Source organism: Mauremys reevesii, linkage group 17 (assembly GCF_016161935.1).
Source record: "Mauremys reevesii isolate NIE-2019 linkage group 17, ASM1616193v1, whole genome shotgun sequence".
Lineage (NCBI taxonomy): Eukaryota > Metazoa > Chordata > Testudines > Geoemydidae > Mauremys > Mauremys reevesii.
In genome coordinates this window covers 6,410,637-6,474,912 of record NC_052639.1, presented here as the reverse complement: position 1 = coordinate 6,474,912, position 64,276 = coordinate 6,410,637, and the positions used below count along the sequence as shown (strand labels likewise).

Sequence of the window (64,276 nt, the reverse complement as noted above, 5' to 3'; positions counted from 1 at the left end):
ATCGAATCTTCTGCACTCAATATCTGGATCACATTCAGGAATATGAGGAAGTTCATCTTGCAAAGGAAGAGAAAGTTTGTCTCAGCCTCAGATAGGGCCACTGACCACTCCAATGACATTCCTGGAACCTACAGGCCGGACTCCTCCATCTCCCTGCAGGCATCCCAGCCTCACAGGCATGTCTCCCAGCCATGCTGCCCATCCTTCCCATGCCCACTGCCTGGCAACCCACATGTTTACAAAGTGAAGACATGGCACACTCCTCACAAAGATGGTAAAGAGAATGTGGGAGCCTTGATCACCCACCAGTACAGACTGGCATAGTCATCCCAACACCTAGGAAGAGAGCAGGGAAAGTGCAGAAGCATTACCAACTCATTGTGCTTTTGTGTGATCTTAGAGCTAACACTGACACTCATGTGGGTCTGGATGCCTTGAGGTCCTGCTAACAAGCTACAGAGCCTTTCAGCTGTCAGTCACCAGCCGAACTCAGTCAGCTCAGCAACAGTTGCTTGGCTGTTCCCAACTAATAATGGCTGTTTCTGTGGCCCTGTATGAGTTTGACAACTCACAGCCTTATCCATCATGCTGCAAAGTCGCCACCACATTTTGCCCATCTGTAAGTTCTTCCAGGGCAGGGGCTGTCTGTGTCTGTAATGTGCGCGCATGTGAGATCTGTGTTGGGTCCTACAGCGAGCCCTCCCGCAGTGGGAGCCACAATTGCCTTAACACACTCATCCATTTGCCGAGTTGGTGGTGGTGTAACTGTCACACACACGGGAGGGGGATGGGAATTCAAAACTCAGACAATCTCATGATTTTGCGTGGGGTGGGAGGGAGAAGAGAGGGCTCTACTCATTATGACACTGTCGACACTTGGGAAGGTCCTCCTAGCCTGGCCCAGGACAACTAGGAGACATTAGAGAGGCAAGAAAAATTAAACACGGTGAGCGGTCACAAAGTGGTAGTAGAGAGGAAGAGCAAAAAAAAAGGCAAAAAAGGGCCTGAAATGAGTGGGGAAGGAGTCAGGAGATGGGCATGGCCACCACTGGCACTGGGCTGGGAGGCGGGTGGCCATCTAGCTAAACTTCTGGGAGAGTCATGTCATTTTCACATTGCCCATTTTTTCACCACAAAAGAAGAGGTTTGGGTGTGAAAAGGCAGCCCAGCCCACTGGGAAAGCGACATGGGGCCAGTCCATTATCACTACTGCTTAAGGTTTGTCTCGCAGGGAAACTGTCTGGCATTGCTATAGCAGAATAGCTATTAGTCCTTCTCAGGCTCCTTCTTCTCAAAAGTCACTGGTGGATCCCCACAACCACCCCGCGATGAGCCAGGGCCAGGGTCTTCTTTCAGGAAGCCCCTTGACACTGCGCTGGCACTTAAATTCATTCTCATGTGGCCAGCATGGCATAAAGGGGCCTGAGACTACGCATGAGAACCCAGCCCTGCAAGTTTAAATGGAGTGCCTATGTTCCTAACCACAAAGCTCTGCAACTCTTCGAGGCTGGGACGCCGTCCCTAGTGTGTATGCTTGTACAGTGCCCATCGTGAGGGCCCTGATCCTGACTGGGGCCTGTGGCCACCACCAGAACAGAAAATAGAATAATAAAGCGTTGTCCTCTCTCTCCTCCCTCTCTCCTTCGTTCTGCCAGTCAGTTTGGGCAGCCCCAGGATCCACCGTCACTCTGGGGTGGCAGGAGCCCACGGTGAAATGCTGGCCCCATTGAAGTCTGTTAAAGCTGTCATTGACTTCAGTGGTGTGTCTACACTGCACCTGGAAGCAAGCCTCCCAGCCTGGGCCCACTGCTTCACATTAGTGCTCTAAAAACAGCTGTCTAGATGCTGCGGCTCAGGCTCCAAAGCCTTGGGGTGTGGGGAGGGGGTGTCAGAGCCCAAGCTCCAGCCCGAGCCATGTCCAAGCAAGACCTACACAGCTATTTTTAGAGCTCTTGGACTAGCCCCAGATCTCAGACCTGGGCTGGGAGGTTGCCCAGCGAGACTAGGATCTCACGTGCAGGATTTAGAAGCCTTGGCATGGTCTCTGAAATGCTGGATCAGGCTGGGGGTCTTGGGGGGACATTCTCTTTGACAGGAAATCAGTTTTTAGCTGTCAGAGCAGGAAACCCCCAGATTGGCTGTTTAGAGCAGCACCCCCACCCCTGGGGTGTGTAATGGCTGCTCTCTAGACCTGGAGGCTCCATGTCGCTCATCTGGCTCCAGTCATGCACGCCACCGGGGCGTGAATCTTATTGGGGATGCACAGGTTTAGTGACACCTAGATAAAGGGGCTGGGGGATGGGCAGTTCTTACCCATGGTTGTGGAAGGAATTGTAGCCGGGGCTAAGATCCACAAGCTCACAATGAGCATAAGGACACCTGCAAGGAAAGAGGCCAATTGTTCTCCCACAGGATGGCAGAGTCCTACCGTGACTGAGGAAGGAGCTTCCATGCCCCCAGCATGGATAACAGATCCTGGCAAATCCACAGCACTTCCATCTTCCTGCCCCTCCTGCCCACCGCAGACCTGGTGTCAGGAAGTTCATGCTCAAGGATGCCTCCCACTCTGCTCAAAGCTTGAGCCTCTTGGTGTGGAGTGTGAGACATGGTGTGGCATTCGTGGGTGGGACAATGTGGAATCATAGAATATCAGGGTTGGAAGGACCTCAGGAGGTCATCTAGTCAACCCTCTGCTCAAAGCAGGACCAAACCCAACTAAATCATCCCAGCCAGGGCTTTGTAAAGCCTGACCTTAAAATCTCTAAGGCAGGCATTCCAGTGCTTCACCACCCCACACTCCTAGTGAATTTTTTTCCTACTATCCAACCTAAACCTCCCCACTGCAACTTGAGACCATTATTCCTTGTTCTGTCATCTGCTACCACTGAGAACAGTCTAGATCCATCCTCTTTGGAACCCCCTTTCAGGTAGTTGGAAAACAGTTATCAAATCCCACCCTTTCTCTTCTGCAGACTAAACAATCCCAGTTCCTCAGCCTCTCCTCATAAGTCATGTGCTGCAGGAGGTACACTCTTCCTGCTGATGGCTGTGCCGACCGCTGGAGAGCTGGCAGAAGAGGTTCACTATGCCAGGCAGCCGCCACCCAATCAAAAAAAAGGCAGCAATACATGAAAGGACTCAGACATGACAGTATGGTCAAGTGGTTAGAGCAGGCTGGGACTAGGGGTTGTCCCACTGACTTGTCATGGGACTCATTGCTGAACCACTTTGTGCCTGTCCTTCCACCTGATCCAGTATGAGGCACACAGCTCCTGGCTCTGATCCCAGCAGCTGCATCTTCTCCTGCTAGCAGCTGCATGTTCCTCTGTCCATGATGGTGAACATGGATCCATCTCTCTATCCCCATACACTTGCCTGCCCTTATACTCCCATCCATCTACTCTGATCTTCCTTTGTGAAGCATGTTGAGATCTTCAGATGGTTGGTGGCTGAAAAATCTGCAATATTTTCAACTGTCCTGTCCCCCACTATGACCCTGCCCTATACACAGGCCCTTGATGTACTACATCCCCTCCAGCAGAACCTGGATCCTTTGTTATGCTGGGTCAGAAGTAGGACTTGAAGTTTTTAGAACAAAAGGTTTTTTTCATTGAAAAACCAGTGTTTTACTGAATTCTCTGTGATAGTCTGTCACCATTAGCTACACTGTCTAGTCTGTATGACAATTTTAGTGATTTCTTTGTCTACGCTTTTTTCAAAATCATCATGGACATTTTTCATTTACCATTCTTTAACAAACGAAATATTTCAATAACAATTTCTATCAAAATGTCAATACAAAAATCTCATGGAACAACAAAGGTGGGCCCATTTTAGACTCCTGCAGCAAAACCAACTCGGCATTTCAAATATTTTTGTGAAACTGGTCCCCCCACCCCATTTTTCCCACCAGCTCCAGCCAGTAGGTTGGCCCACACCCAGCCCACCCTGTGAAAATAACAGTCAGCCTAAAGAAAGGTGGGCTCTCTCCAGAAGGACTGACTCTGCAGAGAACTCATACACTATGGCAGCATCCAGGGGCCCCAGTTGCTAGATGGTTTACAAACATCTTTGCCCCAAAGATCCAGGGTGAAATCCTGGCTCAGTTGAAACCAGTGACAGAACACCAGTTGTTCTATGTTAGATAATTACATGTCACACACCCCCCCATTAACAAAGTCTTTATACGTACACCTCACAAGTCCCCTCTGAGGCAGGGCTATTATCCTTATATGCAGGTGAGGAACTAAGACCCAGAGAGACCACACAATGCAGAGACAGAGCCCTCTGGAGTCTTAGACTAGCCCCTGGCCCATCCCTTGCTCTGCTTCCTTCAGTGGAGCCAGTCTAACAAGGCATGTGACAAAAATTCAGTGGTGGGGGCCACCTTTGGTAGAGAAACAGGCAAACAGGTTTTTTTGGCTTATGGAGAATTAAAAAAAAGTCATGGAAAAAATTTCAAGTTGAACCAAAAATTACTCAAATTCATAAGATGTTTCGGCATTGCCAAATCTGCATTTTTTTTCTCCCCACTGAAGAAAAGTTTTGTACAAAAAGGTTTCAGCTCTGCTTTGGTCTACAATTGTCAGCTAATGGGCTGCTCTGGGAAGATTCCGAGAACCTTTGGCCCTTCTTTGACGGTCCTCGCTATGGACATCCCAGGTTTAGTGCATTTCACCAGCATTCGCTTTACTCACCCCAGCCGATGAGGGTGTACCACCAGAAATACCTCTTGTCAGAGATGAAGGTGAACAGCAGCAGTGTTTGCAGGTACATCCCCTCTACGAGGAGCCAGTAGAAGTTGGCCAGCACGGAGTACTGGAAGAAGGCAATGGCCACTTTGCAGTTCACCTAGCGAGGGAGAAAGGAAAAGGTTCATATGGGCTCTTCTCTGAGCCTGTTCACCAGCAGGTTGATGCAAGAGCACCAGGCCAGCCCCGGAAGGAGCCAACCCCATCTGCTGAGCACCCTCTTACCGTTGACATGGTACAGTGATTGATGGATTCATCCGCGAAGAGCACGGAGTCTTTGATGAACACGGCAGCTCCCCGCATTATGAAGGAGGAGAAGAAGTTGATGTGGATGGAATTCCTGGTGCAGTGAAGCTTCCTACAGAAAGAAGAGGATCCCAGTGGTTTGGAGCGGGCTCTGCATTCTTTGTGGCAAACAGATACATGGTCGGTGGTGGGCTTGCCATGGCCTTCAACCTAAAGGTGCAATTCAGCACAGCCCACGGGAGCTTGTGGAGCTGCCCCAGGGATGAATTTGACATGAAATGTGATTGAGATGGATACAAAACCGAGGGCCATTACTTCATAGAATTTAAGGCCAGAAGGGACCATTAGATCATTCAGTGCGACCTCCTGCATAGCAGAGGCCATTACATGTCACCTCGCTCCCCATGTACTGAGCCCAATGACATTAGCTAAAGCATTCCAGTCCTCACAACATTGAGCAGTTGTGCGGCGCCAGCAGAGACCTGGGAATGGACTAGGTGAGATATATCTGATGATCCCCACAGTCAATCCATGCCCCAGGCTGCAGAGGAAGGTGCCCTTCCCCCTCTCTCCCCCAATATCCCTCCATTCTGCTCTGGGGAAAATTCCTCCTGACCCCAGATCTAGCAGCTCAATTTGCCCCGATCATGCGAGCATGACCCAGCCAGGCAAAGGATTTTCTGAACCATCTCAGAGCACTGGCCCACGCCGTCTGGTGTCCTGTTGCCAGCCGTGGCCAACCCTTGATTCTTCAGAGGAAGGCCAAAAAAAACCCAGACACCTGTGGCCCATTGTGCATGGGATGGGGAGTGTAAGCCTGTGGGACTCGCCCCTGCAGCACCTCCTGCTGGTCATATCAGGGAATTAGCTCCAGCGTCCTGGAGTGCCCCCTGCAGGCTGGTGATCCACCTTACTGCTGGCCCCTGCATCCCTCTCGGACCCGGTGCCCTGTTATCTGGGGTGCTGCCCCCTGGCAGTAACCTCTAAGTCTTAGGCCCTCCCCTCCCCAGGGAACCCCCACCCATTATCCCCACCTCGCCTCAGTATACGGCTACTGCCAGTCATCATCTAGCCCTGCACCCTGGGGCAGGCTGCAGTATCAGCCACTCATCACTGGCAAGGAGGGTTTGGACCTGCTGCCTTTGCCTACCCCTGGGCTGCCCTCTGCAACCACCAGTACTTATTAGCCCAATGCTAGGCAGCAGCCTGGGGCTTTCCAGGCTGGAGCTCCCCAGCTCCTCTGCCTTTCTCCAGCCCTGCTCCACTCAGGCACCCTGTCTCTAGCTCCTGCAGCCAGGCCCTTCTCCCTCCACAGGCAGAGAGAGACTGTTTGCTTGAGCTCCTGGCTCAGGCCTTTATAGGGCCACCTGGGCCCTAACTGGTGCGTGGCCCCAGCTGAGCCTGCTTCCCACTCAGCCTGGGCTGTTCTCCCAGCCCTCCAGCCCTCTCCCAGGGCTGGTTTTAACCCTGTCAGAGCTGGAGCAGGTATCCACCCTGCTACAGGAGGAGGAATCCTTCCTGATCCCTGCAAGTTCCCAGTCGTCACCTGCAGACCTTGTCTAAGCAAGTGCATCTCTACTGACTGCAAAAGGTGCCACCCCACTTACTGCAGGGTGGAATTGGATCCAGCAAGAGCAAAGGAGATGGTTGTTATTGCTGATCCCAGGGCCTCCTTCTAGTACTCCCCTTTGCGCAATAGGACGTCCACTTTGCCATTCTTGGTTTCCAGTTGATACACAGTGGCGAAATCAAAATGGGAAAAGAATAGTGCCCAACGGGACTGTCTTTGATTCAGGGCTTTGGTCTTGTATAAATAGTCAAGGTTCTTGTGGTATGCGTATAACTATATTGGATACTGCCCCCCTCCTCCATCCCCCTTGAGGTAGCGGCATCATTCCTCAAAGCTGAACTTGATTGTGAGTAGTTCTTTGTTGAGAATCTTGTATTTTTTTCCAGGAGGACAGCTTCAGAGAGTAATAGGCAAATAGATGCAGTAGGTGTTGGGGCCTATGGCTCCAGGAAAGTGCTGCCTCAAAAGCCACATTCGATGCATCAGCTTCTACTACAAATGAGCAGGGTGGCTCTACATGTACCACTGTGGGACCCTCAATGAAAGCAGCTTTGAATCACTAGAAAGAGAGCTGAGCCTCAGATATCCAGGTGAACTTGGCAGGCATTCAGAAGAGGGCCATCAGGGGTGGTATGTGCCTCAAGAAGTCTGAGATAAAGCACTGATAAAAGGTTGTGAAGCCTGTAAATCATCGTACCTCTGACACTCCATGGGGGCACGCAGGCATGGATAACCTCTCTCTTTTTGGGATCTATTGGATGCCCTTCTAGGATGTACCTAGAAACACCAGGGATGTCTAGTCAAATGAGTAGGTCTCAGGTTTGGTGCACAGGCCATGTTGCTGGAGCTTCTCTGGTATGGCCCAGATATGCTGGTCAGTCTGTTTTAGTCCTCTGAGAAGATGAGACTATCATCCCCGTAGGCTACCACTAGGCTCTTGGTCTAGAATATCCTTGAATATGTTGTTAATGAAGTGCTGAAAAGTAGCTGGGGCATTAGTGAGGCCAAATGGCATGACTGAATATTCAAAGTGTCCATGGCGTGTTTGGAAGGTGGTCTTCCACTTGTCTCTTGCTCGGATGTGTACTAAATTGTAGGCCCCTCAAAGATTCTGCTTGGTGAACACCTGAGCAGATCATACGTGGTCCAGCAGTTCCAAGATTAGTGGCAGAGGTTACCAGTCTCAAATCATCACTTGGTTTAGCGCTTGGTAGTCTACTCGTAGACCTTAAGGTCAGAAGGGACAATCATGATCATGTAGTCTGAGCTTCTGCACTTTGCAGGCCAGAGAACCTCATCCACCCACTCCTGTAATAGACCTCTAACCTCTGGATGAGATACCAAAGTCCTCAAATCATGGTTTAAAGACTTCAAGTTACAGTGAATTCACCATTTATACTAGTTTAAACCTGCAAGTGACCCATGCTCCATTTAGTGGAGGAAGGCGATAAACCCTCAGGCTCTCTGCCAATCCAACCCAGGGGAAAATTCCTTCCTGACCCCAAATATGGCGATCAGTTAGACCTCGAGCATCTGGGCAAGCCCCAGCAGCCAGATACCTGGGAAAGAACAGTATCTCTGACAGGAGATGTTCAGTGACAGCTGAATCCCTTAGCTAGGTTCTCCTGGATATACCAACAGAGGACTATGAATTCCAGCTCTGACATCACATAGATCCAGCCATATGGAACTTTGGCTGTGGGCTGCAAGTCTATTGGACAGTTGCAGTCTCAATATGGGAACTGTGCATCTGCATTTCTTTTTTCAAAGATGTTGGCATAATCTTGATATTTTTTAGGAACATGGAGGGTCATTCCTGAGGAGCATATACTCTGGCTGATGACTGTGGTATGGGGTCCAGACAATGCTTGGGTTGCTGTTGTCTGGCAATGAGACCCAGGGTCCCGGGATTTGTGGTCCACAGTGCAGAGGCAGACCTGCCTGCAGCATGCAGAAGAGAAGATAACCTTTTGCTCTCAGACGGATGCATGGATTGGTTATGCCAGCCAGGTTATGCCAAAGTTCAAAGGGGAATGAGGGCAATGGATTATACTAAACTGCAATATTTCTTGGTTCCCCTGTATCACAGCCTCTGTTCACAGTGACATGGTCTCCTGAGTCACTGGTCCTGAGGACAGGAGGGTCCCATCTATTGTCACCACAAAACCAGGTGTGGTTTCTGTTGGGACAAGAATTCACAGAGCCCAGGCCATCTCTGCATTCATGAAGCTGTCAATGATGGCCCACTGTGGGAGAATTCTCTGGGCCTTGCCTGGGATATACAGCTGAACCAGCTGCTAGTGGTGTGGTGAGTCTTAGTGACCCAGGACAGGTCCCAGACAGAGTTTGGGAGGCATTCCAAGGGGTAGCTCTGAGGTTTCGTGCAGGTCTAGCCCACCTACAGGGCCTGGGCTCATTTGTTCCTGACCCCTGCTGAGTAAGGGTTCTTAAGGGACATAAAGCAAGTGTGAGGCACCCTTACCATAGTAACAGAATAGATTGTTGAGGCAGAAGAACCATGATGATGTGACAGTCAGCCACCTTCAGGTCAGGTCCACTTGCATAGCCTCAGGATTCTCGTCTGGAGGTGTTGGAGTGGGACCGCGCTTCTCCTCTCTTCGCTCATGCAGCCAGTTATCAATGTGAACAGTCAAGTCCATGAATGCAGTTAAGTCTGTGGCAGCCTTCACCTGAGCTAACACATTTGATCTCTTCATTGAGCCCTGCCCTGAACTGGCACATCTGGGCTGCCCCATACCACTCGGTACATTCAGTAAGCTGAGGAAACCAAATGGCATATGTGGTGGCCGGCCTTGAAATGGCAGCTGTGGCTGAGTGGGTGAGATGGAGGTTGTAAAAGATGGTAGAGAAGGCTCTTAGGAAGGCATTTGCTTTGCTGCCCTGCTCCAGTAAGGGAGAGGCCCAGTTTAAGGCAGGCCCAGTGAAGGGTTAAAATCCATGTGCATTTTATATATCAACCACTCCATTGGTATATGGATTGTGCCAGCTCTTTTTCAGACCCAAAGTCCAGAGTTTGGTCATGAGACCAGAGGCCTAGCAAATAGTGATTAGCTAAGAGAAAGCTGGGTAAACAGATAATTTTGTTTTGCTAAAATAGATCTGGTCAGCAAATTACCAAGTGTTGCAGCTAAGAACTAAATAATTGTGTCTTATTCAGAGTTGCAAATTGAACAAAGGATCCCTGTTCCTATTGTGTCAGTCTCTTCTGTAGGGAACGTTCTTCCCACAGATCCAACCTGAGTTTATGAAAAGTTGGCACATGTCAGTATAAGAAATGGCAGCCTTCCACCTCCTTCCCAGGGACCAATGCCTGCCTTAAGACATAAGGGGACAATCTTTATTGCCATATACTTTCACTGTTTCTTTGCTTTAACCCCTAGGAATGTACCCGTTGGACAATCAAAGGAGTTGCTCCATTCCTATGGACCCCAAATCAGAATTCAACATAGATATTTTATACTAATAACATTTTATCAAAGTATTAATTAAAAGTTAACTTGCTAACTTGAGACCATGGGCGGAGACATTATGTAACCTTTTAACCATTGGCTAATGTGCTATCTTGTCTTGCTGCAAAACCTATCCCGGGGTGTGGAACTGCCTACCCCGTCACTTTCCCCCAACCATGGAAAATCTATATATTCTATTGTAATCAATTGATTGACAGTGTCTCTGAGCCTAATAAGCCAAGTGACACTCCGCCAGTGCTGTGTGTAATAAACTCCTATGCTTGGCCTCTACACGGTGTGAATTTATGTCCTTCAGTTTGGGGGCTCGTCCGGGATTCAAGTTTGTGAGCTGATTGAGGATCTGAGACTGAAATCCAAAGAGAGGTGAGTATGTTTACTTTACCACCTCATTAGGCCAGGGATAGAAGTCTTTCATCCCCTTTCAGACACATCTTGTTTCCTTTTTCAATTTGTGTGAAGGACCTTAGACACGTGTAGTCCAAGCAGAGGGGTTGAATAAGGGTACCACTTGGGAGGGAAGACTTGTGCAAGAGGGTCATGTACTGTTTAAACAACTAAGGGGTGTGTTACGGAGGACTTGAATAACCCACCAGCAAACGATTGGCTGTGAGTTAAGCCCAGGACTGGCTGGGTACGCAAGCGGTAGGCAGTGCAAACTGGTGGTCCATTTCCTCATTGCACGTAACATTGCAAGTCCTAGGGGAGTGCCCCCCGCCCCCAAGGTGTGTAACGTACATGCTTTCAAATAGCATAAAGTCTCCAGTCAATAAGTCCGGCATGTGTGTGTAACTGAAGACACATGAGGTATTAAAAAGGTGGGGAGACGTCCTCATAAAATTCAAGGCTGTGGAGAGTTGAGACCATAGCATAAAAAGGGGGGAAAGTAACTCCTCATATAGGCTGACAAGCATTTAGGGGGGGAAGACGCAATTTCCCTTCAAGGTCAGCAGCCGGGGTGTCGAAATACCCATGGCGTTAAAAGGGGGAGGCAATAATCAGTCCTCGAGAGTACTTGGAATATAAACATGTCAAAACTCGGCAGGCAGCAGCTACAAAAGCAAACTACTCTGCAGCCGGACCAGAGACAGATCTGGTTACTTGGTGGAGTCATCAGAAATGTGACAAAACAAACAAAGCAGTAATAGTTATATTGGATATTCTTAACATAAAGAAGAAAGAAACTGCAACTTTAAGATCTCAAAACCAGGCTCTGAAAGATAAGAGCCTGTGCTCTAAAATATGTAACTGTCTGGAAATTGGAAAAGATCCCAGAAAAAAAGAATCACCTTGCCTGGGACACACCTCCAGACTGGGAGGAGGAGAGCACACTCCTGGCATTTGCCAGCCAACTGCTCCACCAATTAACTATCTGTGGGAAAACTCAGCAGCACAAAGCAAAGGGGAGGAATCAGAAACACACACACCCCCCATACATTTCTTCGCATGACAGGCCAAATTTGAGCACCCACAGAGATAATAAAGGAGCACCACAAGGATTAATTGCCCCAGGGGAGCAAGTACAGCGTATGGCTCCAATCAAAACACAGCTAAGGAGGTTCAGAAATGTTAATGCGGAGGGTGAACCAGTAAGGGGACGTAGAATAGAAACAACTGAAACCTATCGTCCCTTCACCCCAGGAAAACAGGCACTACTGTCTAATTTACCCGAACTCAAGCGTGATAACAAGAATACTGAGTTCTGGGGCAAGCTGGATGGCCTGACTAAAATACATGGCCTCCATAGGAAGGACGTTCACATCCTGATCAACTGCAGGTGCCCCAGGGATGTGTGGGAGAACCTAGATAATACATGGAAGACAAGGCGCTGGGCTGAAGATCATAACCCCAACCCAGCGGGAGGGGATCAGGCTGAAGAACCAGCAGGAATCCCAAACCCAGACGCAGACACTGTACCAGAATCTGTTGTTCTAGGAGCCAAGACCACTAACTGGGGGGCTCTGCAGTCTGTGGTTCAGCAGAAGGGGGAGTCTGCCATGTCCTATGCTGAAAAGAAATGGAATGCATTCCGAGCTTATTAAGGTCTGGAGAATATAACATCCAGAGACCATGATGTATTCCTTCAAATCCTAAAGGAAGGGCTGTCTGCAGATCACCAAGCAGTCCTGGCATTAGGCATCTCAGTGGGAAAGACATACTCAGCAGTAATGAAATGGGCCACAGAAGTAGAAAACAGAAAAAAGTGGAAGGTAGCAGCAACCACAGCCTCCAAGGAAATTGTAGCAGTTCATGCAGTCAGAACCACTACCTGCTTCACTTGCAATAAGCCTGAACATCTGGCATGTAACTGTAAAAATAAAAATAAAATCAAAACATGCAGTAATTGTAAAAGGAGCTCAGGGGAGTAATCAACCCCAGAGCTAGCTGCATTAAATGAGCCAAAGAGTCCAAACAGGAAAGATCATCTCAGAATATAGCCATGATTGCCAGTAACAGGGTAATAATACCAGAGTTGGGGGGAGTCCAGTAGAAACCCTGTGTTCCCTTCACCGGAAGTGTGGGCAACAGATAAACAAGGGTGTGGTCTAGTAAACATGAAGCCTATATCTGTAAAAGGACCCACTCACAAAGCCCACAGGCAGGACCCAGTTAAACTGGAAGCCTTGGAGGCAGTTAAAAATATAGTAACTAATTTGGAATCTAGAGGGGTGATTAGAAAAACCACCTCCACAACTAACTCCCCAATTTGGCCCGTCAAGAAGCCAGACGGGACCTGGAGATTAACTATAGACTACGCCAGTGGTCCTCAACCTTTTTGCGGCCAGTAGCACATTCATGTTTTCAGAAGAGTGTGGCGGGCGCCAACAATATTTCAAAGCTTATTTTGTATTTGTACATTAAATAATATGAAAAACATCATATTTAATATTACATAATATATGAATCCATAAGATAAAAAGGGTAATTTTACATGTAAAAGGTATTAATTAAATTATTCGGCAATTACTCTTTCACCTTACCATGTGAATTTGCTCTTTTTTATCTACCTGTAAGAAAAATTAAGGGGTTTTTACAAAATAAATATCATAAACAGTTTTCATCTTATTTATTTAAAAAAAGTAAAACATTGTTGAACTGCTGGTCCAAATATATTTATTATTCTTACTTTAACATAGAATGAAGCCTGCAGCCCTGGAGTTCTCTGTTCCCGGCAGGGGCAGGGCTGTGGTTTCTCTCCAGCTTAAGCCGCGGCCCCGTGCCTGCCGGGGACCAAGAACACCGGTGCCTGCAGCCCCAGAGAAGCCGGAGAGAAGCCGCAGCCCCACGTCTGCCAGGGACAGAGACCACCGGTGCCCGCAGCCTGCAACCCCAGAGTTCTCGGTCCCCAGCAGGCGCGGGGCCGCGGCTTCTCTCCCCTGCTGGGCACTAGACGGGCACACATAAATGCTCTGGTGGGCGCCATGGCGCCCACGGGCACCACGTTGGGGACCACTGGACTACACCCACCTTAACCGGGTGACTCCAAAGGCACATCCTATTGTGGCAAGCCCTGCCACTATTCTAACACCAGGACACTCAGTATTTTCAGTCCTGGATGTAGCTAATGGATTTTGGAGTATTCCCCTTGCAAAAGAGAGCCAGGAAAAAATTGCGTTTACAGCAGAAGACCAGCAGTACACTTGGACTCGAGTACCTCATGGGTTCCATAATTCTCCCTCCATCTTCCACAGGGCAATGGCAGAAGTAATAGCACGAGTGCCTTTGGAAGGGGATACTGTAATACTGCAGTATGCAGATGACTTGCTAACTGCCAGTTCTAATAAAAAGGACCATTTAAAAACCCTGAACAGACTGTTCATGTATCTTCGCAAGGCAGGATTTAAATTAAGCCCTAAAAAAGCTCAGTTGCAACAGCAGCAGGTTTTATACCGAGGGCATAACATCTCCAAGGGAGAAAAGGCACTCACAGTAGACAGAAAGCAGGCAATTTTAGGGTTAAAAAAACCACGGACAGTTAAGGAAGTCCGGAAGATCCTGGGACTCCTTAATTTCTGTAGACGCTACATACCGGAGTACTCAGAGATGGTGGAACCAATTCAAAACCTCACTAGAGGGGGAAAGCCTGCAAATGAGTTAGTAATATGGGGCACAGAACAAGAAGAGGCATTTATAAAAATAAAACAGGCTTTAGCCTCTGCCCCCAGCCTGCCCCCACCGGATATGGGAAAGCCGCTCCCCCTTTACTGCAGCCGCAGGGGGACCCAGCTGTGCTAACCCAGCTTCATGGAGACAGACAGTGTCCGGTAGCATATACCTATCTACCATAAGACCCCCTGTATCCCAGGAATTACCGGAGTGCCTAGCAGCTCTAAATTGTGCTACCGGGGCTGTGAAAGCTTGTGAATCATACACGCTCACAGGGAAACTAGTGCTCCATACACCCATTAATCTCCTCAACACCGGGCGACTAAGATCTGTAACAAATGCCCGCAGGAGTCAGTGGGAATCAACATTGTGCTTGCAAAACCCTAACTTCTCCATAGTAAAAAACAAGGAAATAAATGTAGCCGAATGTCTAAACATAGATGGAGAGGCACACAAATGCCTTATAGATAGAAAAGAGGAAGTGTTGGGAAAAAAATTTAAAAAGCCATTAGAGAATCCAGATATAGTTTTGTATGTAAATGGATCAAGCAAGTATAAAATGGAGTGCCACACACCGGATGGGCAGTGGTACTCAGTGATGGGACAGTGATAGCATCAGGTCAGATGGAAGGATCAAAGTCAGCCCAAGAAGCAGAGCTAACAGCCCTCACAGAAGCTTTGAGAGTGGGGGAAGGCAAGAAGCTCACTGTATACACAGACAGCAGATATGCATTTGGCGTAGTGCCTGACTACATGGACCTGTGGTCACGCAGGGGTTTTATAACAACTAACTAGCCAATTAATAATATAAAAGCAGTTCTAACAGAAGCTGCCAAACTACCATCAAAACTAGCAGCAGTAAAAATAAAAGCACACAATAAAATCTCAAGTAAAGAACAAAAAGGAAATTTAAACATGCCAAAGAAATTGCACAAGCAAGTCCTATTAAAGTTTGTGCAGCTAGAGTGCCAGAAGAGGAGGTAAATTTAAAAAGGCTGCATGCAGCCATCAGCCCAGAAGAGACAAGTAAATTGGAAGAACAAGGCTGTATATATAAAAATCACCTCCTGCGCCGGGGGGAGGAGCTAGTAGCCCCAGAGTGCATACGGGCTCTACTGCTCCATGCCATCCACTCTCCAGCTCATCTGGGGTGGAGACAAATGAGGGCCGCCCTGGAATACTGGTGGTGGCCAGCCATAAAAAAGACGCTTTACAATTTCTCAAAAGATGTGTGACATGTGCACAAGTGAATGTGGGTAAAAGGAAAAAGGTGCCTCTGAATCACCAACCACAACCAGAGGGACCGTGGCAAAATTTGCAAATTGATTTTACTGGACCCTTGCCACAAAGCAGAAAGTACACTTACATTTTGGTAAGTGTTAACACTTTTACCCAATAGGTAAAAGCATTCTCAACCAAGAACTGTACTGCTACCACAGTAGCCCAAATCCTAGCAGAAAAAAATAATACCCAGATGGGGTTTGCCACTGTCAATAAACTCTAACCAAAGAACTCACGTTACAGGGTGAGTAATGAAGGAGGCATGGAAGGCGCTAGGACTAAAGCAAAGATTCCATATACCATACCACCTTGAAAGCTCGGGAATGGTGAAAAGAATGAACAAAACAATGAAAACAGCCTTAACAAACACAGTACTGGATACAGGAAAAGAATGCGCTCGTATGCTTCCTGCTGTATTGTATCAAATCAGGGGCAGCCCAAATAGGCTAACTCAACTGACACCCTTTGAGCTAATGACAAGAAGAGCAATAAAAATCCCTAGCACTGTAATCCTCCCTGCGGGGGCGGGCAGGGCTTTTTGCAGACAGGTTGCAGAACTACATCAAGGCATTGGACAGAAAGTTAAAAGATTTAAACAACCAAGTGAAGGAAAACCAAACCCAGCTGAATCATAATAGCAGTCTGGACAAACCTGCATTTAAAGCTGGGAATTTGGTAATGTCACATTTACCCAGAAGTTAAAGAAAATGTAAAGCCAAAATAGCAAGAGCCTATGAGGGTCCTTCTGACTACTAATACATGTGCAAAGATTGGGGGGGAAATTGAGAACATTTTGGTGTCACCAAAATCAGTTAAAATTGTTTCAAATCAGCATCTGTCAATACTAACAATGTTTCCACAAGTGTCTCCACAGGTAAACAATAAGAGGTGAAAGAGAAAGGACTGCAGGGTGACCAGGACAACCAGAACGACCATGGGGAGGCTTCTGCTGTGGCTCCTGCTGTCCCTGTGGTGCATGAGGAAGGACGCAAGTAGTGTGCCATGTGTGAAGGGAACTACAAAGTCTTGGGCTATCCCCCATTTGAACACAATTACATGACATATTGCCACGATGGCTTGCGAGGAAACACACAGATCTCGATACTGGAATTTGTGTGGGATTTTGTGGGAAAAAAACCAAACACTCATGAAATATTATGTGCCAATTATACTGACCTGGTACCAGTTGAGGTTGGGCCTACTGAATCAGGATGTGGCTTACCACTTAAAGCATGGATGAAGGCAACCCCAAAGGCATGGCATACATTTGTTAAACGATGGCCCAAGTTAGAATGTCCACGACTGGTAACAATTAACCGGGTTATCAGAGACAGAGTGGAACCACCCAACTGTGTGTCATGCCCTGAACAAATCCCTGTTCCAAAACCAGGATTGATAATGATAGGACCAGCCCTGCCGGTCCTCACCTCGGTGGTATTCCACACTTACAGAGTTGAGGTGCATATTCCTTTAAAGGAAGTAAACAGACAATGTGCAAAGATCAGGCCTCGAATGAGTAGAAACATTACTAGCCTAACAAACTAAATTGGTGAGCGCTTAACTAGACAGAAGAGGGATTACTAAATACCCTTGCAGGATGGTTTGGTGCAGGAAATTCTGTGTATGTTGTGTATTTGGTTGTCATGGTTTTTGTTCCTATGGCAACTGAGTTAGATTATTAGGGATAGGCTGGGTACATTAAAATTGGTATATTTGACTTCATGGTTAGGGAACCCTAGGGTCAAGAGAAGGGACTGAAGGGTTGAAATCCATGTGCATTTTATATAACAACCTGGTATATGGATTGTGCCAGCTCTTTCTCAGACCCAAAGTCTAGAGTTTGGTCAAGAGACCAGAGGCCTACCAAATAGTGATTAGCTAAGAGAAAGCTGGGTAAACAGATAATCTTGTTTTGCTAAAATAGGCCTGGTCAGCAAATTGCCAAGTGTTGCAGCTAAGAACTAAATAATTGTGTCTTATTCAGAGTTGCAAATTGAACAAAGGATCCCTGTTCCTATTGTGTCAGTCTCTTCTGTAGGGAATGTTCTTCCCACAGATCCAACCTTGAGTTTATGAATAGTTGGTACATGTCAGTATAAGATATGGCAGCCTCCCACCTCCCTTCCCAGGGACCAATGCCTGCCTTAAGACATAAAGGGGACAATCTTTATTGCCATATACTTCCACTGTTTCTTTGCTTTAACCCTTAGGAATGTACCTGTTGGACAATCAAAGGAGTTGCTCCATTCCTATGGACCCCAAATCAGAATTCAACATAGATATTTTGTACTGATAACATTTTATCAAAGTATTAATTAAAGTTAACTTGCTAACTTGAGACCATGGGCGGAGACATTATGTAACCTTTTAACCATTGGCTAATGTGCTATCTTGTCTTGCTGCAAAACCTATCCCAGGGTGTGGAACTGCCTACCCCGTCACTTTCCCCCAACCATGGAAAATCTATATATTCTATTGTAATCAATTAATTGACTGTCTCTGAGCCTAATAAGCCAGGTGACACTCCGCCAGCGCTGTGTGTAATAAACTCCTCTGCTTGGCCTCTACACGGTGTGGATTTATGTCCTTCACCCAGTCTAAGGCATCTCCCAACAGTAGCCTTATCACCCTCCCCACCTTGGCCTGTTCAATGGGGAAGGCCTTAGGACAAAATATGAAGAGGAAGCGGACTGGTTTATGATGCCTCTGAACTTCTGCTGGTCCCTGTCAAAGTGTTCAGGCAAAGGTGTGGTGGGGCCTTGTTCCGGGGACAGGCTAGTGCCCCGAGCTTGGAATGCAGCATTTCCCACCTGCACATGGGTTACCTGGTCACACCAAATTTTATTTTCTGACAACATCTGCATCATTCAAGCACGTGGAGCCTGATTTTCTGCCTATATATAAACAATCCACTCTGGCATATCCAGAGACCCTTAGGCTTGTCTGGGCGCTGAAATGCCTTCTTTCCTCGCCAGGGCGTTGGATGCAGTAGGGTTAGATGGTCTGTGCCAGCTGTCAGAGCCAGGTCATGGGCCGCCGGCCTCTTGGCTAGAGCCAGAGTCAGACATCAGGAATCAGAGTCGTGGGTCAGCATGGGATCAGGAACAGAATCTGGAGTTGAGGCCAAGTCAGGAGCCAAGAGTCAGGGCCAGGAGGTAAAGGCGAGGTCACAAACCAGAAGTCAGAAGCAGACGACAAAGCCGAGTCAGAAACCGGGTATCAGAGCCAGGAGGGAAAAGCCAGCCTCAGGAACCAGAGTGAGGAAGCTAGGTCTGTAGCAGCAACTAGCTGGGGATCCACCTAGTTGCACAAACTTCCTGTATCCTCCCCAGGCTTAAATAGTATGTCCAGGCCAATCAGCAATCAGGAATGTCCTGTCAGTAGGCCCACACGACCTGCTCAGTGTGTCCACTGCCACAGCTGTTAGGTGCTGGCATGGAGATGGTTGCTGCCCAGGATTCTGCAACCCCATGTTCTTGACCTGCTGCTCCTTACAAGGGATGAGGAGGAGACTTTTCCTAGGGGCAGGTTACCTTCCTCTCAAGCAGCTGCTTCTAGCCCTGTTGAAGACAAGACCCTAGCCTAGATGGACACTGGTCCAGATTCCACTGCCACACCCCAGATTCCTAAGCAGTCCCTCAAACTGTATCCTGTTTCCTGGCTTGCCCTTGTCTATCAAGGCTCTTTGTCAGAAATCACCCAGCCTTCTCCTCCCTTAGTTTCTTTTCCTGGGGAATACCTGGGGCATAAGTGCTAGATGCCATTAATAATTCCACCGTATAAGCAAGCTTGGAGGGGAAAAATTGCTAAGTTAATTTTTAGATCTATACCCAGGGGGCTTGAACTCCCAGCCTTTATAGCAAGAGGGCAGTTGTATCCGCACAAGGCCTCAACACTGGATAGCTCTGGTTGCTAATTAGCAACAAGATGCAAGTCTGTTAGCCCACTGCTACAACAGACAGAGCACTATGAGGACAGAATCATTCAAACATTGCCCATGAAAGTTGCAGAGTTCAGGGCACATCTGTTCCCCTGGAGGCTGTTTCGCAGAGGGGCTTCACTTCTTCAACTAGAACTGAGAAGAAAAACATGAATTTCTTTCATCTCTGACGTGATGCGAGTGACTGACGCTTGGCAGTGCCAGGCTAACGCCAGCTGGGTCTGCATGAGGTGGCAACAGGAGCTACTCACATGACTCTGAATAAGAAACAAATTCCAGATTCCACTTCTACAGACTGTCCCATCTAAGCTGGGCAGTGCTATTTGGGGATTTATTATTATTCAAATAGCATCTAAGTGAATTGTGTCTGAGTCCACCTACCTGCACCTCCTGCCATCATGGAGACGAGCGAGAAATGCTGCCAGATCTGAACGCTGGAGTTCACCTGCACTTTGCACTGGGGTGAATGACAGCTCCAAGGGCAGGTCAGGGGAGAATGGGGCCCTTTGTAGCCAGTGCATCTTGGCCTTTGTATAGAGAGGAAGGGCTCATCTTGCACATACTTAGGGTCTTGGAGGAGCTTGGACTGGAGCAGTTAGCCCAGGGCCTCGTTTGCACCACCGTGGCCATGCTGCTATTTGTAGCCTGTTAGCTCAGTCAAAGCTAGCATGTGTATGTCTCCCCAAGCTGGAGAGTATCCCCCCGGCTCCAGTATAGATGGACCTTGACCCTGCAGCAGATGGGAGCAACTAGGGTGCCAGAACGGGGGGGACAGGTGGCCATGGCCCCACCACTTTTAAAACCCTTTTTTACTGGCCGTAAGGGAGATTGATGGGGAGAGGGGGCAGAGAGGAGTGAGCAGGGAGGATGGGGCAGTGCAGGGGTGGGGCCACAATTCAGGCAACAGTAGCCCTCCCACTTTAAGGAAGCTTCCCCTGCTCCTGGGAGCAACCTGTGACTGCAACCAAGCCACGACTACCACCTGGACTCAGCAGCCAGCAGACTCAATGTGCCCGCTCTGTATCTGTGCATTGGTGGGTCAAATGGGGGGCAAATTCCCCTTTGTCTGTAAGCACCCCTGCTTCCTCCCATCCGTAAGGGTCTCCTCCACCTCTCACATTCTCCCCACGCTCCCATGGGCTCCAATCCACCTGCTATAGCCGCTGCTCCAGTTGGCTCCTGTTGCTTCATGGCAAACCCCTGGACCCCAGAGGCTGTAAGCAGCTGGGACCTGGATCTGGCCTGGCAGCAGGCAGGGTGCTCAGCTACCTCCTGCCCTCCCACAGTGCACGGAGCGGCTGGGGCCACAGCCCTACCTGAAGCAGGAGAAGATGCTGATGGCCAGGACCAGAGCAGCCAGGGAGGTGGAGTAGCCGCAGGTGTAAAGCACCTTCACAGTGGCAAAATAGGCCCCCTGGAAGAGAAAGGCACAGCTGAGTTAGCAGGTCAGCGCGGCAGTGCCAGGCAGCTGTGCAGGCACTAGGGCATGGCCGTGCAGCCGGGAGCACCACTGACCCTTTGGACATGCTGCTCCCTGACACGCAGTGGGGTGGAGAGGTGCGGTGGGGCGGGGTGGAGGGAACATGCTGCTGACAGACTTTGGGTCCTGCTGTATTCATGCCATCATCTATGAGGATCCCAGGGGACCTGGCCTGCCCCCTAGAGCCCCCAGCAAACCACCCACCAGCCCCAGGGGACCCGGCCTGCCACAGACCCCAGCTCACCACCCACCAGCCCCAGGGGACCCAGCCTGCCCCAGAGAGACCCCAGCTAACCATCCACCAGCCCCAGGGGACCCGGCCTGCCCCAGAGAGACCCCAGCTAACCACCCACCAGCCCCAGGGGACCCGGCCTGCCCCAGAGAGACCCCAGCTAACCACCCACCAGCCCCAGGGGACCCGGCCTGCCCCAGAGAGACCCCAGCTCACCACCCACCAGCCCCAGGGGACCCGGCCTGCCCCAGAGAGACCCCAGCTCACCACCCACCAGCCCCAGGGGACCCAGCCTGCCCCAGACCCCAGCTCACCACCCACCAGCACCAGGGGACCTGGCCTGCCCCAGAGAGACCCCAGCTAACCACCCACCAGCCCCAGGGGACCCGGCCTGCCCCAGAGAGACCCCAGCTAACCATCCACCAGCCCCAGGGACCCAGCCTGCCCCAGAGAGACCCCCGCTCACCACCCACCAGCCCCAGGGGACCCGGCCTGCCCCAGAGAGACCCCAGCTAACCATCCACCAGCCCCAGGGGACCCGGCCTGCCCCAGAGAGACCCCAGCTCCCCCCCCACCCGCCCCAGGGGACCCGAGCTGCCCACGAGAGCCCCCAGCTAACCCTCCCCCAGCCTCCGGAACCCCAGCCTGCCCCCTAGAAACGCCTGCAACTCAGCCACCAGCCCCCGAGGCCCCGGCCTGCCCCAGAGAGACCCCAGCTAACCAACCACCAGCCCCAGGGGACCCGGCCTGCCCCAGAGAGACCCCAGCTAACCACCCACCAGCCCCAGGGACCTGGCCTGCCCCAGAGAGACCCCAGCTAACCAGCCACCAGCCCCAGGGGACCCGGCCTGCCCCAGAGACCCCAGCTAACCACCCACCAGCCCCAGGGGACCCGGCCTGCCCCAGAGAGACCCCAGCTCACCACCCACCAGCCCCAGGGGACCCGGCCTGCCCCAGAGAGACCCCAGCTCACCACCCACCAGCCCCAGGGGATCCGAGCTGGCTGCTCACTAGAGACCCCAGCTAACCAGCCACCAGCCTCAGGAAACCCAGCCTGCCCCCTAGAAACTCCGGCAAATCAGCCACCAGCCCCAGAGGACCCGGCCTGCCCCAGAGAGACCCCAGCTAACCATCCACCAGCCCCAGCAGACCTGGCCTGCCCCAGTTAGTGGAGCTCAGTTTGGTGCTGATGTGGGCTCTCATCAGTGTTTAATTAAATCTAGGCTGCTTCATTTTTAACCAATTCTTCCACAAAGTGGCAAACCCCAGAGCCCCCTGCACAGCCTTGCAATGGGGATACCAGCCCCTGTCCCACTCCCCAGCAGTGCCTTGCAATGGGGATACCAGCCCCCGTCCCACTCCCCAGCAGTGCCTTGCAATGGGGATACCAGCCCCCGTCCCACTCCCCAGCAGTGCCTTGCAATGGGGATACCAGCCCCCGTCCCACTCCCCAGCAGTGCCTTGCAATGGGGATACCAGCCCCCGTCCCACTCCCCAGCAGTGCCTTGCAATGGGGATACCAGCCCCCGTCCCACTCCCCAGCAGTGCCTTGCAATGGGGATACCAGCCCCTGTCCCACTCCCCAGCAGTGCCTTGCAATGGGGATACCAGCCCCCGTCCCACTCCCCAGCAATGCCTTGCAATGGGGATACCAGCCCCCGTCCCACTCCCCAGCAGTGCCTTGCAATGGGGATACCATCCCCCGTCCCACTCCCCAGCAGTGCCTTGCAATGGGGATACCATCCCCCGTCCCACTCCCCAGCAGTGCCTTGCAATGGGGATACCAGCCCCCGTCCCACTCCCCAGCAGTGCCATGAACAGGGGATACCAGCCCACCCGCCACTCCCCAGCAGTGCCTTGCAATGGGGATACCAGCCCCCGTCCCACTCCCCAGCAGTGCCTTGCAATGGGGATACCAGCCCCCGTCCCACTCCCTGGCATAGTCTTGCTTCACTTGCCTTGGCTTCTGTGTCCTTATTGCTGCCATTCAGCTCGCAGGTGTAGTACGGGGGGCTGGGGCTGCTCCAGCCGGACTCTGTGCAGTTCCTGCGTATCAACACTGCATCGACAAAGTGAAGCTCTTACAAGGACCTTTCCCTCAACCTCCTTGCCAGCACCCAGATCCTGCCCCGGCCCCCAACCCTCTGCCCCAGCACCCAGGCTGCACTGTAGTGTTTCTGTTCTAAGGGGCTCCGATATCAGTTTCTGGTTCTCAGCCATGCCCCGAGGCTTGAAGCTGGGGGGCCCATCCTGGATGCCTGGCGCTGACAACCCTGCTGTAACTGGAGAAGAGGGATTTGGAGGGCACTCGACGCCCCTCCTGCCCAGCAGCATGGTGCGGTGGGCAATAGCATGGGGTACTCTGACCAGAACTGCCTTCCCCAATGAGGCCTTCAAATAGGGGAGTCACCACTGCCAATGCGAGAGGGGCTAGGGCCCCATGGGGCAGGACATCAGCTACAGGAGTCGGGACGTCCCAGACCACTCAGCACTGGCCTAACCCTGCTCCAGCTGGTGGCACTGGGAACAGTAAAGCCAATGCCGAGAGCTTTTGGGAATCCCACCCAGCACAGAAGAACTAGACTGGAGGTCATCACACAGCCCTCCGTGTAATGCCTAGGGATTAGCCCCAACATACAGCATAGATACATCCCAAAGACCATTTCGTCACAGCCTCAGTTGCTGGTAAGATTCTCAGCGAGTCTCTATCTCAGCTGACCCGTCCCAGGCCTACTCTCTGACCCAAGGCAAATGGTTATCAAAACCCCGGAGCATTAATAAATTATACTCATTTGCCCCTGTGGCCAATCAGTCAGTTTTCTTTGTGCTCTGACAATGCTGAAACGAGTGCACTCAGAACCCCGCTTGGCTGCAGTCAAAGCCCAATAAGGGACTCTTGCTTTGCTACCAGGAAAGAATAGCTTTGAAATAATGATTATATCTGATTTGTATCTAGCACTTCTCAGCAGTAGATCCCACAGGGCTTTGCCAAGGAGATCAGCATCATTATCCTCATTTTACAGATGGGGAAACTGAGGCACAGAGCAAGGAAGTGATTCGCCTAGCAGCAGAACCAGGAATAGAACTCAAGCTTGCTGTGCCCCAGGCCAACATTCACTCCACTAGGCCCCACTGCTGCCTACAGGTAACTGTTTTAAGGTGCAGGCCCAGGGCCCGGCTGCCCATCAGTGCAGCTGCCTGGAGCCAGAGAGCCACACTGCACACGTCAGGGGATGTGTGCATTGCACCAGGCTGAGAGGAAGCAGAAGAGCTTTGCTCTCTGGTGGCCTTTACATCGGACCTTCCTACCCCCAACTCACTATGATGATGGTGTTTGGAATTACCTCCTTCTGCCCTGGCCGCTGCCCCTTTAAGGTGGGCTGAAATTTGAGAGGCCTTCCCAGAGAGGTGCGGGGAACTGGGCTGGCACTGCTAGGGCCCAGTGCAACTGGCAGCCTCTCCACTGTCCACTGCAAGTGTCCGGCTCCTAACGGTGCCCAGCACCCCAGAGTGTTCAGGGCTAGAGTGTGCCCTAATTGACTCCAAGGGGTGACTTGATCCCATGACAGCCTCTTCCTGGGGCCCTCTCTCTCTCCCTCTGTGTCTCTCGCTCTGTCCAGAAGGGTCACTCCACCTGCAGGCAGACAGAGGGAGGAGCCCTCTCCTTCACTAGGGCAGTCCCTGTGAGTGGGCTGCTGAGTGGCTAGACAGCCCCTTTCCAGGTATCAACAGTGGGAAAGGCCTGGCTAGTTAGGGGGCTGGCAGGATTAGAGATCCCACTTCTTCTTCCAGCCCAGGAGAAGAGGGGTGCCGGGGAGAAAGACAGGGGTGCATGCTGCAGCGGCAGAGACTCAGAGCTGGGGGACTGATGCTAGAAGCACCCTGTGGGCCTGCTCCACATGGCGCCACAAGCCAGAATCAGCCAGAGCCCAAAGGAGAGGAGACACCTGACTGTCGGATGGATGCTGAAGGGGCACTTGTGCTGTGCCTCTGCTGATGAAGGTGGGCTGAGTCCTGAGTCCCTGCCCTCCCCAAGGGCAATAGGAGCAGCCTCTGCTAGAACTGAGCAAATCACTGATTGAAATGTTTTATTCAATCAGAAACTGAAACAGCCAAAGCGAAGTTTTTCGGCTTTTCAAAAATATTCTTCCATTTTTTTTCTAGTCACTGAATTCCTCCTGAATTCGGGAACAGTTTCATAGCCTTTAAAATGCATTTTTGTGCAAATTTACTATTTGCTGAAAACAATTCACCCCCCAGCTCTAGTTTCCATCCCCAGCAAGAGAAGGGAGTGAGGAACCAGCTACTCGAGCACAGAGGCCCCAGCACAGTGGCTTTGAAGGATACCGGCCCCTTTACTAGAGGGCTGTGGGGTGCCAGCACTGCACCTTGAGATTTCTTGAATACTTGAAGGATCTCTTGACAGGTCACTGCTTGGGACTGGCCAACTGACACCGCTGCCAGCAGCTGACGCCATCCCACTCCTCGAACAGCCTGGGAGAACCAAGAACAACGTTAGCATTGGGGTGGAAATGAGCAAGTCACCATGTGGCATCCGGAGAGTGTAGCTATCATTTGGTGGGGACCAAGGCAAGTCACCCCCAAAAAGAAAGGGGTCTCTCATCCGCTGCCCCTCCCTGGCCTCCCCTCATCAGAACGCAGCCCCCCACCTGCAGAGAGGTTACCCAGCCGCAGTTCCCTACTCCCAGTCAGTAAAGGAGAAATTTCACACCAGATCCTCTGATAGGTGTTAGAAATGAAACCATTGATGCGTCAACGTGCTGTCATTCAAAGTGAAAGCCAGGCAGGTGAGGCTGCAGCAGCCTCAGAATTCGGATGGTGGCTGCCCATCTCTGCAGTGGGGTCCATTGCTCTATAAGAGGAGCAGCTGCACTGTAGCAAGCTAGTCTTTAAAGATTTGATCCCCCTGGCTCCTTCCTCATCTATGCAACCCCACTGTGGGAATTAGGACGCATTCAGTGCAGGGGGTGTGCAGCAGACTGGATCATTCACCTGTGCAATGAGGATTCCTAACTCCATAGGAAGCCAGACAAAATACAGATTCCCTAAAGCCAACCGAAATAAATTCTGCTCAAAGGAGCAGTCATTTCTTTCTTGAAGTCTGACAACAGCTGGATTGGCTAAGTCAGGGTCATGCAGCCCTTGACAATCACCCAATAGTCCACCCTGTACAATACCAAGTATTGTTATTCCCCATCATACCACTGGAGGCACTGAGACCCAGCAGTTAAGTGACTGTCCCAACACCACACAACTCAGTGGCAGAGCCAGGACTAGAACTGAGGAGTTTGTACCTGCCACTGTTACACATATTCAGCTAGACCATGGCTCTGAGGTGGAAAACAGCTTCCTGTTTGCAAAGGAAAGGGAAGTCATGCAGTCAAATAGGGTTCCTCCTAACAGCTAAGCTACAAGATTCCCCAAGATCACATTCACTTTCCTATAGGTCCTCTGTGTTGGCTGGGTTTGGTCTCATTTGATTGGCACTAAGAATAATTCTGTCCTACTTGTTTGATACCATGGTTACCACTGACAATGTGTGGCCTCTCATGCTCTTTACACTACATAAATAATGTGAAGAAACCATAGTGTACAGCTGGGTCCACATAACCATATGCACCAGAGCTGTGTGAAAAGCAATGTCTCTGTCCTGGGAGAAATTCTAATATCTCAACAGTTTTTGGTCCCAGAACAGGGCAAAATGAAACAGTAAAACTTTCCATGGAACAAAGTGCTCAGAAAAAATTTAATTCACAAATGACAAAAATAGTTGTACACAGTATAGTTGTAGTTGTGTCAGTGCCCGGATATTAAAGAGACAAGGTGAGTTAGGTGACATCTTTTATTGGAGCAACTCCTGTTGGTGAGAGGACAAGCTTTCCACCACACAGAGCTCTTTTGGGGTCTGGGCCTGGAAAAGGACTCTCAGCATTACAGTTTATGACTTATTACAACAATCTGTAACCCTTTAACCCTCATTTTGTCCTATGACTGCAGAGGTGTAAATGGACCTTGAATGGGCCCTTACAATACCTGCTAACTATTTATGCTAAACCAGCTGTTCCACCTTGCACTACAATCCCAGGTCCTTTTCTGCAGAACTGCTGCTTAGCCAATCGGTCCTCAGCCTGTAGCAGTGCCTGGGATTCTTCCATCCTACGTGCAGGACTCTGCACTTGTCCTTGTTGAACCTCATCAGGTTTCTTTTGGCCCAATCCTCCAATTTGTCTAGGTCACTCTGAACTCTATCCCTACCCTCCAGTGTATCTACCTCTCCTCAGTTTAGTGTCATCTGCGAACTTGCTGAGGGTGCAATTCATTACCATCATCCGGATCATTAATAAAGATGTTGAAAAAACCAGCCCCAGGACCGACCCTGGGGCACTCCTCTGATACCGGCTGCCAACTAGACATGGAGCCATTGTTCACTACCCGTTGAGCCCGATGATCTAGCCAGCTTTCTATCCACCTTATAGTCCATTCATCCAGCCCATACTTCTTTATCTGTATTTAGATAGAATCTAATACTGTACATAGAAACAACCTATTTACACTCTTGTGTAAACTAAAATGTAAACATGATGAGAAAATGCTAATGAATCGGCTGTTAGCATATTGTGTTGAAGCAGGCTGTGGCCTTATTAAATGCTCTGAGGGGCCATGTATGGCCCACGGGCCATAGGGTGGGTACCCCTGATATGCATGATATAATCATCCCATATGAAACCAAGAGCTCACCAATGCAGCATAAGTTTGGGTTAGTTATTGGACTCTTCATGCATGCATGGCAGCTGGAATCATCCCTGCAAAATCAGAAGTGTTCCTGCTAGCCAATGTAGAGGAACATGATTATTTCAGATATGGACTGACTCTGCTGCCCTGAACCTTTAACCTTGCCTCTGTGGATGAGGGGAAAGGAGTGGAAGTGTTATTCCTTGACTTTAGCAAAGCTTTTGATAGGGTCTCCCACAGTATTCTTGCCAGCAAGTTAAAAAAATATGGGCTGGATGAATGGACTGTAAGGTGGATAGAAAGCTGGCTAGATCGTTGGGCTCAGTGGGTAGTGATGAATTGCTCCATGTCTAGTTGGCAGCTGGAATCAAGTGGAGTGCCCCAAGGGTCGGTCCTGGGGCCGGTTATGTTCAATATCTTCATTAATGATCTGGAGGATGGTGTGGACTGTACCCTCAGCAAGTTTGCAGATGACACTAAACTGGGAGGAGTGGTTGATACGCTGGAGGGTAGGGATAGGATACAGAGGGACCTAGACAAATTAGAGGATTGGGCCAAAAGAAACCTGATGAGGTTCAACAAGGACATGTGCAGAGTCCTGCACCTAGGATGGAGAATCCCATTCACTGTTACAGACTAGGGACCGAATGGCTAGGAAGCAGTTCTACAGAAAAGTACCTAGGGGTTACAGTGGACGAGAAGCTGGATATGAGTCAACAGTGTGCCCTTGTTGCCAAGAAGGCTAATGGCATTTTGGGCTGTATAAGTAGGGGCATTGCCAGCAGATCGAGGGACGTGATCATTCCCCTCTATTCGACATTGGTGAGGCCTCATCTGGAGTACTGTGTCCAGTTTTGGGCCCCACACTACAAGAAGAATGTGGAAAAATTGGATAGAGTCCAGCGAAGGGTAACAAAAATGATTAGGGGGCTGGAGCACATGACTTATGAGGAGAGGCTGAGGGAACTGGGATTGTTTAGTCTGCAGAAGAGAAGAATGAGGGGGGATTTGATAGCTGCTTTCAACTACCTAAAAGGGGGTTCCAAAGAGGATGGATCTAGACTGTTCTCAGTGGTACCAGATGACAGAACAAGGAGTAATTGTCTCAAGTTGCAGTGGGGGAGGTTTAGGTGGGATATTAGGAAACACTATTTCACTAGGAGAGTGGTGGAGCACTGGAATGGGTTACCTAGGGAGGTGGTGGAATCTCCTTCCTTAGAGGTTTTTAAGGTCAGGCTTGACAAAGCCCTGGCTGGGATGGTTTAGTTGGGGTTGGTCCTGCTTCGAGCAGGGGCTGGACTAGAACCTCCTGAGGTCCCTTCCAACCCTGAGATTCTATGATTCTAAGATTCTCCTGCCATCTGCCAGCACAATGCTAACTAGGCACAACACCACCACAATGATATAACTTTACAAGCTTCACTCCCACCCTTCATTTAAAATAAGGTCATCACAAGCATGCACCTAAGGCAAAGGAGTGCGTAAGCCTGCCCAGAAATTAGCACCAAGTGGGTGAAGGGATCCACAGAGAATTGTTTGACCAGAGGCGCGTGCGTGTCTCTGTGTGTGAGACAGACAAGCTGATGGAGAGACAAGAAAGAAACAGAGATGGCATGAACATGCAGTTGGCAAGCCGACTTTAGAATCATAGGGTTAGAATGGACCACAAGTGTCATCTAGTCTAACTCCCTGCTAAGATGCAGGATTTGTTGTGTTTAAACCAGCCTCCTTTTGTAAACTTCCAATGAAAGAACTCCACAACCTTCCTGTGCAGTCTGTTCCATTGTCCTACTGTACTTACAGTTAGGAAGTTTTTCTGGCGATTTAATCTAAATCTGCTATGCTGGAATTTGAACCCACTGCCTCTTGTCCTGCCCTCTGTGGCAAGAGAGAACAACTTTTATCCATCTTTTTTATGGCAGCCTTTCAAGTATTTGAAGACCACTATCATATCCCCCTGTGACATATTGTACCTCAAAATAGCACCCTGTAATCCCCATATTCATCATTCATATATGTTTGTGATATTTCATACAAAGCATGCCTTGTAAAGTATCATATGAAAGGTCATGATCTGCTGAAACCCATTTTTCTGTACAAATATGTATATCAATAGTGTGTATGAAGTTATGAGATGTTGTTACTGAAATATGTTATAGTAGAGACTCTCAAACTTACAAGGGTGGTGATCCCCGCCCAGGAGGGTATTAATTGACCATTAATCAGCAAGGGAGTTGTAATCAAGTGTTTTACAATTCAATGACAGTTGCACAAATACCACACGATGGGCACTGCTCAGTGCTATGACAAAGACTTCAATTGAGGAGACTGGTCCAGGCTTAAGGGAGAAGCTTGTGTGTTAAGAACTGTAACAGCCAGTGTGGTGAGAAAATTTCTTGATCCAAATACTGTCTAGTGTAATAAGGTTTAAGATTTAGATTGTGCACTTACCTTTTATTTTCTTTGGTAACTATCTCTGACCTTTTATGCTTACCACTTATAATTACTTAAAATCTATCTTTCTGTAGTTAATAAATCTGTTTTATATTTTACCTAAAAGTGTGTTTTGCTTGAAGTGTTTGGGAAATCTCAGCTCAGTTTACAAAGGCTTGTGTGTGTCCTCTCCACATTGAGGGAGGGGCAGACTGGGTAATAAACTTACACTGATTAGGCTTCTGATCAGGGCAAGACAGTACAGCTCTGGGGTGTCAGGCTGGGGAGCTAGGGGGAATTGACTGGTTCCTTTCTCTGTGTGATTCCTGAATGGCTCAGGGAGCATTCATGCAATCTAGCTGGGTGTGGGTCTCCACACGCTAAGTGATAGCAGCATCTGGAGAGGTTTGGTGCTTGTCACTAGCAAAGCATTGTGAGCGACAGCCCAGGCTGGAGAGGTAAGGGGTCATAGAAGTACCCTATTTCCAGGTTATACCCCAGGGATCCTGCTCAGAGCACCGTTTTGACTCCTTTTCTTTCTAATTGGTCTTTCCATGGCACCTTGCCTACTATTTCTTTGTCAGTTGAAATCTGCCTTTCTGAAGTCCAGTGTCCTTGTTTTGCTGTTGTCAGGTCCTCCTTTCCATAGGATCTTGAATTTGATCAGATCATGATCACTTCCTCCAAAGTTCCCAACCACCTTCACATTTGCAACTAATTCATCCTTACTGGTCAAAATCAGATCCAAAATGGATGACCCCTTAGTTGTTTCCTCATCTTTCTGATTCAAGCAGCAAAGAATCCTGTGGCACCTTATAGACTAACAGATGTTTTGCAGCATGAGCTTTCATGGGTGAATACCCACTTCTTCGGATGCAAGCAGTGGAAATTTCCAGGGGCAGGTATATATATATAAGCAAGCAAGAAGCAGGCTAGAGATAACGAGGTTAGATCAATCAGGGAGGATGGGGCCCTGTTCCAGCAGCTGAGGTGTGAAAACCAAGGGAGGAGAAACTGGTTCTGTAATCGGCAAGCAATTCACAGTCTTTGTTTAGTCCTAAACTGATGGTGTTAAATTTGCAAATGAATTGGAGCTCAGCAGTTTCTCTCTGGAGTCTGGTCCTAAAGTTTTTTTGCTGGAGGATGGCCACCTTAAAATCTGCTATTGTGTGGCCAGGGAGGTTGAAGTGTTCTCCTACAGGTTTTTGTATATTGCCATTCCTAATGTCTGATTTGTGTCCATTTATCCTTTTCCTTAGAGACTGTCCAGTTTGGCCGATGTACATAGCAGAGGGGCATTGCTGGCATATGATGGCATATATTACATTGGTGGACGTGCAGGTGAATGAACCGGTGATGGTGTGGCTGATCTGGTTAGGTCCTGTGATGGTGTTGCTGGTGTAGATATGTGGGCAGAGTTGGCATCGAGGTTTGTTGCATGGGTTGGTTCCTGAGCTAGAGTTACTATGGTGCGGTGTGCAGTTGCTGGTGAGAATATGCTTCAGGTTGGCAGGTTGTCTGTGGGCGAGGACTGGCCTGCCATACAAACTTCCATACAAACGGACTTCACTAAAATAAGACAGGAGATCTACATTACCCACTTCACCTCTCTAAAAGGAAAAAGGACTGTAAGCTGTCTAAACTCCTACCTGCCACATGGGGCCACAACCGTGATACCCCTAACCCACCCAGCAATATCGTCAATCTATCCAGCCACACACTCAGCCCAGAAGAACAGTCTGTCCTATCTCGGGACTCTCTTTCTGCCCTGCCACCCCACCAACATGATACAGTTCTGCGGCGATCTGAAGCCTACTTTCGCCGTCTCCGACTCAAAGAATAATTCCAGGACAACACTGAACAGCGCACTGATACACAGTTACCCTCCCACCAACAGCACAAGAAGAAGAACTCCACATGGACTCCTCCTGAGGGTCGAAATGACAGTTTGGACCTATACATTGAATGCTTCCGCCGACGTGCACAGGCAGAAATTGTGGAAAAACAACATCGCTTGCCTCACAACCTAAGTCGTGCAGAACGCAATGCCATCCACAGCCTCAGAAACCATCCTGACATTATAATCAAAGAGGCTGATAAAGGAGGTGCTGTTGTCATCATGAACAGGTCTGACTACCAAAAGGAGGCCATCAGACAACTCTCCAATACCAAATTTTACAAGCTACTTCCCTCAGATCCCACTGAGGAATACACTAAGAAACTGCACCATCTACTCAGGACACTCCTACACTAACACCGAACAAATCAACATACCCTTAGAGCCCCGACCAGGGTTATTCTATCTACTACCTAAGATCCACAAACCTGGTAATCCTGGACGCCCCATCATCTCTGGCATTGGCACTCTCACTGAAGGACTGTCTGGATATGTGGACTCTACTCAGACCCTATGTTACCAGCACTCCCAGCTATCTCCGTGACACCACTGATTTCCTGAGGAAACTACAATGCATTGGTGACCTTCCAGAGAACACCATCCTAGCCACCATGGATGTAGAGGCTCTCTACACAAACATCCCACACACTGATGGAATACAAGCTGTCAGGAACAGTATCCCTGATGATGCCACAGCACAACTGGTTGCTGAGCTCTGTGCCTTTATCCTCACACACAACTATTTCAAATTTAATGACAATATATATCTCCAGATCAGTGGCACCGCTATGGGCACCCGCATGGCCCCACAATATGCCAATATTTTTATGGCTGACCTGGAACAACGCTTCCTCAGCTCCTGTCCACTCACGCCCCTTCTCTACCTATGCTACATTGATGACATCTTCATCATCTGGACCCATGGGAAGGAGACTCTAGAAAAATTCCACCATGATTTCAACAGCTTCCACCCTCCATCAACCTCAGCCTGGACCTATCTACACGGGAGGTCCACTTCCTAGACACCACGGTGCAAATAAGTGGTGGTCACATTAACACCACCCTATACCGAAAACCTACCGACCGCTATGCCTACCTTCATGCCTCCAGCTTCCATCCCGGCACACCACAAGATCCATTGTCTACAGCCAAGCACTGAGGTACAACCGTATCTGCTCTAACCCCGCAGACAGAGACCAACACTTAGAAAATCTCCACCAAGCATTCTCAAGACTACAGTACCCACATGAGGAAATAAGGAAACAGATCAACAGAGCCAGATGTGTACCCAGAAGCCTCCTACTGCAAGACAAGCCCAAGAAAGAAACCAACAGGACTCCACTGGCCATCACATACAGTCCCCAGCTCAAACCCTCCACCGCATCATCAGGGATCTACAACCCATCCTGGACAATGATCCCACACTTTCACAGGCCTTGGGTGGCAGGCCAGTCCTCGCCCACAGACAACCTGCCAACCTGAAGCATATTCTCACCAGCAACTGCACACCGCACCATAGTAACTCTAGCTCAGGAACCAACCCATGCAACAAACCTCGATGCCAACTCTGCCCACATATCTACACCAGCAACACCATCACAGGACCTAACCAGATCAGCCACACCATCACCGGTTCATTCACCTGCACGTCCACCAATGTAATATATGCCATCATATGCCAGCAATGCCCTCTGCTATGTACATCGGCCAAACTGGACAGTCTCTAAGGAAAAGGATAAATGGACACAAATCAGACATTAGGAATGGCAATATACAAAAACCTGTAGGAGAACACTTCAACCTCCCTGGCCACACAATAGCAGATTTTAAGGTGGCCATCCTCCAGCAAAAAAACTTCAGGACCAGACTCCAGAGAGAAACTGCTGAGCTCCAATTCATTTGCAAATTTAACACCATCAGTTTAGGACTAAACAAAGACTGTGAATGGCTTGCCAATTACAGAACCAGTTTCTCCTCCCTTGGTTTTCACACTCAGCTGCTGGAACAGGGCCCCATCCTCCTGATTGATCTAACCTCGTTATCTCTAGCCTGCTTCTTGCTTGCTTATATATATATACCTGCCCTGGAAATTTCCACTGCTTGCATCCAAGAAGTGGGTATTCACCCAAAGCTCATGCTGCAAAACATCTGTTAGTCTATAAGGTGCCACAGGAGTCTTTGCTGCTTCTACAGAACCAGACTAACACGGCTACCCTCTGATACTTTCTGATTCAGAAAGTTGTCCCCTGCACATGCTAAGAACTTACAGGACATATTATATTTTGCTGTAATTGTCTTCCAACAGATACCAGGAAATTAAAATCCCCATTCATTCTAGCTCATGTGTGTTAGATAATCTTGTTACCTGCTTATAGAATGCCTCATCCGCTTCCTTTTCTGGATGTGCTGGTCTATAATTGACCCAATAACATCGCTACTGCTCTTTTCCCTCACCCAGAGACTCTCAGTAGGTTGACTGCTCTCTTCCCCTTGGACCTCAGAGCAAGTGTACACATTCTTGATGTACAGCCCAACATCTCCTCCCTCCCCACTCCAATACCTATCCTTCCAGGATAAGCAATAGCCCTCAATGCTGGTACTGTGATCATAAATATATGGAGATATGAAGGGACCCTGAAAGGTCATTGAGTCCAGCCCCCTGTCTTCACTAGCAGGACTGACTACTGATTGATGCCCCAGATCCCTAAGTGGCCCCTCAAGGATTGAGCTCACAACCCTGGGTTTAGGAGGCCAATGCACAAACCACTGAGCTATCCCTCCTGCAAGAGACTTGGCCCACAAAGTCTCTGTAATGCCAATTAAGTCATAATTTTTTTCATAGTTTATGACTTCCAGTTCATCTTGCTTGTTCCCAATACTCCTTGCAAAAAGCCTAGCGATAGAGCTTTTTGAATGCTGACTGAACAGAGTTTAGGGTCCTGTGAGCAATGACATGTCCCCGGGATTTTTCGTTTTGGTTCCTCCTGTGTTCAGAGAAACAGGACTTTGTACATTCCTTATAAATAAACAAGACTGCATCTAAGTGAATACCAGACACCATCGTCAACAGGGCCCTGTAATAGCCTGCACTCACCTCTTGTGAGCACCTCCTGTCTCAGTGTGAGCACCTATTGCTCTCTCTCTCTGTTTGTGGTGGGTCTTTGGTGACTCACAGTTAGGGCCAGCTTTTCCACACAGCTCAGCATCCAGTTGCTGAGCACTTCTGAGAATCCAGACATGTCTTTAGTTGCCTGGGTGGGGGCTGAGCATTTCTGGGACTCTGGCCCAGAGAGGCACAGAGCTCTGGAATTGTCAGTTCCAGCAGGTGTGTTATGAGATGCCACGAACACAGCCATTCTCAAACTGGCTGGTCATTTGGTGCTGGCTCCTCCTTGTTTCCAGCTGCAAAACAGCTCAAATACATGGCATCCTTGCCTGAGACTGTTGGTTCATGGCAGCATCTTATGGGAAAGGGGATGGGGTCACATGACAGTAAGCAAGTGGGGTGAGGAGACCTGCATGATTGTGAATGGGCGGTGCACACAATACAATCTCTCAACTATGACATGGTCTGGATTATGCCAGCCCCTGCCACAGACATGCTTTCACCTCCTACCCCTGCTGGAGTGCTTCCCACTAGACCTGCCCTGCCTGCACTCCGCCCATCACACTTGCTCCAGGCAGTTAGCAAGGTCCATTCCTCGCCCCCTTGCTCACCTGTCTCAGGGCTAAACTGCCTCTGTTCCTACCCCCCTTCCCCATCAGGCCAGCTTGAGCTGTTTTGTTGGGATGCTTTTCCCTTCTTATTCAGCCAGATCCACCCCCGGGCCGACTCCTCCAGTGAGTTCACAGTCCAGCCATGAAATCTCTGGGATTTGGGGAGTGGAGAGATGGGCACAGCTAAATCAACCTAAAGGGGCATCTAGAGGTGACCTGCTGCTGTGTCATCAGCAGCCCACCCCCTCAGGCCAGGATTTAGGGAGACCCAGTGTTGTGAGACTGGGAAGCGCAAGGCTCTCAGTCAGCCTAGGGGCTAGAGAGAGCCATGGGGTATCTCTGCATCCAGCAGCCTCAACAAAGGCCCCCTTTGCTCAGAGCTCCCCCTAACACACTGGGACCTTAGCAACAGGAGGAGGCTGGTAACATCTCTTTAAGGTGCTTCATTTTTGGTTTTTACCGATTTTTACCAAAAAAGTCCCAGGTTTTACAAAAGCCATTATTCATCCAATTTTCACCCAAATGTTTGACGTGCCAGAACTCCCCAGACCCAGCTCTGGAGGGAGAGATGGTGGCTCAGGAACCTCTCCTTCCAGAGCAGAGATTCAAGTCAGACATACGGGAATGACTCCAGGCTGGTGTACGTACAGTTGTCAATCCACGCCCACTACATACTGACTCTGCAGAGAGCACGGATGGTTATCCGCAGTCAAGCAAATAAAAGTCAGTGAACTGATTTTCATGCTAACATGGGTTGAAAACAGAAATCTGAACATAAGCAGGTTTTTTAAGTTTGGGAAAAAGCAAATGCTATTTACTCAGAAAACTGCTCAGTTAATTTTTTGCACCAATTTTCACCTGCATTTTAATTTTTGTAGTAAACACTGATACATTCCCAGAAAATTTTAAAGAAAATAAAAAGCAAAAATGAAGGGCCTGATGTGCTGTACACTGAGCTCTGCAGCATGGGTCAGCAGCTTGTTAATGCCAGGCAGAGCAGGTTTGCACCAGAAATTTGCTATAAGTGTTAACACCCCCCACCCCAAATCCTTCCTTGGCCTGTGATAGTGGGGGGGGGGGTCTTCCTGGACAGCAGCAGGGAATGGGGAGGAGCAGGGCAATCTGTGCATTCCTTTCCCTATTCCAACCAGTGTCTGCATAACCCCAGAAGGAGGCAGCACGGCTTGGCAAAGACACGCCCCAGCTGGCAGTGGCCACGCTTTGCTCCTCCCAGCTCTGCTGGGTGCTGTGTATGGAGAGCAGAGCATCATGGGTGCCCCATGTCATTTGGAGAGGGGGAAAGAGTCTGCTCATCCAGGGCCATGTGGTCTTTGCACCCTCCTCTGTAGTAGCTGGTGTGGCACTCTACATCCCAGGAGCACACTGTGACCTCCATCTTCATCATTTGCATATAATTGTGATATTGCCTTGTAAGGTGTCATGGTTTCCCATGGTTATGATCTACTGAAACCCACTGTTCCATCTAAATATGTAATATAATGGAGATACACCTATCTCATAGAGCTGGAAGGGACCTTGAAAGGTCATTGAGTCCAGCCCCCTGCCTTCACTAGCAGGGCCAAGTACTGATTTTGTCCCTGATCCCTAAGTGACCCCTCAAGGATTGAATTTATAACCCTAGGTTGAGTGGGGCTAAGGCTTGAACCACTGAGCTATTCCCACCCTCCACTGTGTCTTATTCATGCATATGAAGTTATGGGGTGTGGGAGCAGGGGCAGTGAATTGTATGGGCCCTTGGTGCCTGGGCTTCAGCAATATTCAGGGCCCGGCTCCACCAATGTTCGGGTCAGGTCTTTCCCCATCCCTGCCTGCCACTCCGCATGCCTCCCACAAGTGTCCTCTGGTCCCTACATGTTGCCCCCAAGCATCTCTCCAGCAAGCTCCCTCCGTTCTGAGCATGAGCTATTTACACTAGGCACTCTTTGTGTTTCTAGACTCTCCCCCTTTGCCGTTTACACAGCAGATTCTCGGAGCCCCCTCTCCCTGGACACAGAAACAGGCCCGGGGCATCAATTACAGCAGGATCATCCAAGTGGACTTAACTCGGCTTCACTCACCAGTGACAGACAAAGGTGCCCTGGCTCCCCGCACGCTGCCTGCACAACTGCTGCTGCTCTCCACTCACGGCCGCCTTGCAGCCCCCTTCCACTGGGGCCAAGGGGACACAAAGCAGCAAATGCCCCTCTCTGGGGGCTGAGTTGGCTGCTCCTGCTCTGTGCAGGCCCTGCAGAAACCCTCCAAACAAAGGGAGCATCCTGGGGCAGAGGGCAGGTTGGCCAGAGGAGGCGGGGGCAGCTTGGGGGCAGGAGGAGGCATGGCTGGGGCAATTCTGCACCTCAGATATTCCCTGGCTGCAGCAAGGCCCAGAGACCATGGCATCTGGATCACAAGCCTGAGGCTGCACTGCTCTGTGTTGGGGGTCAAAGCCAGAACCAAGGAGGCAACCCCCCTCAGCCCATGCAGCAGGGCTAGCAGGTACATGGACAGGCTGAGCTGGGCGTCACTAGCCATGAAAAGAACATAAGAACGGCCATACTGGGTCAGACCAAAGGTCCATCCAGCCTAGTATCTGTCTACCAACAGAGGCCAATGCAAGGTGCCCCAGAGGAAGTGAACCTAAGAGGCAATGATCAGGTGATCTCTCTCCTGCCATCCATCTCCATTCTCTGACGAACAGAGGCTAGGGACACCATTCCTTACCCATCCTGGCTAATAGCCATTAATGGAATTAGCCACCATGAATTTATCCAGTTCCCTTTTAAACATTGTTATAGTCCTAGCCTTCACAACCTCCTCAGGTAAGGAGTTCCACACGTTGACTGTGCGCTGCGTGAAGAAGAACTTCCTTTTATTTGTTTTAAACCTGCTGCCTATTAATTTCATTTGGTGACCCCTAGTTCTTGTATTATGGGAATAAGTAAATAACTTTTCCTTATCCACTTTCTCAACATCACTCATGATTTTATATATCTCTATCATATCCCCCCTTAGTCTTCTCTTTTCCAAGCTGAAGAGTCCTAGCCTCTTTAATCTTTCCTCATATGGGACCCTCTCTAACCCCCTAATCATTTTAGTTGCCCTTTTCTGAACCTTTTCTAGTGCTAGAATATCTTTTTTGAGGTGAGGAGACCACATCTGTACACAGTATTCGAGATGTGGGCGTAGCATGGATTTATATAAGGGCAATAATATATTCTCAGTCTTATTCTCTATCCCCTTTTTAATGATTCCTAACATCCTGTTTGCTTTTTTGACCTCCTCTGCACACTGCATGGACATCTTCAGAGAACTGTCCACGATGACTCCAAGATCTTTTTCCTAACTTGTAGCTAAATTAGCCCCCAACATATGTATAGTTGGGGTTATTTTTTCCAATGTGCATTACTTTAATGGCCTGTGAACCATCCAAGCCTCTGGGTGATTCTGAACCAGGAACAGAGAGCAGCCCAGCACCAGCTTCTGAGCCCAGGATGAAGGGCAGGTGTCTCCTCTCCTTCCTGAATGTTCCTGCGGCTCAGTCTCAATGGGTCTCACCCCTGACATCTGGCATTAGCTCTAGAGTTGCCAATGTTCTACTCACACAAAACCAAACACCCTTGCCCTACCCCTAAAGGAAATAATTGGAGATATACCAGTCTCCTAGAACTGGAAGGGACCTCAAAAGGTTAGTGAGTCCAGCCCCCTGCCTTCACTAGCAGGACCAATTTCTGCCCCAGATCCCTAAGTAGCTTCCTCAAGGACTGAGCTCACAACACTGGGTTTAGCAGGCCAATGCTCAAACCACTGAGCTATCCCTCCTCCAAGGCCTGGCCCTTGCCCCACCCCTTATCTGAGGTCCCACCCCCTGCTTACTACCCCCCCACCCCCGTCGCTTGCTCTCCCCACCCTCACTCACTCGCTCATTTTCATGGGGCTGGCTTAGGGGGTTGGGGTGTGGGAGGGGGTGAGGGCTCTGACTGGGTTTGCGGGCTCTGGGTGGGGCTGGGGATGAGGGGTTTGGGGTGCTGGAGGGTGCTCCGGGCTGGGATCAAGGGGTTCAGAGGGTGGGAGGGGGATCGGGGCTGGGGCAGGGGGTTGGAGCACAGGAGCGGGTGAAGGGAGAAGGCTCTGGGTGGCGCATACCTCAAGCAGCTCCCAGAAGCAGCAGCATGTCCCTTCTCCAGCTCCTACGCAGAGGCGCAGCCAGGTGGATCTGCATGCTGCCCCATCCACAGGCACCTCCCCCGCAGCTCCCATTGGCCATGGTGCAGAGCCCCCTGGCTGCCCATTCAGGGTTGGGGGGGCATGCTACTGCTTCTAGGAGCTGCTTGGAGCCTGCCTTAGCCATGCTGTGCCACCAACCGGACTTTTAATGTCTTGGTCAGCAATGCCAGGGTCTCTTTTCAATCGGGCGTTCTGGTCGAAAACCAGACCCTGTCAACCTTAGCTAGCTCTGTATGAGGGGAAGCATCATCCACCATCTCTCACCAGGATTCAGCTCAGGACGGTGCCCTGGTCTCACTGCTTTCAGGGAAGTGCCCTTTGGAGGCAACATTCCCTCTATGGTCAGCCTCTGGGATGTGGCATAGGGCTGTGTCGGCCTGTGAGACATGACATAGGGTTGTGTCAGGCTGTGGGATGTGGCGCAGGGCTGAGTCGGCCTGCGGGACATGGTGCAGGGCTGAGTTGGCCTGTGAGGCATGGTGTACGGCTGTGTTAGCCTGCAGGATGTGGCGTAGGGCTGTGTCAGGCTGCGGGAAATGGTGCAGGATTGTGTCAGCGCACGGGACGTGGCGCAGGGCTGAGTCGGCCTGCGGGGCATGGTGCAGGGCTATGTCAGCCTGTGAAATGTGGCGTAGGGCTGTATCAAGCTGCGGGACATGGTGTAAGGCTGAGTTGGCCTGTAGAACGTGGCGTAGGGCTGTGTCAGCCTGTGGGACGTGCCATAAGGCTGAGTCGGCCTGCAGGATGTGGTGTCGGTCGGTGTCAGCCTGTGGGACGTGGTGTAGGGCCGTGTTAGGCTGTGTCAGGCTGTGGGATGTGGCATCAGGCTGTGGGATGTGGTGTAGGGCTGTGTTAGGCTGTGGGACGTGGTGTAGGGCTGTGTTAGGCTGTGGGACATGCCGGAGGATGTGGCCTGCAGGATGTGGTGTCGGTCGGTGTCAGCCTGTGGGACGTGGTGTAGGGCCGTGTTAGGCTGTGGGACATGCCGGAGGATGTGGCCTGCAGGATGTCGTGTCGGTCAGTGTCAGCCTGTGGGACGTGGTGTAGGGCCGTGTTAGGTTGTGGGACATGCCGGAGGATGTGGCCTGCAGGATGTCGTGTCGGTCAGTGTCAGCCTGTGGGACGTGGTGTAGGGCTGTGTCAGCCTGTGGGACGTGGTGTAGGGCTGTGTTAGGCTGTGGGACATGCCGGAGGATGTGGCCTGCAGGATGTGGTGTCGGTCAGTGTCAGCCTGTGGGACGTGGTGTAGGGCTGTGTTAGGCTGTGGGACATGCCGGAGGATGTGGCCTGCAGGATGTCGTGTCGGTCAGTGTCAGCCTGTGGGACGTGGTGTAGGGCTGTGTTAGGCTGTGGGACATGCCGGAGGATGTGGCCTGCAGGATGTGGTGTCGGTCGGTGTCAGCCTGTGGGACGTGGTGTAGGGCCGTGTTAGGCTGTGGGACATGCCGGAGGATGTGGCCTGCAGGATGTGGCGTCGGTCAGTGTCAGCCTGTGGGACGTGGTGTAGGGCCGTGTTAGGCTGGCTGTGTCAGGCTGTGATGTCTGGCATCAGGCTGTAGGATGGTGTGATGGGCTGTGTTAGATGTGCTGTGGGACGTGGTGTAGGGCTGTCTTAGGCTGTGGGACATGCCGGAGGATGTGGCCTGCAGGATGTGGTGTCGGTCGGTGTCAGCCTGTGGGACGTAGTGTAGGGCCGTGTTAGGCTGTGTCAGGCTGTGGGATGTGGCATCAGGCTGTGGGATGTGGTGTAGGGCTGTGTCAGGCTGCAGAACATGGTTTTAATATGACCCACAGGGCAGCACTTGTGGTCTGAGCTAGGAATCCGTATCCTCAGCTGTTTCCCTGCAATGAGCCGTGCTGGAATACACGGCTCCAGGAGCTCATTCACAGGCCATAGTTTTGCTTACAGGTTAGGAATAAATCTGACTAAACAGTGGATCATATTTTGGATTCTTGTCAGCTCCAGATGGATTCAGGAGGCTGCATTTCCTTTTGGCCTTTTACCTTCTTGGCTCTGGGCTTAGGCTGGGCTCACTCAGAGAGCGCCCCGAGCAGTTTGGCCGTTTCTGGCTCAGCAGGCAGCTTTCTGACATTCATAACAGACCATGACTGTTCCTCTTCTGTACGTCCATCGTACTAGGGCATCATCCACGTGACTCTCCCCCCACCCCGAGGGGCAGTAACTAGAGGAGCTCAGCCACCCCACTGATGGCAAAGGAAGGTGGGGGCGGTTGGAGCCAAACAAGGCTCCGTCTGGGGATAGAGAATCTGTCATGTGGAAACCCAAAGGAAAAAGGCCAGAGCTCTTGCTGACCCTGAGGAATGTATCTCATTTTTATCCAGCTCATAATGTTTGAATTTCAGGGGCCTTTCTGGGGAAGCCACTGAGGTCATTTTAGGAATTTCTCTTTCAAACCCTGGTTCTCTGTGCCCTCCCAGGACAGAGACCAGCCCTCCATTCCTGAGCCTAAAGTGTTCTGCAGCCTTTGGCTTGGGTTAGTATGCAGGGCTGGGGCTTCTGCCGGTTGAGTTCACACTGTTCGCTAGAGGCCATGTGATCTGGTGCGTGGGGCAGCACTGCAGAGACCTGCGTTCTCAGCCTGGCTTTGCTGCTGGGTGACCTGGTTCAAATTGCTTTGACTCTGGCTCTCCTCCCACTCTTTGTCGGTTCAGAGTGTAAGCTCGCTGGGGCAGGGGCTGCGTCTCACCCCATGCAGCACCTTGCACAATGGGGCCCTGGGCTCACCTGCAGCTGTTGTAATACTAGTAACAGAGCAGATTGTGAGGCTCTTGCCCATATCGGTTTGTTCACCATCCGATGTTCCTTTTGATTGTCCTCCTCCCGAATGTATTTTCTCCCCCTTGGTCCCCATGCCATCCTCCAGCTAGCACGGAGTCCTGCAGTGCGTCTCCTCGGCCACATCCTGTGCTTCTTCCCATAGAACAGCACGTCAAGTTCAAGGTCTCAGGCCCTATCTTCAAGGCACTACAGGGCCTGGGACCAGTGTATCACCAAGAGCTGAGAGCTCTGGGATGAGGACAGCGCAGGAGGCTCTGCTCCTCTGGCCCCACAGAACTTTCTGCCCCAAGCAGGAAGCTTGAGCGCTCTCAGGACCCAGCCCCGACTCTGGAATGAACCCCCAGAGGAGAGAAACCTCCCCACCTCCTGGTCTGATTGCCAGCCATGCCTCTCTGTCCAACCTTCATTGACACACATACAGCAGCATGGACACATCGAAACAAAGGCCTACCAAAATGACCTACTCCACCACACCCCTGCTATCCCCATGGGAAGGGGATGAACTACATGGGACAGAGGTTAGTCACGTCATGTAGTGCACAGCTGGAAGGCGCTCAGGTACCACAGGGATGGGGTGGGATGAGAATATGCCTTGACGTGAGTAGAATCCCCTATGGGTTAGCACCACCCTGAGACACTGTCACCGTGACTAGCACCCCAGGCCAAGAAAATGTGAGCAGCCCTGCTACAGTGCTAGGAAGAATTGGTGAGAAGGGACTGGAAACATGCCAGATCTTGTCCCCAGAGCAAGGAACAGAGCTGGGGTCCGGGGCAGGAGCGGTGGGTATAATAGGCCAGGAGAGGCTAAACCTCCCCTGGCGCAGCCACCACCGACCCTGCTGCCAGACCTTTGGGCCGTGGTGGCCCCGCCTCTTCCCCTCCCTGCTGGGAGTGGGCTTCTGCCAGAAGATTTTGCTTATTTATCATGCGCCATGCAGGTTCCTGGGCGGCTGAAGTCGTGGGATCTGCTACTCAGCTTCCCGGGTCCCTTAGACTCCCCAGGGAGATTGCTGATGAACCTGGGAAGCTGAGTAGCAGATACCACCACCTCCGCCGTCCTGAAACCTGTGTGGCACCTGTAAAAACTCAGCGTTCTCCACGCGCCACTGCCTGGCTGCTCCTCTCCAGCACTCCACCCCCTCTCCGGTGCCTATAAAAACCACCTGGAGGGACCAGGCACAGAGAAAATCCCTCCTCCAATCTACACATCCACTGAGGGGCTGGGACAGAGCCCTCTCTGAACAGACACACTGATGGGAGGGTGGCCAGGGACAGAGCCTCCTACACAAAAACACTGGGGGACAGCTAGAGTGAAGGTTAGGAGCAGAGCACACCCCACAGACCAGAGGGGAACCAAAGCTCCCCCGCAAACACCCAGCAGGGGGAGACAGCCCCCTCCCCAACCCACAGCTGGGGGAGAACAGCCCCCCACTCTCACACACACGAGGTGGACAGAACCCTGCGTGGTACTATTCCTAACCCCCCATAACGGCTCTGGACCCACCCAATGCATGCCCCTGGCCCCACTCACCTCCCATTTGCCCCCAGGCCGCATTTCCCTTCTGGGCAGGGCTCGCCCGAGGCAACGGCGAGTGTGGACAGTGTAGGGGCAGGTGATGCGTGCTTGCAGGTGCCCAGCCAGAGCGCAGATTGGGACTGTTGTGTTTGGGTTGCCTCGGGGGAGCAGCCAGGCACACGTGTGGGAGGGAGTGGGGGCCCCGCTGCCCAGAGGGTCACTGGCCTAGCTGCCCATTGGGGATGAAGGTGAACGTCATGGCACACACCAGGCAGGTTTGCAATGCACACACTGTCATTAATGTAACCAGAGCAATAGACTAGTATAGCTGTTCACATTTTAATCCTTGCTAGCAAACAAATGCTGGAACAATCAGCCCTGGGAGGAGAGGAGAGGAGGAGTGGAGAGGAGGCCTGGGGTGGGGCAGGGCCATGGGTGGAAGAGGTGGGATGGGAAGCTAGCCTCCCTGAGTGGAAGCTTCACCTGCTGCCCATGGTCTGGAGCAGGCCTGCACAACTCGTAAAGCAGCGAGGGCCACATTCCTCCAAAGAAAACAGCTGAGGGCCGAAACCTCCCAGCCCGAGGAAACACCCCGCCCCAGGGCCGCCCAGCCCTGCGGAAACAAACCCTCCTTCCCCAGCGCCGCCCCACCAAAACAGCTGTGGGCCAAAAAGGAAGGTTGGGGGTGGGGAGATGATACTTTATTTTAAATCAACCAGGGGCTCCCAGCTAAAGAGGTGGCTGGGAGCCCTCAGGGTCAAATTAAAGGGCCCGGGGCTCCGGCAGCTGGGGGAACCCGACAGGGCCGGCTCTAGGTTTTTTGCTGCCCCAAGCAAAAAAAAATTGTCTGTCCCCCTTCCCAGCCCTGGGCTCCCCCCGTACCCTCCTGCTGCCCCAGTCCTGGGCTCTCCCCCCACCCACACACACCCCCTGCCACCCCAGCACTGGGCTTCCCCCTTTCCTCCCCACCAGTGCCCTCCCTCCACTCTGCTGCTGTCCCAGCCCCGGGTCACTGGTAACTCGCTCCCAGGGCGGGTCATTCAGCCGGAATTTTGGATGTGCACAAAACACAGACAGGATTGGTTCCCATATGGTTACAGAGCTGCAGTAAAGTGGAACAATTTTCAGCTTGTGTGATTGGAGGAGATCTGGATGCATATTATAAGACTGTCCTCCATAAATGAGGAAAAGTTGAGGTGCCTTTATTATTCTTTTGTTCCACTCTTTCTTTCTATGGGGAATTTGCCAATGCAATAGCACTGTCTTCCTTTCAAACAAACAAAAAGGCAATGGCTGTTGAAAATAGCAATTCCAGTCCTAATAAGCATTTCTTGCTCAATTTTATCCTACTTTTTCTACAGCAAGTTACAGTGGATCAGTATATTTGAAATGAAGTAACAGCTGCCCAAACTGAGCTTGAGCACTACTGAATTTTGAGGTGTTGAAATCTGGAAGGCAGGTGCTGGGGGTGGGAGAGGGCTGTGGGCTCCTGGGGGGAGCATGGCAGCACCTGTCTGGAGCTGCTTGGCGCCAGACACGCTGGTCTGCGTGGCACCGTACGCGGTTGGGGGGTGGGAGACGGGGTCGGGGGTACCGGGGGGCAGTCAAGGGACAGGGAGCAGGGGTGGTTGGATGGGGCAGAGGCCCCGGGGGGCAGTCAGGGGACAGGCAGCAGTAGGATAGGCATGGGAGTTCAGGAGGTTTATCAGGGGACAGGTAGGGGTGGGGTCCTGGGGAGAAGTTGGGGGTCTCAGGAGGGGCAGTTGGGGACAAGGAGAAGGGAGGCTTAGATAGGGGCTGGGGTCCCAAGGGACAGTTAGGGGCAGGGGTCTTGGGAGGGAGCAATCGGGGGACAAGGACCAGTGGTGCTTAGATAGGAGGTGGGGGTCCTGGGGGGCAGTTGGGGCAGGGGTCTGGGGAGGGGGCAATCAGCATCCAGGGGCTGGGATTTAAAGGGCTCTGGGCTCCCCGCCGCAGCGGGCAGCCCAGAGCCCTCTGATTCCCGGCCACGGCTGGGATTTAAAAGGCTCTGGGCTCCCCGCGGCTGCCGGCAGCCCAGAGCCCTCTGACTCCCAGCCGCGGCTGGGATTTAAAGGGCTCTGGGCTCCCCGCTGCAGCAGGCAGCGCAGAGCCCATTGAATCCCGGCCCCTGCTGAGATTTAAAGGACTCTGGGCTCCCTGCTCCTGCAGGGAGCCCAGAGCCCTTTGATTCCCTGCCGCGGCTGGGATTCAAAGGGCTCTGGACTGCCCGCAGAGCGCCATGGGGGGGGATTTAGAATCCCCCAGCGGGCCGCACAGTGAGGCTCCACGGGCCGTATGTTGTGCAGGCCTGGTCTGGAGGTTAAAGGTCACCTGTCTATGCACCCTACCTTCCCTGCAGTAGACAAATGCTTTACTGCCTCCTACCCCCTGGTTTGCAATGTTTGTTTAAAAAGCAGAACATCAACCCTTGAGCCCAAATCCAAGAGAATCCCCTAAGAAGGAGTGTGGGCACCAGCAAGAGGCTTTTCCTCCACCAATATCCTTCTAAAGGGCTTTGCTGAACTTAGATGAAAACTTCCCCAGAGCGAGGAACTATTCAGGTTTTGAAGTATTGTGGGGTGTCTGTGTTTGGCTGCCTGTGTGACAGTCTGATCTACCCTGTTTTTCTGCAGGCCTCGTTGGGGTCTCCAATATATACTGCAGACTCTCGCATCTTCACCCAGGGGCCAGTGTTGGTGAATCTTTGACCGAGGCTTTCTTTCCCTCAAGTATTTGTTAAGCATTGGAGTCAAGTCCTTCCCTTCTCCACTAAAGACCTCGCCCCTGTCAAACAGGCTTCAGGAATGCCTAGTGGTGCTGGAACTCACTCACCTTTCCAGCTGGAAGACTCTGGAGACTCGTTGCTTTGGTTTTCACTCCTGATTGTTTCCAGACACTCAGCCTCTCGTTCCTGTAAATGCAGAACGATGGAGCACTCCGGGTGGGTTGCCTGCACCTTCAAGACGAAATGGACAGACACCAGAACACAGGGTGTTAAAGGGCTTTCACTCTTAACATACCCATGCCTTCTGTTCAAGGACAAAATATTCCTGTGTGTCATATTTCCACTAGCCCCAACCCCAGGCAGTCCTCACGGTGCAGCTACCCTTTATCCCTGGTTTTGTCATATTTCCTTTGCTTTATGATCTTTGCCCAGTGAACAGTGTTAACAAACATGGAAATCATCGTTTACTATCCTCTCTGAGTCCCCTGTGTTTAAGAGGTCTCCTTTGAAAGCCACTGTGCCATACAGAGAATCTGTGCTTTCAAGATGGAGCCATTTGAGCCCTTTACCAGGGGGAACAGGAGTGGGGGTAATGGACGGACAGCAGAGGATTTGAAACAGAGCAAGAGAACAAAATATATTAGAGACAGAAAAAACTATTAGGACACGTCTCTCACATTGCTCTGTCAGCCAGGACAAGGTTGTTACCTGCAATAGATTTCCTAGTTCTTGGTCCTGTCTATTTTAACAGGTTTGAAGAGGAGACACCTGAGTAGTTGTAGAAAGGCAAAACCTTTCTCTTATTCCAAGACAAACCAGTGGGAAGGTGTCTCTGCAGTGCAGGTACATTAAAGGTTCATTCAAGTTTCAGGCTCTGTCCTCTGGACAAGTGCTGAATGTACAGCACAGCGAGACATCTGGGAGAGAACTCTCAAACATATTTGAATTTCAGGATCATTCCAGGAAAGTCCATTGCTGGCACATTTTTTAAAGGACAGGAAGGTTATAAACCTTTAATGAGATTGGACAGTTACATAGCCTCCCACATCCCTAAGCCTCCCAAAGCAAATCACAAACTCTGCTCTGTGCCAAAGGAGAGAACAGTAGGCAGGTTGTGAAGTCAAGCACGCAGAAGTTAGGAAATGCCCATTCAGCCCCCTTGGGTGCATGCATCATGACACCATCTTTATTAATATAATTATTTCCCCCATCTATTTTTACAGCTGGAGAACTGAGGTGCAGAAAGAGTAAGGCCAATGTTTGAAAAATGCCCAAGAATTCTTCATGCCCAACCCGAGACACCTCAGGTCTGGTGTTTCAGAGGCACTAAAGCATCCACAGCTCCACTAATGTTGGAGAGGCCAGGGTTCAGTCCTTCGGAAATCAGTCCTTAGGTGTCCCAAACTGGGTGCCCAGATTAGCCTTGCCATGCCTCAAATTGAGGGTCAATACGGTACAGAGCATGAGTCACTCAGATACTATGGTAACAGTAAAAATAGACAGATAGATAGATGTGCATGGGGATAGATAGATAGATAGATAGATGTGCATGGGGATAGATAGCTGAACAGAAGAAGGTTTAACGCCATATGGGCATCTGCTAAGTGGTTCTACAGTGTCACCATTTGAGCCTCTCCTGCTCTGCTCCTATGGCTAATGTGTTGGCCTAACCATTAGCCACTCATGGGGAGGCACAGGCAGTTGGTAAGGTCAGTTATTTCACTTCCTCAAGTAGTAGTCATTTCTTTTGGGTTTTACACAGGAACATGGGCATTGCCAAACTGGATCTGAGCCAAGGTCCACCCAGTCCAGTATGCTGCCTCTGACAGCGCAAGCAGCAAATACTTCAGAGGAAGGCGTTGGAGATCCCTCCCTAGCGCATGTGGGATAATCTGCCCCCAGGAAGGTTTCATCATAATCCCTAACAATTAGAAACTGTTTTAAAATGAAAAAGGAAATTGTGCAAAAAGTGGAAACATGACCAAATTGATCAAGAGGGGTATAAAAGAACAGTACCAGTATGCAGGGACAAAATGAGACAGGCTAAGGCTCAAAATGAGTTACTCCCAGCCAGGGACAAAAAAGGCAACAAGAAAAGGTTCTTTAAATACATTAGGAGCAAGAGAAAGACAAAGGAAAATGTAGGTCCTCTACTTAGGAAAACTAATAATTGACATCAAGAAGGCTGAGGTGCTTAATGCCTATTTTGCTTCAGTCTTCACTAAATAGTTAATTGTGACCAGATACTCAACACAATTAATACTGACAACCAAGGGGAAGGAATGGAAGGCAAAATAGGTTAAGAACAGGTTAAAGAATATTTGGATAAGTCAGATGTATTCAAGTCAGCAGGACCTGATGAAATTAATCCTAGGTTACTTCAGGAACTAGCCGAAGCAAATCTCAGAGCCTTTAGTAATTATCTTTGAGAACTCCTGGATGATCGGAGAGGTCTCAGAAGACTGGAGAAGTGCAAACATGGTGCCTATCTTTAAAAAAGGGGGGGGGGGGAACCAGGAGGAGCCAGAGAATTATAGACCAGTCAGCCTAACTTCAATACCTGGAAAGATACTGGAGCAAATTATTACACAATCAATTTGTAAGCACCTGGAGGATAATACGGTTATAAGGAACAGCCAGCATGGATTTGTCAAACCAACTTAATTTCCTTCTTTGATAGGATCACTGACCTAGTGTGTGTGTGGGGGGGGGGGGGAGAAGCAGTAGTCATAATAAAGCTTGATTTTAGTCAAAACAATGAGGAGTCCTTGTGGCACCTTAGAGACTAACAAATTTATTTGGGCACAAGCTTTCGTGGGCTAAAACCCACTTCATCAGATGCATGGAGTGGAAAATACAGGAACAGGTATAAATACACAGCACATGAAAAGATGAGAGTTGCCTTACCAAGTGGGAGGTCAGTCTAACGAGACAATTCAATTAACAGCAGGATACCAAGGGAGGAAAAATAACTTTTGTAGTGGTAATGAGAATGGCCCATTTCAAACAGTTGACAAGAAGGTGTGAGTAACAGTAGGGGAAAATTAGTATGGGGGAAATTAGGTTGTGTAATGACCCAACCACTCCCAGTCTTTATTCAGGCCTAATTCGATGGTGTCCAGTTTGCAAATTAATTCCAGTTCTGCAGTTTCACGTTAGAGTCTGTTTTTGAAGGTTTTTTGTAAAAGAATTGCCACTTTTAGGTCCATTATTGTGTGACCAGGGAGATTGAAGTGTTCTCCTACCGGTTTTTGAATGCTATGATTCCTGATGTCAGATTTGTGTCCATTTATTCTTTTGGTCGGGCTTGGCCAATGTTCATGGCAGAGGGGCATTGCTGGCACATGATGGCATACATCACATTGGTAGATGTGCAGGTGAATAGTCCCTAATGGTGTGGCTGATGTTAGGTCCTATGATGATGTCCCTTGAATACATATGTGGACAGAGTTAGCACCGGGGTTTGTTGCAGGGTTTGGTTCCTGGGTTGGTGTTTTTGTGGTGTGGTGTGTAGTTGCTGGTGAGTATTTGCTTCAGGTTGGGGGGCTGTCTGCAAGTGAGGACTGGCCTGTCTCCCAAGGCCTGTGAGAGTGAGAGATCATCCTTCAGGATAGGTTGTAGTTCTTGATTTTAGTGCTGCTTTTGACACAGTTCCGCATGATGTTCTCATAAGTTAACTAGGGAGATGTGATCTAGATGAAATTACTATAAGGTTGGTGCCCAACTGGTTGAAAGAACATACTCAAAGAGTAATTACCAATGGTTTGCTGTCAAATTGGGAGGGTGTATCTAATGGGGGCTGGACTTGATGACTTCTCACAGTCCCTTCTAGGCTGGCATTTCTATCATTCTATGAGACCCTACAGCAGGAGTCTTTAGTTCCCTACAGATACTCTGTGCTAGCACTAACTGCAATAATGCAGGTGACATCAGGGATCCATAGACATGTCTAATTCCTCTTTCATAAAATCATCATAGAATATCAGGGTTGGAAGAGACCTCAGGAGGTCAGCTAGTCCATCCCCCTGCTCAAAGCAGGACTAATCCCCGGACAGATTTTTGCCCCAGATCCCTACATAGCCCCCTCAAGGATTGAATTCACAACCTTGGGTTTAGCAGGCCAATGCTCAAACCACTGAGCTATCCCTCAGGTTTTCCTAGGGGATCTCAGACATTCCAAACATTTCCCAGCAGTGGGTTCCCAGGGACACTGATTCACTATCTCCGCATTCCAGGAGTTGGGAGCTGAAGTCACTGGGACAAGGGGGCATATGAACTGGGGGCTTGGACAGAGCCAGAGACAGTGAAGTTCTGATGTAGAGGCACTTTTGACCACATGGAATGGCTAAGGTCCATCAGAAGGGAGACCTGCTCTGGGGACTTTAGAAAGCCAGGATCTGCAGGGCTCCCTCCCATAGACCTTCACAAAGGGAGGAGAATGGAGTGTACAGCTATGGTGGGCTGCAGCCAGTGAATGAGATTGGCTAGGGACTGGAGGCAGACAGAGCTAAGGAGTTAGGGCTGGAGTCTGAGGAGCTCAGGAGTTGGTTAAACCAGTGGTTCTGAACCAGGGGTCTGGGGCCCCTTAGGAGGCTGTGAGCAATTTCAGGGGGTCTGCCAAGCATGGCCAGAGTTAGACTCACTAGGGCCCAGGGCAGGAAGCTGAAGTCCTTCTGCATGGGACTGCAGCCTGGGGCACCAAGCCCCACCACCTGGGGCTGAAGCCAAAGCCTGAGCAACTTAGCTTCGCAGTGCCTCCTGTGGCATGGGGTCCTGGGCAATTGCCCTGCTTGCTACCCTGGCTTTCATATGCAGAAAAACAGTGGTTGTGGCACAGCTGGGCCATGGAGTTTTTATAGCATGGTTGAGGGGCCTCAAAAAGAAAAGGGTTGAGAACCATCATAGTTGCTCTAGGAAAACCTCTGCACCCCTGACACAGAAAGCATTGGCCAGTGTTCAATCTTCCTGCAGACACACACTCAAAACCAGAGGCATCTGGCATGCTACTTTACAAACAACAAAGGCAATTCCCATGCAAAAACTTAGCTACAGTTTAAGCTGCTTTGTGGAGTTCTAGAGCAGACATACAGGACCACTGAGCACAGCCATCAACTCCCTCAAACATTAAAAACTAAGGATATCATAAGGTTCCATCAACAGTTTTGACACAAGTCTTAGTCTCCAGTTCACACACAGAGATACCTTCTCTCTGAGCAGCATCCAAATGACCTTAACTCTGCCCCTGCTCTAGTATTTATGGGCAGATCCAACATCCACTTAAATCAATAGTAAACCTCTTTCTGCTGACTTTAATGGGAGTTGGACCAGGCATTTATACCGTGTGCCTTTTTAGCATGGCAAATATGGGTAGCTGACTATATGATTAGTTGTATCACCATGGACTAAGATGCCATTGTGTGAGTTGCTGTCCAAATGCAAACCAAGAGACAGTCCCTCCACATGGAGCTTACAGTTGGAGTCTATTATTTGTTCTGTGGCATCCAGTTGCCTCGTTCATTATGGCACATACAATTCCTGCTTTTACAGAAAAGCCATCGTTTTATGATCTGGTGTGAGAGGTCTGATTAAGTCAGTGTTCATTATATTTGTCTAATTAGCAGTGCACAGAATTATTTTGCTCAGTAGGAAAATACTGCAATTTGGACATGTTTCTATGGTACAGAGCTGGGCACTCTCAGGAACTCTAATGTATTCCCTTGGTGGCTTCCAGGAGCACACGGTCTTTCAAGGATGAGGAGTTCAAATCCACTATGCAGGTGCTGCATATTCTGGGTGCAGCTGCGCTCTCAACCCACCTTTCTGTTTGCCCGTTAGAAACAGCAGGTAGTATCATGCTTCGTGTGCATGTCAGGGCAGATTCCAAGTCTCTCGCTAGATCCCAGTAGTCTGGAAGGAACTGGTGAATTTATGCACACCTGTGTTTAAAAACCAGCTTCCTCACAACTCCACGTGACTGAGAGGCTGGCATAAAGTGCTTGTGCATGGTTCTGAGAGGAAGCTACGGTTTAGTCACAGTGAATAGCTATTGTTTGATCACAGGGTGTTTGCATGCTAGCGGGTGAACGTGGTGGTCTGTGTGTGTGAACGGGAGGCTGGAGTGGTTCATGGAACCTCAGCCTATGGTTTAATGTTTGGGGGGCAGGGGAAATGGCTGAGTTCAATGATCCGCTGAACCACCTGAACAGGACCTTACAATGTGTCCTTTAGGATTAGACTGCAGTAACCCATCCTTGCTTATAAAGAATTAAGTTAAGCCCTGTGGACTTCTGGGAGGTTTGCACAGGTGAAAGTGTTTGCTCCCAGGCATCATGTGTTCAAAATACATGGCTGGATCCTTCACCAGCTCAGCATTTTCCATCCCTATTCATGGGGATGGAGTTGTCTCCAGAGCTTCGTAGCCTGCTCAGAGCCCTGTGTCAGCATGTTGAGCAGACAGCCAACAGACCAACGGGACCTACGGGGGTAGGGCTGAGCTGTCACTCTGATCTCATCTCAACCCAGCTGTGCAGAGACTCCAGTGAAGGGGCAAGTCAGGTGGGGGGTCTTCCTATTGTAGGCCTGATCCTGCACAATGCTGAGCTACCCCAGTTTGAACCTAAACCAATGGGCGCTGAGGCTTCTCAGCTCTGCCAGGGGCTGCTGAGCACCCTGTGGGATTGGGCCCTAGAAGGACTCCCCACACTGTACAGCACCATGGCATCTGCTGGACCCTGCATGCACACGTCCTGCTGGGATCGCTCCAAGCCTTGGAGGCAGTGAGCACCCAGTGGCCTTGCTTCGGAAGCTTGTTCTCTCTTGCTATTAGCAATTGCTCTCAACTGTCATTTCCAGGAAGCAGCTGCTGCTGAGTTGGTCCTGGGGCAATTCAGCAAGTGTCCCTTTGGGGGGGTCGCTAACTGATTCCCTTCTCTGTCTCCAATGCCGGGATTGTCAGGTGCAGGAACCAAGCCAGAATTTGCAAATGCAATAAAACTGCCCTCCCTCCAGGAATGCGTTAGTGCTCTCTGCGTTCTGCTGTGCAGCCCAGACGTGTGGCTGTTGCAAGCACACATTTCTCAGGGCTGGCAGCAACTGCAGTTGTGATCGTGCCTGGGGTTCCTCATTCCGACAGCGATAGCTGGGCTTGAATTCTCTCTTGCCGAAGGACAGTAGGGGAATCTCCCAGCTCCCTAAGAAAGGTGATCCCCGCTCTCAGCATCAGCCATTCAGAAGTGTGAGTCACCTCTGCAGCTCTGTTACTAAAACATAAAGGTCAGGGTGAGGATGGCAGCAGAGTTACGGGCCGGAGGTAGAGTTAAGGTTACTGTGAAAGTTCAGGTTCAGGTCATTTTAAAGTAACTCCAGCTGGGTTAGTGGTGAAGTCAAAGAGACGTTCGGGTTCAGGGGACCTGACAGCACCTCACGTTGGACTTCCCTAAACTCAGAGGCTGCTTTCAGGTCTAGTGGCCTTGGGTACCCAAGAGCTAGCTTGGGCCTTTAGTCACAGCCCTGAACAAAGCATGATGGGTAAGACACCAGGCCTCCGCGACATGGCTCCCTACCTGTGCCTTGCTCCTGGCGTCGGTCGTGTGCTGGGGACATAGAGCGGCAGTGAAGCAGAACACCACAGGTGTGCTGACTGGCACAGCTGCGGGGGAGCCACTACTCTGCCCCTCTGCCCCTCCCCACCTGCTCTAAGGGGGCATAACAGGCACACAGGCCTGCCAGGGAGCACCTCTGCAGCGGCACACGGGACAGCCCCATCAGCCTGTTTGGTCTCCTAGCTGCTGCGCCAGGCACCCCACCACAGAATCTGCCCCATTTGGAGACAGCAGGCTCCATTCAGTGCTCTCCTCTCCCCCACTTCCATTCCACTCCAGGCCCCCCCTTGGCAGTGCCTGTGTCTCTAGGCAAGGGGCGGGGGTTCAGGCTGCCCCTGGATCCCATCTGCACCCCACAGACAGCTTCACTACAGTGTGATGGGCAGGGTCTGCTCCCCGGGGGGGATGAACATGCAGGCAAAACACCAGGGAATTGGGGGCAGAGGAGTCCCTGGCCACCAGGGTCACCGGGTTCAACACCCCACCTGACCATGTTCCCGGCCTGGGACCCTGCCCTCCCTTACGGGGCTCCGGGATGGGGGCAGCACTGAGGAATGGAGCAGCAGCAATAGCCAGGCAGAGCCAGGAGCTGAGAAAGGCCCTTCCTGCTCCACACATTGGCCCCTGTAACAGAGATTCTGGGTGGCCCACGGTCTCCAGGCCTGGCCCTGCAGGTAACAACCCTGCCCATTAGCACTGGCTGGGCTGGGCTACAGCGTTCTCCGGCTCAGCAGGGTTAACACGAGGCTGTCCCTAAAGTGGGCAGCTGTGGCACTGACGCACACAAGGGCTCCGGTTAACAGGGCGTCTGGGGAGGAGGCTAAGGTGGCACCTTCATGCCGCCCCTTTGGGGTCTGACGCAGGCCCCAGTGCCATTAGAACATGGCAGCTCTCGCTGATGTGCTGCTTCCCAGGGCCCCGATGGATGCTGAGGACAGAGACTTTCCAGACCGCAGTGTGTCCCCCCCGCCCTCTCCCAACCCCATTCCATCCACTCTGACAGCCCCCTATGCTAGGGCCTGGGAGCAGGTGGGGACAGGAAGGTGGGGGAGCCCCCCACCCAGGAGCGTTCCTCTCTGCACCACCAGAGCAGCTTGCAGGGGTTCTAGGCCAAGGGGGACCATGTGCAGAGTAAAGCAGGTCCTGGCTCCAGGGGGAGTCTGCCCAAGGCCTGAAGAGCCCAAACCAAGCTGAGAAGGGAGAGCTGGTCATGCCCTTTGCTGCAGCATCCCCCTCCCCTGCCCAGCCCTGGAATCGTAGTGCCCTGTGCGCTGGGCCTGCGTGGATGCTGCCAGCAGGATGGGGGTGCATGGCGCTTCCCCACCCTGTGACCCTGTGGCAGGGCCAGGTGCTGCCTGGGGGCCATCCCAAAGGGCGAAGGGGGGAGGGTTGGCAGGCAGAACCGGGCTGATGTGGAGCTGTTCATCCAGCACCCCTCTGGTGTGCAGAATGCCTGTGCGGGACCTTCCCTTCCTAGTTTGCTCCCCCTCCAGGCAGGGTTGTGGAGGGCAGGGGGACAGGAGAGGTTGTCCTTTGCTCAGGTGAACTCAGGTACCTCTGCCTGGGAGCGAGGCAGGAACAGAGAGGACAGAAGAAGCCAGGATTTCGCTGCTAGCCTGGGGCTCAGAAGACCCATGTTCAGTTCCATGCTCTGTGACGAACTCCCTGCATGACCTTGGCCAAGTCACTCTGGCCCAGAGCCAAAGGTAATTAGGTGCCTAATTAGGTGGGAGTTCAGAGCCTACCTACTTTGGTGTCTCTGGGCCTCAGCTCCCATCCCTGCAATGGGGAGAACAGCCCTGCTAGCCTCTGAGGTGGGGTGGGGGGTGAGGCTAAATACATTACAGTCTGCGAGATGCCCAGGTACTTCCAGGATGGGGATCAGAGGAGAGATGGGGTCAAAGAGGTCTCAAGTTATGACTCCCCAAGTCCCTGGGGAGGGTCAGGGGTAATTCAGGCAATAGCAGAGGGGCTGCCTCCAGAGAGGCAGAAGCAGCTGCCAGTACAGGCTCTCTGTAGGAGCCTGGCAGTGCCACCTTTTGCCTGCCTGCCCCACTCCTTCCACCCTGCTCCCTTAGGCCCAGGGGCCAGCAGCTCCCCAGCTCACTGGAATGTTGCTGGCAGCCCCAGCCTGAGACCTTAGCACCAGGTTTGTTTCCATCCAGTGAGTTCTGCCTCACTTCACCATCATCACATTAGCCAGCTCACAAAGAGGCAGCCTCAGCTCAGAGCCCCCGGGGCACACCGAGCCCTGGAACCCCAGCTCCTGGCCCATCAGCTCTCTGCGGGGTGGGGTGGGTCTTTTGTTCCTTGAAAGAGAAAACTCTCTGTGCGCTGCAGGGCAAAACGGAAAGTGTCTCTTTGCCTGTCCGGCTCCAATCCTGCCGCTGAGCTGGTATTGCAGAGACTTCCCAGCCAGCCCACTGCTGCAGCCTGCTCCAGAACAGCCAGGGAGGGGACAGGCCAGCAGCTGGGTCAGAGAGCAGGGCAGGCCCAACCTGGCAGAGGGTTCTCGGGGAGCTGCCCCCAAGGCATACAGACCTCCCCCATCCCACTGGGGAGCCCCAGGGGGGAGCCCTGCTGTCCTTGCTCAGCCACTGTTAAGTGCTTCTCTGGGGTGGAAACAGTCTGAGGAACCCCTGGGGCAGGGGGACCAAAAGAGGTGCCGGGGCTCTGAACTGCCAAGCCCGGAGGTGCCGGGCTCTGAACTGCCAGGCCCAGAGGTGACGAGGTTCTGAACTGCCAGGCCCAGAGGTGCCAGGCTCTGAACCGCCGATCCCAGAGGTGCCGGGGCTCTGAACTGCCAGGCCCAGAGGTGCCGGGGCTCTGAACTGCCAGGCCCAGAGGTGCCGGGGATAGGAACAGCCAGGCCCAGAGGTGACGAGGTTCTGAACCGCCAGGCCCAGAGGTGCCGGGCTCTGAACCGCCAGGCCCAGAGGTGCTGGGGCTCTGAACCGCCAGGCCCAGAGGTGCCGGGCTCTGAACCGCCAGGCCCAGAGGTGCCGGGGCTCTGAACTGCCAGGCCCAGAGGTGCCAGGCTCTGAACCGCCGATCCCAGAGGTGCCGGGGCTCTGAACTGCCAGGCCCAGAGGTGCCGGGGCTCTGAACTGCCAGGCCCAGAGGTGCCGGGGCTCTGAACTGCCAGGCCCAGAGGTGCCGGGGATAGGAACAGCCAGGCCCAGAGGTGACGAGGTTCTGAACCGCCAGGCCCAGAGGTGCCGGGGCTCTGAACCGCCGATCCCAGAGGTTCCGGGGCTCTGAACCGCCAGGCCCAGAGGTGCCGGGCTCTGAACCGCCAGGCCCAGAGGTGCTGGGGCTCTGAACCGCCAGGCCCAGAGGTGACGAGGTTCTGAACTGCCAGGCCCTGGCACAAATGAAGCCCTGGGGACTGGTAGGCACCGAAACGGGAGCCAATCTGGCACTGGCTGCCCTGTGACACCACACAATACAGTGATGAGAGTGGGTGGCTAACGCAGTTCCATCTGCCAGCATAGGTGCTGCCCCTCCCACCCATCCCAGGCCCTCCTCTGCCCCAGGTGGGTGGGATCCTCGGCCTGGAGCACTGGCCCAGGGAGGAGATTGTGGAGCATCGGCACTGCACTTACCTGTGTGAGTGGGATCGCTGCCAGCAGGAGCAGCAGCCGCCTGACCCCAAAGAGCTGCCGTGTTCCCCGCATCTCTGGAGCAGGGAGCCACTTCTCCCACTGCCTTTGGGGGTCAGCACTGAGGACAAGGGATTAGTCCAGCTCCTCTTTCATGTCCCTGCCTCTGCAGGGGCAGTGCTGTCCCCTGCTCCTTCTCCGATGGGATCCACCAAGTGTGATCAGGGCACCTGGCCTCAGTGATGGCCCTGGCACGCAGGTCCCTCTGCAAGTCCAGCTCCCACTACATGCCCAGCTCCCTGCATTCCCAGTTCCCTGCACCCTCAGCTCCCCCTGCACGCCCAGTTCCCTGCACCCTCAGCTCCCTGTGTGCCCAGCTCCCCCTGCGCCCTCCCTGTGCACCAGACCAGCCCAGTCCCTCAGGTCCTGCTGCGCCCTGCCACTGTCTCTCACGTGCTCCCTTCTCGCCCACTGGCGTCTTCTGCCAATTCCTTCCTCTGTACCCTGCTCCAGCCGAGCCCCTGTGCCTGCCCCACACACCTAGCTACGGCTGCTCACCCAGCTCCCACCTGCCCCTGCTCTTTCCCAGCTCCCCTTCCCTGCCCAGCTCCTGCCAGTCTCCCTGTCTCCCAGAGACTGCATGTGACAGCTCCTGTATCTGGTAAAATGACAGGCTCCACCCTCCTCTCCCTCCTCCCCACGCAGGAGGCTGGATGGAAAGTGCAGAGATTGGCGGACTCCCAAGCTGGGTGCTGCCCAGTGCAATCCAGGGCCTGCCCCCACTGCCCCCCCCAACAGGAGTGAGTCCTTCCCCAGCACTCTAAGCTTTCCCTGGTGATCTAGGGGTTCCAAGCTGAGCTGCCCCAGGCCGACAGGGGGACTGGGAGCCCCTCTGCATCACCAGGCCCGGGGCTCTCTGGTGCAGCCCATTGGTCAGAAGCCAGAGGGAGAGGGACCCCAGCCAGCAGCTAGTGCCCCCTAGAAGCAGCACAGCCCGGGGAGGGGGCTGCCCGGGGCGCCCAGGAATGTAAGGCATCGCCAACCTCAGAGGAGTCAGACCAAAAGAATCAGGAGATTGGCACAAAACATCATGAGCCTGAGGGGTGGGAGGGTCAGACTGTCTCGTGGGGGGTTGCGTCTGTCTGTGGCTCACTGAACACCCCGGCCCGACAATCAGTGTTGCCCTTGTTCCCAAATGTACTGGGTGGGGGGGGGGGATTATGGCCCCGGCTGCAGGAACTCTCACCCCTCACCACGTTTGCCTGGACCCTGCCCAGCCATTAACCCTAACCATCTACCCAGCCCCCACCCCAGTCACTCTGCTCCTCTGGGGGGTCTTCACCCCCCAATCCCAGGCCTGAAGGGATGCAGAGGGGTCCCCTTTCCCCCCTCCAGGCAAGGGGGGGCTACCTCCACAGGCTCGTCACCCCCCACCCACAGCCAAGCTGTTGCAGGGATGGCGGGGAGCAAAGGAGTCATCCTCAGCACACGGGGTGGGGCAAGAAGGGGCTGGGCTGCCCAGACTCTTTCTGCTCCCCCTCCCCTCCGGTAAGGATGGGGGGGTTGCTGATAGGAGGGGGCGGGAAAGGGGGAGAGTGCTTAGGGTGACCACTTGTGCATTGAAATGGATTACAACTGATACAAGTACTGGTTGAAACTCATGGTAATTGCACTGTATGGCAGAGGGCAGGAGAACCCCAGGCTGGAGAGACAAATGCCTGCTGTGCTATGGGAAAGGGCATTTCCCTTCAAATAAAGCTTTGTCGCTTCTGTTTTGTGTGCCTATCCCTTGTTTCCATCCAACAGCCGTGGTCACCCTGAGAGCACTGCATCTGCAGCCTCACCATTCTGGTGCATGTGTCTCTCTCTGAGCTGCAGTCACACCCCTAAGTGCAGTATAGACACACCCTCAGTCCGTTAAGGAATCCATGCTGCAGAGTGCATCTCAATAACACAAGGGGCGAATGCAGGGCCAGATTCCCCTGCGTTACCCTTGGAGAACCTCACCAGTTTCCCTGGACTGATGCTGGCCCAGAACTGGAATAACACGGGGGAGGAACACTTGGGTGTGATCATTATTAATTGTATTGCAATAGCTCCCCCCAAGATTGGCCCCCTATTGTGCCAGGTGCTGTATACACATGCAGGAGTTGACCTGCAGGGATAGCTAGTGGGACTCTTCCAAGCCCCACCCACAAACCAACCTCTGCCCACACCCGTTTCTTGGCAGACCAGGACATACCACTTCCAGATGCTTTAATGCTTATCCATCCACTGGCTTTCAAGGGGGCAGGGGTTGCACTGTAAGTGCTTTGGGATGGCGGCAGTTTCCTGGTTATATGTAGTGAAAAGACCATTCCTGCCCTCAAGGAGTTCCCATCTGACCCCACTATGCCTGGAAGCCAGGAGAAAAGACAAGCTGGACATGTAAAGTGCAGATCCCTTCAACAACCTTAAAACCGCCCTCACACCGCACTGCCCTGTGTATCACATGTCAGATCTGGGGTACCAGCCAGTTTTTCCTCAAACCCTGACAATGCCCAGGAGACGTGGCCGATGGGATTTCTTAGCTGTGGTGGTGCCCTTTTGGTATTTCACCTGCAACAGCCATCATCTTCCCCATGCAAGAGGGCCAATTCTGCTGCTGCTGCTCTGCCTGTTCTTTTTCACCTGCCTCCTACATCAGGAGCAGCTCCAGGGAACCTCTTCACCCCTTCCCAGGAGTGGCAGTTGTAGAGTTGTGGGGCCCTGTGCTCAGCTTCATTTTTGGGGGGCCCCCATGGGACCCAGCCAAGAAACAGAACGTTCTCTCCTCTCTCCCCGGCCCCCCGCCCTCATTTTTCATTCTTTTTTTCTTCATCCTCATCTTAGATTATAAATAATAGGAAGTAAATGACAATAAAGTGAGGTAACTTGATTGTTTTTGTAGTCTAACTTTTTTTTTCAAAGACCACTTGAAAAGCGCTGAAGGTCTTGGCAGACCACTCAATGATCTTTCCAAATATTGTTTGTACCACTAGCTAACTATTGTAAAGTGCTTTGGATAAGAGTGCTGTATAAAAAAACCATAACAACCTTTCCTCAGTCCATCTGAATGGAGTTCTCAGACCACAGTTTGAGAACTTCTGGTCTAGATTAAAGTTTGTATTTGCATCACACTAACGTGAAAAATGTGTAAAAATAAAAAGCATAGCTGATGCATGAATGGAAAAATAAAAGTTAACGTCCTCTGAAGAAACTTATTCAATTCTGGGGAAAAAATTATTCAGATAGCTTTTTTTCCTCCACTTTTTCTTTACAAAATCATCAATTAAGTCATAATAAATAATATTTTGAAAGGATGCACTTTCAATTGTATCTAGCGAAACCACAGCTTGTGTGGTTGCAGCACAGCACTGGGAGAACTCCCAGCAATCTAAAAAAACCACCTCCATGAGGGGCATAACTACCAGCGCTGGTGCACTGTCTACACTGGCACTTTACAGCTCTGAAACTTGCTGCATTCACAGGGGTGTCAGCAGAAAGTTGCAGGGCTGTAAAGTACCAGTGTAGACCAGCCCTAAGACAATCAGTTTAGTTGTAGGAAGGATGCACTCTATTCTCTGGAGAAACTCCAAGTAAGTCAGGCTCCTGTGGCCAGCCCCAGCCCCTGGACAGTCCCCCTGCCCACAGGCTCTGTGCCGGTTCCAGTGGCCAGCCCCCACCTCCCCCTGTGGGCTGCGCCTCGCCTCCGCTCACCAGGCAGCAGGGAGAAGCGCGAACGCAGGCCGGAGGACTCAGGAGGAGCAGGGGGCAGCCACTCCGCTGACAGCTGGAGAGAAGTGGCAGTTTCCCCTTCAAAGCACCACTTCTCTCTGGCCGGCTGTGCGGCCACCCTGTGCTCCTCCTGCATCCTCCAGCCCATGTTCGCACTGCTCGCTGCCACCCATACCTTCCGCCTGCTCCCCTGAGGCTGCAGGTGAGCCTCCCTCCATTCTCTCCTGCCCTGCACAGCTTCTGCCCCTGCAGTCCCCACCACCATCCTCTGCGGAGCAGGCTGCCCGAGTGCCCGACCCTGGGGCCCCCTGTCATTGGGGAGCCCCATGCCAGGGCACGGTATGTTTTGCGGTAAATTTGCCCCTGCTCCCAGGCCTGTGGAGGAGTCAGCTCTGGGGTTTTCACCACCCCCAGGCCTAGGGGCAGAAGGAGTCGGAGAGAGATGAGGACCTACAGAGCCACTGGGAGCTGCAGTTTGCCAGCCAGAATCCAAGGGCTAATGGCTTCGATAGCATTAGACCTGGCTGGAAAATGAAAATCTTTTTCCACAAAACTTTTTCTTCCTTTTTTTTTAGAATTTTTTAGATCCAAATCCAGGATGAAACTTCAGAACCGACACATGTTTCCTGGAAAGGGATTCAAGAGAAGTTCCATTGCAGGGAACTCAAAAGAGAATTTTTCAGCTTCCCAGTCACCCACCACAAGAGTCTTCCAGCCCAGCTGCCAAAGATGCAGAGAGTCCAGCCACTCTGCCTTTCCCAAAGGTCTGGAAGGTGTGTGTGTTTGGGGGGGGTGGGTGATGAGGCAGCGCGCTGGGGCACTCTGAGTATGTCTACACTGAAGCTGAGAGCGTGCCTCCCAGCCCGGGTAGAGAGACACACGCATGGGCGGCCTGGGAACCACCTAGCCCCCTGCCCAGCCCCTCCCACCCTAGGCCATGCCCCTACCCCCACACCTTCCACACACACTCTCACCTGCTGGAGCCAGAGGAGCCCCAAGCCCCCCACCATAGTTTGAGGAGCCCTGTCCAAGCCTCCCCGAGCCCCGGCCCACTTGCTGTGGCCGCCCCGAATCCTGGGTTGCCCCCTCCGCGGTGCCCCGAGTCCTGGCCTGCCAGACGGCCCAAGCCCCAGCCCACCAGCTGGCCCAAATGTCGGCTCGCCTGCCCCAGCAGCTCCAAATCCCAGCCTGCCAGCTGCCATGGCCCTGCCGGCTAGCCCAAGCCCTGAGTCCCTGCTGGCTTCAAGGGTGGGCAGAGCAGCAGTGTGGGTGGGGTCATGGGGGAAGAGTGGGATGTGGGAGTGGGGCCTCAGGGCAGAGCATGGGCAGGACCATGGCCTGGCTGTTTGGGGAGGCTTAGCCTTCCATGGCCTATTATACCCACTGCCCATGGAGCAATCAAGGTGTCCGGTGGGCTCGGACTCACGTGACTAGCCTGAGTGGAGCTAGCGCGAGTCTCTCTTCCTGAGGTCACTGAGCTAGCTAAAAAGGCGCTGGAGGATTCGGAAGTGGTGGAGACCTCGTCAGAACAGTTCTTAATGAAGGGTAGGGAACCTTTGGGCATACGTGAATCAGTCGCAGGCTAATGGATGCACATTCCATTATTAGCTGGTGCCTAGAAAGCCTGACACAGATCAAAGGCCTATTGTACTGAATACAGCAGAGGTTCAGTCCCTGCCCAACAGAGCTTCCAGTCTAAACAGACGTAAGTTAGAGAGAAAACAAACACCCAGAGGCAAAGTGACTTGCCCACAGCCAGAACTAGAACCTGAATTCTAGGCCAGGTCATTAGCCACTAGATTCCCTAAGTGTATTGAAGCCTATTAAAGGGATTAAACAATCAATTTACCAACTTTCTGACTGGTTTCTGAAAAGTCTTGCAGAAGTGAGGATGTGTTGGAAGTGTGGAAAGAAACAGAAATGGAGCTGCTCCTCAAGAAGAGAACACATGGTGATCCTAGCAATCGCCACCACCTAAGACAAATTTCTATCCCTAGTAAAATAGTGGGACAAACAGTAAAAATCAAATCACTAAAACTCTCCAAGATGATGGAACCATGGACATTAGACTGTCAGCTCTTTGGACCAGAGCTGTGTCTCTGCAGTGCCCCACAATACACAGTGTAATGATCTCTT

General features: G+C 51.5%; 1 protein-coding gene across 1 annotated transcript; it reads right to left on the bottom strand.

Annotated features, from left to right (window-relative positions):
• Positions 1 to 4,689: 4,689 nt before the first annotated feature.
• Positions 4,690 to 27,445, bottom strand: LOC120384953 (pituitary adenylate cyclase-activating polypeptide type I receptor-like). Its single transcript, XM_039504053.1, has 6 exons — positions 27,440 to 27,445; positions 25,484 to 25,589; positions 23,054 to 23,154; positions 20,700 to 20,797; positions 4,977 to 5,109; positions 4,690 to 4,851 (listed from the first exon to the last, which is right to left on the bottom strand). The coding sequence occupies exons 1-6, from the start codon at positions 27,443 to 27,445 to the stop codon at positions 4,690 to 4,692; spliced, it is 606 nt and encodes a 201-aa protein (XP_039359987.1).
• Positions 27,446 to 64,276: the final 36,831 nt, after the last annotated feature.

Excerpts from the sequence above, each read along its gene's own strand:
- LOC120384953 (XM_039504053.1), bottom strand. Across the intron at positions 5,110-20,699 it reads AGCATCTTCTCCTGCTTCAG|GAAGCTTCACTGCACCAGGA; the intron begins GTAGGGCTGTGG and ends TTCTTTCTGTAG. Across the intron at positions 4,852-4,976 it reads ATCACTGTACCATGTCAACG|GTGAACTGCAAAGTGGCCAT; the intron begins GTAAGAGGGTGC and ends CTCCCTCGCTAG.